Source organism: Mustela nigripes, chromosome 6 (genome assembly GCF_022355385.1).
Source record: "Mustela nigripes isolate SB6536 chromosome 6, MUSNIG.SB6536, whole genome shotgun sequence".
NCBI classification, from domain to species: Eukaryota; Metazoa; Chordata; class Mammalia; order Carnivora; family Mustelidae; genus Mustela; species Mustela nigripes.
Genome location: NC_081562.1, coordinates 59,120,022 through 59,192,110, shown reverse-complemented (window position 1 = coordinate 59,192,110; position 72,089 = coordinate 59,120,022). Strand labels below are relative to the sequence as shown.

General features: G+C 38.3%; 1 protein-coding gene and 1 long non-coding RNA gene across 3 annotated transcripts; one reads left to right on the top strand and one right to left on the bottom strand.

Moving 5' to 3' along the window:
• Positions 1-27,774: 27,774 nt before the first annotated feature.
• Positions 27,775-47,731, bottom strand: MGST1 (microsomal glutathione S-transferase 1). Of its 2 annotated transcripts, none has more exons than XM_059404769.1 (4): positions 47,565-47,731; positions 40,922-41,068; positions 38,227-38,321; positions 27,775-28,375 (listed from the first exon to the last, which is right to left on the bottom strand). In XM_059404769.1, the coding sequence occupies exons 2-4, from the start codon at positions 41,045-41,047 to the stop codon at positions 28,129-28,131; spliced, it is 468 nt and encodes a 155-aa protein (XP_059260752.1). In that variant the 5' UTR covers positions 41,048-41,068; positions 47,565-47,731; the 3' UTR covers positions 27,775-28,128. The 2 variants fall into 2 exon arrangements, with proteins under 2 accessions (XP_059260752.1, XP_059260753.1); XM_059404770.1 differs by lacking the exon at positions 47,565-47,731 and adding an exon at positions 47,405-47,528.
• LOC132019522 (uncharacterized) lies at positions 46,166-47,815 on the top strand. The gene is made up of 3 exons (XR_009404796.1): positions 46,166-46,248; positions 47,017-47,189; positions 47,725-47,815. It is a non-coding gene; the product is annotated as an uncharacterized LOC132019522 (long non-coding RNA).
• The last annotated feature ends 24,274 nt before the right edge of the window (positions 47,816-72,089 follow it).

The following is a 72,089-nucleotide window of genomic DNA, read 5'->3' as shown; positions in this document are numbered from 1 at the left end:
GAATAAAAACCATAACATTTGAATCCTAGTTAGCAATTACAGAGTTTTCACCATTTCATTTAACAAAGGTATATCCTTAAATGTTAAATTGCATACTATAGACTTCATGTGTGCAGAGGTGTGGAGAGGAAAATGTCAGTATGAGTAGTACTAGTTTAGGAAACCTTCATTCAGAGTAGGTTTTTAAGTGGGTCTTGAAAAAAGATAAGAGGATAGTGTTGATCTGGAATATTTGTAGCCCCTGAAATAGCTTGACACTGGCAGAAACATCTTGTAAAAAAAAATTATTTAGGGGGGCGCCTGGGTGGCTCAGTGAGTTAAAGCCTCTGCCTTCGGCTCAGGTCATGGTCCCAGGGTCCTGGGATGGAGCCCCATATCGGCCTCTCTGCTCAGCAGGGAGCCTGCTTTCCCCTCTCTCTGCCTGCCTCTCTGCCTACTTGTGATCTCTATCTGTCAAATAAATAAATAAAATCTTTAAAAAAAGTTATTTAGGCACCAAGTTCCAATGTCCACAGTTGGGAGAACTTTTGATTCTACGCCCAGTGGTCCATTTGATTTTACAAAACACCTATAAAATGAGACACATGATACACAAATGTTACCCTGAGTATTAAGCTTGGATCTTGATAGAATCACATCTTGATAAATATCAGAATAACTTTGGGAACTTTGAAAAAAATACAGGCAACGCTTCAGACCAACTGAAACAAATTCTACATGGGATGAAGAATTTTTGTTTTTTTTATAAACCCTAGGTAATTCTGGTGGTTGGTAAGATTTGCAAATTGTTAGACTTGAGGTTAAAGTATATTATTTCATAATTGGTCAAGAAGGTTTTCTAAGATTTGACAACACATGATGAAATAGTGGACAGCAGTTCTAATAGGATTTACTGAACATGGTAGCAACACCCTTGCATTTAAACTCATCCTGGTTCTCTCCTCTTTACAAGGCTCCATGCACTCTACAGAGGCCTTCAGGAGTGTCCAAGATGAAGGCAAATTCAAGCTTTTACTTGATAAGAAGTTGTGAATCCAAAGTGTTTGGGACCGTGTTAGGGCCACTGGGAAAGTGGTATATGATTCTAAGAAGGAGGACACAGATGTAGGACTAGCAGTGTAATGAATAAGAACTGACTTTACTTCAATATGATAATTCTATTTTTTAAAAAACAGTATTTTTTAAATAAAAGAATTACAAAATAGAATGTTTTGAAAGGAATAATACAAGCACATTTACTTCTACTCTAAACAAAATACTGTTTACAAACAACTAGGTTGAACTTATGACTCATTCAAAATTTATGTTGAAATGTGTGGTTCTCTCTCTCTACCTCTCTACCATCTTTGTTACACCAAGACTACCAATTGTAATGTTCATAGCTTTGTATATTGGCATTCAAATATTAAAATATTTGACATTTTGGAATAGTAGAGTTTCGAGTATCCTGGAAGTGAGAACGAAGAGTATTTGGTTAGTAAAAGACTTCAAAGACACACACAAAAAATTATGCCAAGTAGGAAATACTTTATATTGTTCAGATAAGACCATATGATCACCACTCTTACTATTGACACTTAGCTATTGATCCCAGACTTTCAGAAAACTTAAGTTCACTCTGATTTTTAAAGAAATGCTACACAGTATAAGCCTTAATATTATGTTTACAAGAAGGAAATAATATATACAAGAAGGAAATAATATATACATACATTCATTCATTCATTTGGCATTTGTTAAGAGTCTTCTATGTGCCAGGAATTATATGCTAGAGATGCCAAGATTAAATGACACTATTAACTGCATAGTCTAGAAGTGGAAATAAATGTAAACAAATATTGGCAACATACTATGACAGGTGCTAGAATAACAAGATATAGTGGTTTACCCAAAAATGAGGGAATAAATAACACTTCTTTGAGAATGTGTGGAAAGAATTAAAAGTACATGAGATATTTAAGATGCATCTATAAAGATAAGTAGATTCTGCTTATATTATCTGGAGAGAGGACAAAAGGAGATTCTAGCATAACGGCATTTCATCATCAGTCTTTCTCATCCATTACTAAGGCTTAGAGATTTTTCTTTCATCAGATGCTTCACAACAACTTATTTGTTGTTTTCAATGTTCATAAAATGCCCAAGCCATTAAAAATTGGATGATCTATTCATAATGGGGTTGCTTTGGATGACAGTCAGCAAAATCTTGGGCAATAAACAGATGTCTTTTCTTTTGAAGAATCCATACGCAACATGCAGGCACCTGTGAATGCAAGACTCTCCCTTAACAGCTACATGAGAAGCAGCTAGCAAGATTACTCAACACAGCCGCTGGACACGTGGCAGTCAACAAAATAGTAACAACGCATCACAGGAATCAACTTAACTCTTTCATGACAGATTGAGGTTGAAAAACCACAGTGATAGTGATTTTCTTGATGCCAATTTGTTGGCTTCATCCACTCTCTTTCTTCCTTTCTTTCTAGATGATACTCATTGAATAACCACACCATTCACCCCCAGATTAATGACTACTATCACTAGCAAGGGTAGGAAGACTGAGGAATTTGCTACTCTATTTCTAGCTTATTATGATGGCATATACTCTATGTTCTGCTTCCTTCGGAGTCCTATTCTTGAACTTTGAAATACCAGTACAAGAGAACGTTTTCTTCTCACCATAAAAAAACTGAGTCTTCTAAATATTATTTAGAAGACTGGAAGATAATGTCGGAGTTTTTCTATTTGTTTGTTTTCTCTAAATGCTTGTTGTTTACAATTCTAATTGTCTTCAAGTAGTGAATGACTCTGACCAATTCCAACCAGGAAGAGATTGGGACAAAATTAATATTTCTAAATATCTCACTATATTTGTCAGCGTACAAACTGACAAAAATGAAACCTGGGAGATCAGGGTAGAGTAGTTACTTTAGCAACTATATTTCATAAGCTTAAAACAATCCTCTAAGGTAGATGCTATCATGCATCATGTAATAGATCTAGTTGTTAAGATTTAAGTTGTGCCCTCGTTATAATTAGTGGGTTGGATTCCAATCCAAGTCTTCTGACTTCAAATCTAGTGCCCTTCAAGTTTGGTTTATAAAAAGAAATAACTAGAAATAGTCTAGCTCTAATTCTCACATTGCACATGCATGACTTCTTAATGCAAAAATTCAGACATTTCACAGGCCAAATAATATGAATAGCTAATATTTATTAATAGTTTACTATTTAGCAGGCACTGTTATGTACTTTATGTGAGTTTATAGTTATTTTTACAAAAACCTTATGAGATTGGTATTATCATTAATTCCATTTGACATATATGTCAAGCAGGGCTAATAGAACTTTCCAAAAGACCACAGAGCGAAACACAGTGGAGCCTGGGACAGCTGGGTGGCTCATTTAGTTAAGCTTCTGACTCTTGATTTCAGTTCAGGTCATGATCTCAGGGTTGTGAGACCGAGCTCCATGCTGAGCTCCATGACCAGTATGGAGTCTACCTGAGACTCTCTCTTAATTCTTCTCCCTCTGCCCCTCTTCCTACTCATGCTCTATAAATAAATGAATAAACATAAAAAATTTTTAAAAATAAATACAATAATAAAAATTTTAAAGTGAATATATGGAATTTTGAGTGTATGATTTGGATTTTAGGGTAGATTAGACTCAACTAAAAAGAGATTTGCAAACTAGAGAGAAACCAAAACTAATTATCCAGAATGAGGCACAAATTTACAAAAAACTAGAAAATATGAAAAATAGTTGAAAAGATACGGGAGAGTGAGATGATCTAACATAGTAAATCAGTTTCAAAAGTAGTGAAAAAAGATGCAAAAAATAATTGATAATATGTTAGCTAAGAACTTTCCAGAACTAATAAAATATATCAAAATACAAGTACAAGAATCCCAATAAGTTCAAAGTAGAATAAAATATTTATAGTAAAAGTGCCAAATGCCAAAATAAAAGAGAACATTGTAAAAGTAGTCAGAGGCAAAGATTAACTTTAAAGGAGGAGCATTTAGACTGATGGCTTTCATCTCAACAGCACTAAAGGAAGTGGAAAAGAAATAGAAATGATAGTTGGAATGTGCTTATAGAAAAACATTTATCACACTGTAATTCTATACTCCTCAAAATATCTCTCAAGAATAAAGGTGGAATAAAGACATTTTTCAAAAAAATAAAACTGCCACCAACATATCTACACTGAAAACAGGTCTATAAGATGTACCTCAGAGCAGAGGAAAGTAATCCTAGTTGGAAGTTGGAAGATACACAAAGAAATAAGGAGCAAATAAAGTGGCATACATAAAGTGGTCTAGATGTAAAACTAGACCAGTGACTGAATGGTAATAATATCTCTAGAGGTTAGGGGTACACAGGTGGCTCAGTTGGTTAAGCATCTGACTCTTAATTTTGGCTCAGGTTATGATTTCGGGGTTGTGAGATCTAGCTCTTCACTGGGCTGAGTTTAGCAGGGAGTCTGCTTGAGATTCTCTTTCTCCCTCTGCTGTCTGCCCTTCTCTCTCTTTCTATCTGTAAAATAAATAAATATATCTTTTAAAAAAATCCATAGGGATGCCTGGATGGTTCAGCTGGCTAAGCGTCTGCCTTTGACTCAGGTCATGATCCCAGGGTCATGATCCCTGGAATAAAGCCCTTTATCAGGCTTCCTGCTCAGGAAGGGGGAGTCTGTTTGTCTCAATTCCCTGCCCCTCCCCCTGCTCATGCTCTCTCTCTCAAATAAATAGAATCTCTTTAAAAATATATCTCGAGGGGCCCTGAGTGGCTCAGTTATTAAGTGTCTGCCTTCAGCTCAGGTCATGATCCCAGAGTCCTGGGATCAAGCTCCACATTGGGCTCCCTGCTCAGTGGAGAGCCTGCTTCTCCTTCTCCCTCTGCTGCTCCTCCTGCTTGTGCTCTTTCCCTCTCTCTCTGTCAAATAAATAAGAAAATAAATAAATAGGTAAATAAATAAATAAAATCCTTTAAAAATAGAAAAATAAAAAATATATCTCTAGAGTTAAAAAAGTTAAAATAAGCAAGGACAATGGCATGAATGTAAAGAAAGAAATAAATCAAACAAAAGTTTCTATGGTCCCTAAAATATCCCGGAGAAGGTTAAAAATATTGGCTAAATTTGGACTTTGATCAGTTAAGGATACCTGAGGTATCCTTTTTTAATTATTTAATTTAATATTATTTAATTTAATATTATTAATATTTAATAATAATATTAATAAATATTAAATAATAATAATATTTAAATAATTTAATATTATTTTTAATATTAAAAAATATAAACAGAATGCACAGCTTCTAAAGTAGTAGTGGGAAAAGAATAAATTATCAATAATACAAAAAGTAAAATAGAAGATTAGGTAAAAACACAAATGTATCAGCAGTTACATGGACTAAAAAGGAACTACATGCTACTGTAAAAAGATGAAGATTGTCCAATTGAATTTTAAAAAGGAATCTAATATATGCTGTCAATTAGAAAAAGATCTAACATAATTCAGACAAGTTGAAAGTAAAAGATGGAAAAAATGTGCTATACAAACATTAACTAAAAGGATGCTAGTTATTATTTAATTATTATGTTAATTATTATGCAAAATTGACTTTAAGGTTAGAAGAATTTCTTGGGACAAAGAGGGTCATATTAAAGACAAAAGTTACAATTCAAATATATATACATATATTTACATATATAATTTTGTGTCTGCTTAAAATATGACCTCAAGATGCATGACACAAAAACTGAATTATAAGGAGAAATGGATAGCTCTGCAATTATTGTAGATTTCAAGTTTTCTCATAATTGATATTATAAAGTCAGAAAAAATTTCACAGAATAATTAAATTTTGATACATACAGAATATCATATCCATCAAATACAAAATAATTTCTTTAAACACAAAGGGAACATTTGCAAAATTGACTATATAATGGGCCATTAAAAAGTTTAAACAAATTTAAAAGGACTGAAATCATACATGGCATATCTTATTGCCTCAGTGTACTTAAGTTAGAAACTAGAAACAACAACAAAGCATATAAGCAAAAAAGAGGGAATAAACTAACACATTTAGTATTTAATATAATCTGTGGGTAAAAGAAATTGGAAAGAAAACTTAGAACATTTTAAGTGAATGAAAAAAATCCTAAATACCAAATACATAGGGTACAGTTAAATGGTAATTTAGGAAACTTCTAGTCTTAAGTATTTATATTAAAAAGCTGACAGGATATGGGGCACCTGGGTGGTACAGTTAGTTAAGAATCTGACTCTTGGTTTTGGCTCAGGTTGTGATCTTGGGGGTTTGAGATGGAGCCCCAGGCTGGCCTCTGTGCTCAGCATGGAACCTGCTTGAGTTTCTCTCTCTCACTGTTGCTACGCTCCTTCTAAAATAAATTAATAATTTTTTTTTTAGCTTAAAGGATAAAAATTATTGAGTCAAATATCCATCTAAAAATAGAATACTTTGGGGGCACCTGGGTGGCTCAGTGGGTTAAGCCTCTGCCTTGGGCTCCGGTCATGGTCTCAGGGTCTGGGGATCGGGTCCCGCATCAGGCTCTCTGCTCAGCGAGGAGACTGCTTCCCCGCCCCCCTCTCTACCTGCCTCTCTGCCTACTTGTGATCTCTGTCTGTCAAATAAATAAATAAAAATATTTTTTAAAAAAAAATACAATACTTTTTAAATACAAAAAAGGAGAAAATTAAATTCAAAGAAAGTAGAAGAAAGGAAATACTGTAATTAACAGCAGCAATTAATAAAAGAGAAAATACATTCACAAAAAAATAAAATAAAGCAGAAAACACGCATGTAATAGAGAGGATCAACAATAGAGAAAGTTGGTTCCTTAAAAAAACAAATAAACCAACAGCAACAGCAAAAAACAGCATACAAACATCTGTATAGATTAACCAAGAAAGGCTTAGAAATTACAAGTAAACAGAGGATCCAAAAGAATCCATAATATTCAGAGACTTGAGTAAGTTTGCTGTATACAAAATGATCTATAAAACTCCGTTACCGGGGCACCCGAGTGTCTCAGTGGGTTCAAGCCTCTGCCTTCTGCTCAGGTCATAATCTCAGGGTCCTGGGATCCAGCCCCGCATTAGGCTCTCTGCTCCACGGGGAGCCTGTTTCCCCCTCTCTCTCTGCCTGCCTCTCTGCCTACTTGTGATCTCTGTCAAATAAATAAAAATCTTTAAAAAATAAAACAAAAAAACTCCATTACACTTCCATGTCCCACCAACAAACCGGGAAATAAAAAGAAAGAAAAAAAGATACTATGTAGATAGCATCAACAATATTAAGAAACTAGTTATAAATATAACCAAGGATGCCCAAAATTCTATAGAGAAATTAAAATACTTGTGAGAGATGTCATAGTACATATAAATAAATGGAGAGATATTTATGATCATGAATTAGAAGAGTTGATATGTTCTGATATCAAATCTTCCAACAGGTCTTCTATTAATTTATAGATTTAACATAATCCTATCCCAAATTTTAATGTAGAGTTGGGAGAGTACATTACCCAGCTGTTTTAGGTAAAACACTGTTCTATTGTTGCTAGAGTAGACACATAGACCAATGGAATTGAATATAGAGAGGTCAGAAAAGAACATACACATTTGTGGAAACTTCATACATATTGATATTTAAAAATCCAGAAGAATTTATATATATAAATTTTTGTATTTCTATATATTTCTATATAATATTTATATATAAATTATATATATTATTAGGCTTATGTATATATAAAAGCACCAACTACAAGAAAGAGAAAAAACAGTCTTTTTTTAAAGATAACTCTGAAGAGGGTGAGGTAGAAGAGGCTATTCAGAAAGTGGGAAGAGACGCAGGGAAAGTGATGTGGTATCCTGGTGATGAGAGGGAGATTTTTAAATGGAAAGGAGAATGAGAATTGCATTATTAATTTTTTCTAGTCAAAATATTTATTTTTTTAAGTTGGGTTAAATGATAATGCAAATATGATGAACCTGCCTTATGTTTCTAATGTATTCTACTTTATCCAAAATTTTATAAAACTATACATGACCACGTTTCTTTTTTTGATGCATACTATAAAATATCAGATCTAATTGCATACTCTTTGAAATAAATTCTCTCCTTGGCCATGACTATTAGAGACCTGAAAAGAGAACCACAGCAGTCCCATCAACCAGGCCCTCAGCTCTAAACATAAATAAACAGGAAGAAGAGAGAGGAGGGAAGAGACTAGGGAGAGAAAACAGGTTTATTTCATTTAAGAGGGAAATGATGGACTTTTCAATGACTGGTGATAAGAAAACTGTATTTCCTACCTCATACTATCTTTCCTTTTTTTCTTTTTCACAGTGTTGTACAATCACCACCTTTATTAAATTCTAAAGCATTTTCACAAGCCCCAAAGAAAACCTCATACTCAATAAGTCATTCTCCATTTCCCCCCATGTCCCCCATTACCTCCTGGAAACTACCTATCTGCTTTCTGTCTCTACGGCTTTACCGATCCTGGTTATTTCATATACATGGAGTGATGCAGTAGGTGACTTTTTGTGCCTGGCTGTTTTCACTTAGCGTGTTTTCAAGGTTCATCCATGTTGTATGCTGAATTACTTTTTATGGCTAAACAACTCTTTTGTATGTATATATCATATTTGGTTTATCTACTCCTTCGTTGGGGGACATTTAGCATGTTTCGACCAGTGACTCTCCTGAGAAAGAGAGGGGAAACCTACCAAAATTTGGAACTGGGATTTCCAAGAATTTGTAACAGAGAAATCCATGTTCTCTGCAGCTGGGCTTGACCTAACCTATGAAATCATAAAGAAAAAACCTGCCTTATTATTTTAATTCAATGACTGTTGGCTTAAGTGATTTTCTGCAAACCCACAGGAAACTTAACCACCATCCTCCACTTTGCTTTTAAGGCAAATTGTGCTTTTGCATTACAAATAACGGGCTCAATAAATGATTGTTAGGACACAATCATTGGTGCATTGAGTAAACAAACTATTTCTTTCCAGTTTGTGAAGCTACAATTCTTCCACTATTTCTGTAATTGGAGCTGGTTGCTGGGGAAGCCACCGTACTATCACCTAGGTGTCACTATGGCTAATTATTAAAATGAATCCAAGTTCATGGTATTTATCCCTATGCCACCTTTATTTCTTCTCCAAAGTGCAGAATGAACCTTTACGAGATGCACTTAATTTCTGCAAGAAGTTTCAGAAGCTGTAAGAACTCTCATTCCCTCTGCACTGCTATTGCTTCCAGGGATCCCCCACTGTGTCTGTTCAAAGCAGCCAGTCATTTGAGATTCAGTGCAGGAAGTCAGTGGAAGGTCCACATCTGACCCAGGGCAGGAGCCCAGAAAGGACAGAGCCCACAGCCCTGTGCACATTGCTTGAGACTTCCGTTCAAGTTTTCCAGAGCTGCCTCGAGCGCCCCACTTCCTCATGGCTCACTGGTTTTCATTCAAGGTTGGAGAACCAAGTCTTACAGTAATGCCTAGGCCAGTGCCACTCCACCTGGGGTCCTCAAACCAGTGCTGGTGTAGGAACGGTCGCTGGTCAATGACAACAGAAATACGAAGATTGAAGGTTGGCGTTGAAAACCTTTTATAATCCATTGACATTGCTGCCCAAGGTCGGATCCAAGCACATAATCAGTAAACTTGTTTCTTGAAGCAGGGAATATCCAGTCTGGATGTTGTCAGACGCTCCTGGTGAAGATCCACGTGATGTGAGCGGCAAGCTAGTCAGGCACTGTGAGACCATGTATTGGTCTATAAGAGATCAGAAGTACAAAAACATATCTTTAAGTGCTGGTTCTTCACCATAGTTTTAAAAGTTTTGGTTTAAGCTACTGAGAATGGGCCGGGACCTCTATGGAGACAGTCTTGATTTCTATACAACCTCAGGCTACTTTTCATGTCCTACTTGAAATCAGGTCCTAGGGTAAGATGTGTCGGGGGCCAGCCTCGAGAAGATTCCACTGCAATCTGCCTTTTCAAGGGACTGCAGAGCACTCTCCTATGCAGCCAAGCAGAAATAATTTGCGTGCTGACTGCACTGATGTCCAAAAGAAAAGCCACACAGGGACATCTAGTGGCAATGGGAAATCGCCGAAATGTTCCAGAAGAGGCCAAGAATTTCCAAACCACGAGCTGCTTGGGCGCTTTTGGTTCGTTTATTGAGCTTTACTTCCTACACTAGCAAACGAATCACTGCTTTAAAGGCAAACAGAAGTCAGAAGGATTTGCAGCCCCCCGAAATGGAGCCGCTGGAATCTTCACCACTCTAGCAAGTAAAGCCTAGCAAGTAAAGCCAAATGAAGCAAAGAGGGAAGACAAACAGATAGATTCTCCAGGCCAGTGCATGGAGCAGAGTATACGGACCGGACCGGAGACCTCCTTCTGTGGGTAGTTCCTTCCATCCTATCTTTCTAGTTGTAAAACAGACCTGACCCTCAAGAGGCAGAAAAGACACGAAGCTTCAAAATAAAATGAATACATTAAAAATAGTCCTCCGAACTTGCTGATCTCTAAATGAGCATCAGCAGAACTAATGAGAGTTACCCATGAGCTTCACAGCAAGATGACAAAGCCAAATCAAAGCCCGCCACCCAGACTGAGAAAACAAAGCCTTCGGAAGAGTCAGGCTGCTCCTGGCCTTTGACAGTAGGACGGAAGCAGAAATGGAGATGTCGCATCAGAAATTCATTGTCAAAAGCCGACCCTTTCATGGGCGGACAGATGTGCAAATAGATTAGGTCTAAATTAGCTGATAAAAATCTTAGTGGATTTTATTATGAGAAAAATACTGAAAGTCTGCAACCACTGATTTTTTGCCTCTTCTCCATGTAGCAAGATCAAATTTTCTGTACTACAATTCCCACACTTTAGTACAGCTTTTACAAAAGTAGCTAATTGCCATAATCTCAAAGGCCTCCCTTCGACCCACCTTCCCTCAACCTCTAATGAGAAGAAAACTCTTTCATTTGCCCATGCATGCTCACCAACCCTCCTCTTGAGTACATTCATCCATTGCAGGCAAACTCTTACTGCAGTTGCAGTGGTCGTTCAAGCAATTTCTCTTTCCAAGGTTCTCCTCTTCCTCCAAATGAAATTTGGGCACATGAAGAAGTTCATACTGGGGAGGTGGTCCCCAGTCCCTGTGTTGTATTTCTCTCCTAGTTTCTGCTTCTCTGAGCTATAGTAGTTCCTTCTGCTCTCCGACCTCTGACTGTCCTGTCTAAATCCACCATGATGGGTACACACTGGTGAAATTTCTGGTCTGTTCTCTCAACACGCTTAGTGTCTGGTAATATCCCTCATTCCCACCCAACTTCTGTCCCTTCCCAGTCTTTAGCTCTACTATCCACCTGCCCCTGCAATCTCCACTGTGGCCATCACCAGAGTCCAGTCTCTCTGCAGGACCTCTGTGATAGGGACCTCTGTGATAGGACCACCTGCTCTCAGATAGCCCACCCAGAACATGTTAGAACCTCAGGAAACAGTCTATGAAAGCAAACTAGGAGAGAAACTTGGGGTCTTATTTCTGGACCTCTCCCTTTTAAAGAACATGACACTGATAGTATCTACTCTCATACTGCCCCAGAGCCCCAGAGGATACACTCCTCTCAGAGTTCATGATGAGAAGCAGGGCCTGGGGCACCTGAGTGACTCGGCCATTTGAGCATCTGACTCTTGATTTCAGCTCAGGTCATGATCTCAGGGTTGTGAGATGGAACTCTGTCTCGTGCTCCGAGCTCAGCAGAGAGTCTGCTTGGAATTTCTCTCTCCCTCTGTCCTTCCCTACTCGTGTGCTTGCTCACTCTCTCTCTCTCAAATAAATGAATAATAAATAAATAAATAAAATCTTTAAAAAGAGAGAGAGAAGCGGAACATTATTAGTTTCTTAGGATTCCTGTGGCAAATTATCACAAAGTCAAACAATGGAAGTTTATTCTCTCCCAGTTCTGGAGACCAGAAGTCTGAAATCAAGTTGTGGGCAGGGTTGGTTCTCTCTGGAAGCTCTGAGGGAGAATCCGTTCTATGGCGCTCCTCACTTCTGATGGCTCTCCGCAAACCTTGACATTCCTTGGTCTAGAGCTATAGAATTCCAGTCTGCCTCCCTGTTCCCATTACCTTCTTCTCTTTGTGTGTCTGCTTCTGCTCCCCTGCTCTTCCCTTATGAGGATTTGGTGTTGGATTTAGGGCCCATCCTAATTCAGAATAATCTCAAGTCAAGATCCTTAATTTAATTACATATGCAAAGAACTTTGGTCCTTGTAAGATCTTGTTTATAGGTTCCCAGGGTGAGGACTTGTACACATCTTGTTGGGGGAACACTATTAAACCAATTACATGGGACATAGTTCTCACTGGGACCATATCTTCTCACAAAGGCCAAGGGTGTGTAGGTCCCCTCAGGGGACCCCAGTAGCATCCCATTCCTAGACCCATTCTGCATGAACCACCTTCTTTTTGTACTAGAAGCATTTCTGCTTCCCATCCCTCTTCAATGAAGAATTCTCCTGTGTTGTATCTTCTGTCTTTCCTACTTCTGGGCCTCTTAGTTCTAGAAGGTATCTACTCTCCTCTTTCCTGGGGTGATAAAGTCTCAGGGCATACAACAAGGGGAAAAAAACTGTGTGGTTTAAGAGAGATTAAATTGTTTGTAAACATATCCAAAAAATATTATCTCCATTATATGTGTATAGTTGCACAGAGTCTGTTATATTAAGATTTTGTCCCTGCAGGTAACATCTTAACAAAAACTTCGAAGGAGAAATCCAGTTGTGGAAAAGAATATAAAATTTTACTATGGACAAAAATGCTAATTATAAATACCCAGTAATACACCACAGCTTGTATATGTAATCTTCTTAGAGTACAAGTTATTTTTTTCCTTCAGCTGTTCACTTATTTTTTCAATTTTAATTCCAGTATAGCTAACATGCAATGTTATATTAGTTTCAGGTATACAATATAGTGATTCAACAACTCTCTATATTATGCAAGGCTTATCAGAATACAGAGTACTTTTAAAGTATTCATTCAACAGATTGCAACTAATTTATTTACAATCTGATAAAGCTATAGCTCTAGGTCTTGGAAGAACTTGTTCATCGCTACCCTCTATGTTTTAACGTTTTATTCTAAAACGTTTCAAACATAAATCAAAGTAGAGAGAACAATGTAGTAATTCTCCAAGAACTATCACTCAGCTTCAACAGTTCAAAACTCAAGACCAGGATACCTGGGTGGTGGCTCAGTCAGTTAAGCATCTGCCTTCAGCTCAGGTCATGATCTCAGGGTCCTGGGATAGAGCCTCATGTTGGCATCCCTGCTCAGGAGGAAACCTGTTTCTCCCTCTTTCTCTGCCCCTCCCCTTTGCTTGCTCTCTCTCTCTCTCTCTCTCAAATAAAGTCTTTTTAAAAAATATTCTTTGATATCAAATCTATAATTATGTTCACAATTCCCCAATTACTTACTAATTTTCACTTTGTTTTTACTCTGTTTTTTGAATTAGAATGCAAACACCATCCTTACATAGAAAGATGATGAATCTCTCAAATTCCTATTATCTATAGGTTCTCTCTTTGTCTCTCTTTCTCTTTCTTTTACTGTCTTTCTTCAGGTTTTTGTTGAAAAAAAATGGGTTGTTTATCCTCTAAAGTTTCCTCAGTCTGAATTTCCAATGTCATCCTCATGGTGATTTTTGTTGGCTCTCCGTGTATTTCCTATAAATTTGTATTCAAAATTAGAGAATGTAGAGACTCAACCTGGCTTTTCTGGTCCAGCTTCATAGGAGGTGTCGAAAACTACCCTCAGGGATAAGTTATCCCTTGTTGTCTTCTTTTGTGATGTTAGTAACCATTAATAATCATTATTTAGATCTATTAATTGGTAAGGTATTGGAAAGAGGGGTGCGTGGGTGGTTCAGTTGATTAAGTGGCAGCCTTCAGCTCAGGTCATGATCTCAGGATCCTGGGATTGAGCCCTGCATTGGGCTCCTTGCTAGGTGGGGAAGCCTGCCTCTCCCTTTCCATCTGCCTCTCCACCAGGTCATGTGCTTTTTCACTCTCGCTCACACAAATAAATTTAAAAAAAAAATCTTTTTAAAAAAAGAGAGAAAAGTTAAATTATTTCTTCAATTATTAGCTAGTATGCTTCTACAAAGAGACATTTCCCCCTCAACAGGTTAAGTTGAGGTACAGTTTGTCAAAGAGGCAAGATAAATGTGTTCTTGTTCTTTATTTTTTAAGCTTTCACAAAGAATAAGACCCATAACATTCTTCAAACAAGATAATATATATGCATATATGGTCTCCTATGTGTATTTTATATATAATAGGTTTATATGTACATATATTTACATGTATGTGTTTGTAAGCATTTTCTTAACTCATGGATTTAAACACCTTGGATGTCTTACAATTTACTGCAATCATCCTTCTTACTGATACTGAGGTCAGCCTTTGTCTTTGACATGGGAGTTTATTCATTTAGGCCCCTGAGTCCTTTTGAGATGACACTCGTAGTCTTGAATAGCATCCTTATTTTCTGATGTGACGAGTTATAGATACCAGGTTCATCTTACGTTTCCTGCATCTGTTAGTTCTTTTCAGTGAAGGCAGATAGAAAATAAGGTTATCTTTGTTTTGTCCTAGATGAATCACATCCTAATTCATACTAATACTTCCAACTCAAAATCAGGAGTACTAACTGATTTACTAACTGATTTCATATCTGTATCTACTTGCTTCCCTGCCCCCAAATCCTGATTTTCAGTGATGCCAACATGATTACTCATTTGCATTATTTCATACCAGGTCTCATACACAAAGGTCTCAGAATAATATTAACACTACCACCAATTTTACCACGACGGAAAAGAAGATTTTGTTTGTTTTTTACATTCTTTGGTCTCCCCAAGGATGTAAGGTCAATCTATGTTGCTTTAAAGTGACCTGGAATAGTTCCTCTGTGGCTCAACAGGATATGCCTTGAGGTTTCTTCTTCCTTTGGCTTTCAATGTTTAGGAATTGCTTTTTGTGTTTACTTTTATTTTATTATTATGTAAAATATTTACATTTCAAAAGTCACATCTACAAAACAAGGAAAAAAAGAGAATAGCTTCTATTTTTCTCCCTTCCACTCTGCTCTGTCCTTCCTCTATTTTTTGAACCTTATGTTTCATATTTTTATTAATTTTTAAAATTATGCATGTGCATGTAAGTACGTGCATGTACACACATTCTTACATCCTGGAGATTATTGCATAGTTAACACGGATATTTTCTCATTCTTTTCTATAGCTGCATAATAATCCATATGCATCATAAATTATTCAGCTATTCCCTATTGGCTAATATTTGGATTACTTGCAGTATTTTGCCATTACAAATGGTGCTTCCATGAATAGCCTTGTTCACAAGTACTTTCATGTTTACACGGCGTATCTTTGGGATGGGTTCCTAAAAATGGGTATCTATATAATGTTCTTAACCCATACTTTGAAATATATTTTAAAACTCTAACTTAGAATTCTAAATACAATGATTACTGTTGTCATTTTTGGTAAAGGGTTGGGGGCAATTTTTGAATTTGTGAATTTAAAATTCATCTGTGTGGCAGAGCAATGAGAAGTCGTGATTTTTCTAGTGAAACAATATACTATTTCTCCATAAAATAGTAATAAATTTAAAGCCATCAAAGAAACTAGGAGCAATTTTAAAAGCAATAACCATGACTATATTACATGTATGCAATATAAAATCACCAGCATGAGCATAAATGTCCCAGGAAAAAACAAAGATGTTAAATTAGATTTCATCAACTGTTTCTGTGTCTCCCATTTGCTTTCATTTAGCCACAGCTTATTCTGCTCTAGTTAGTGTAAACTACCAGGAGTGATTACACATTAATGGTTTTAACCACTGTTTCTGGCAAGTGAGTGATTTAACAGTGTTACATTGGAAGGGTCATGATTTCTGCCCATCAAATCCAAGCAAAATGAAACTCTTCTAGCCAAAAAGCATTTAAAACTTCAATATCCCTCATGGTAACATCAGGAGTACCCATCTCAGAAAGAAAATTCAACTACCAAGGAGCACACATCCAGGTGCAGAATGTGCTGGTAAGAAACCATGTTTTCACATGAGTCAATTAATAGTATCTCAATCCTTTAACAATTCAGCAAGAGTTCAAAAGATCACCAAATATCCCAGTATAATCCATACCATGTAGGATATAAGAATTTGGAACAAAAACAGATAACTTGGTTCAAGTATAAGAGGATAGATGTTGAAATAAAGTTTTCTTAGTCACTTTGATTAAATTCAGGCACCAGCCATTAGTGGAAAAGAACTAGAGAAATTTCTGTATCCATTTAAATCTTTTTGATTCAGTTATGTAGATCAGGGACTAACACACTATTTGAGTAAAAATATTTAGACTGTGTGAACTAAAAGGCAAATTCAACTATGTTATGTAGGTACTTTTTTTTATAAAAAGAGAGAAAATAAATGTCTACATTTTTTATTGATGAAATTCAAAAGATAACAATAATAATGGAGCACAATTTTGTTTTTTGTAATTCAGACCTACTAGGGAGAAGAATGGAATTTTCTTCAAAGGTTACTGTTTTGCTTAGTTGGGGTTCAAGGTTAGTGTGACCAATCATCACATTCAGTGCAAATGTTCATTAGTTTAAAAAAAATTAGATAATGGGCCAAACAATATCAAGTCGCAGGTCAGACATGGCCCACAGGCCATAGTGGACTGAACTCGGGCACGGATAATTCCCATTGTAGCATAGGTTCAGTAAGTTCGACAGATCCTTTTGCTTTCCTTTTGCTTCTGTACAAGCCCTAAATCAAAGGATCCCCACTACAATGAAAACTCTGCAAGGCAAAGATCTTCATTTGTCTATCATTGATGTATACCAAGCACCTAGAACACCACCTGGCTCACAGGAGGCCCTCAGTGAATGTTTCTTTCATAAAGCAATGAATAAAACATTTTCTGCTTTTTGACATATAGATATTTGGACTAGAGGGAAATCACTAACTCTTAGAGTCAGCATTGTGGGAGCCAAGAATTAAAAAGACCAAGGAATCCTATTTCACTTACTTCTGGGCATTCTACTTGTTTGTCCCACAAATACTCACTGCAACTAGTGATTAGTGTACTGAAATGACAGCATGTTTCATGTCTGAAGAAATTTAATAGAAGGAAATAGAAGGGAACCTTAAAAGGGCAGGTGTGTGTGTGTGTGTGTGTCATGATGCATTTTTTTTCTGAAAATTAAAAAATGATCATTTGGTTCATGAAACATCACACTGGTTATTCAAAGAAAATTAATTTAAAGATGAATGCTTCTAAGACATTGAGCCACAAATGCTGTTTAATTCACAAACTTATCTTTGACCTCATTAATAGAGGCTATAAGCTTTCTACTCTAATTATTCCCACATCTTGTTACTCATATTTTATCACTGGAAAAAAAGAGGAGTCCAACACCTGCCTCCAGAACAAAAAGAACTTCTAGAGTGAGAGAATATTTCAAATGTTTTTCTAATTCAATTTCTTTCTTTTTTCTTTTTCTTTTTTTTTTTTTTAAGATTTATTTATTTGACAGACAGAAATCACAAGTAGATGGAGAGGCAGGCAGAGAGAGAGGAGGAAGCAGGCTCCCTGCTGAGCAGAGAGCCCGATGTGGGACTCGATCCCAGGACGCTGGGATCATGACCCGAGCCGAAGGCAGAGACCCAACCCACTGTGCCACCCAGGCGCCCCTCTCTTTCTTTTAAATGTGAAAAAATGAAGAGAGCAAGAGTAGATCATGTGCAAGTGTGTTTCATGCAAGTTAGTAGCAAAACTATGGTTGGAACCAATCCTTGGTTCTCAAGTCTAATTATATGGCCATGAGATGTGAGTTATAAGGAAAAAGTAAATTACATGCCAGTAGTTATCAAGTTTACAGATATAGTAGCTCAGACAAGAATTTAGCACAGCTCTTATTTTCATGTTGAATACAATGCATAGAAAGATGATATACAATCATTCCAGCAAATATGAAAACAAAGAGTTTATATTTGGGCCAATAATATTGTCTGTACTATATTCAATGCACCAATAGTCAGAAATTGATTAATTTTGGTGAAACACTTGGTTGGGAGCAGGGTGCAGATGATAATTCAAGAGAACAGACTGGGCACAGTTTGGGAACCAACTTGATTATGGAGGCAATAAGTCTATCCAAATATTTGTTCCTTGTCCCATCTGTCTCCCTATGCAGAACATTGCAAATGAGAGGGAGAAGGCCAAGTTCACGTACCCAGTACCACATTTTTTATTTAGTTATAACTATTGCTATCATACTGAGTATGTAACAGATTACCACCAATTTGGTAAAATTACGACACAGTAGAATGAACGCTGTTTTAACGTTGTAGAGTTTATAAGATGCTTTATGTGTGTTCCAACTGAACCTCATAACAACATCACAAAGTGGGCAGATGTGGTAGATTGATTGGATAAAGAGCCTAAATTCTTTCCCTCTCCATGCATCCATGCCCTTCACCACGTGAGTCTGCAGTTCTCGCTAATGAGGTTGAGTCTGTTTCCTAGCACTTTAATTCTCTGCAATTTAATTTACATGCATTTAATTCACATGACCTCTCTTTTGGCCAATACCATGTTAGCTGATAAGATGTATGCAGAATCTTAAAAAGGTGCTTACACATTTTCATTTCTTCCGTGGCTCTTTGCGGTGGCCACGATGAACACAACAGGTTAGCCAACTGGAGAAAGAGTCAGCAAACTCTTTCTGTAAAAGGCCCAATCACAATTTTTTTTTTTTTTTTTTTTGGTTTTCTGGGTCAGGGGGTCTCTACTGCAAGTCTTCAACTACTCCACTCTGCCATGATGACACAAAAGATGCCTCAGTAATAAGTAATAAGAAAATCAATGAGCACAACTGTGTCCCAATAAAATATTCTTTATAAAACCAGGCCATGGGCTAGATTTGGCTGAAGAGCTATAGTTTGCGGACCCCTGTATTAAAGGATCAGCCACATGGAATAGAGATGAGTTGCCCTAGTAATCCTAGTTGAGATTATTTGGAATTAGCCAAGCTCCAGCTGATTCCCAGCTATATAAGACAACCAGACACACATCCAGCAGCACAGCTTGGCCAACATGTAGCTTACAGCAGACACATGAGCAAACCCCGCCAACATCAGCTCAACCCTGTGTAACCATCTGCAAAGCCACTGAGTCATGGGTGATTTGTTACATGGAATTACTGTGGCAGAAGATTATTCATACAGTAGGTAAAGTATTAATTTTGCCATTTTAGAATTAAAGATGGGGCTTAAGGAGGTTAAATACTGTGGTCATTATTTCAGGCAGCCAAAAAATGTCAGAGCCAAGCCTCAGATCTATGTGTTTTCAAATCCAGTGTTTTATTCACTATACAAAACTGTTCTGATCCTTTACTTTTCTTCTTTTGTTTGTTTACATGGAGATAAAGATAGAGATATGTGCAATTTAAGCTAAAAAAAAAAAAATAAGAACTTCAGGCGGCTTCTAACACTTCGCTGCTTCCCCTTTGAGCTTTGAGCTATTAAAAATCATGTCACTCTGGCTTAAAGTTTGGATTATTTTTCTTGGATTGCTAATGCGCATCTCCTCCTCGTGGTGTATCATAGTCTATATTGTCCTGGTTCATATTTTCCAAAACTCCAGTAAAAGGAAATAACTTAAATGGCCTACTCTTACACACAGCTCCTATTTCTCCATTTTACTGCTCCCATTTTATGCAGGGCTGTCAGGCCTTTCTGAATTAAATGTGACTTAGGGCCTGCGCGTGCTGACTGAGGGGGCTCCTAGGTTCTATAGCTCATCCGCAGTCTTGTACTTGAGCTGTCAAGTGTGAGAGATTGGTGCCAAATTCAACCCAACATAGCCCCTTCCCAGAAGTCTGCCTTTGACAACTCCTCCTTGTCAAACCCAACAGTTTACATAGGATATATAGTGAATAAAATACTCTGGAAGAAACGAATGCAGAGGGGCTGTTTCCACGGATAGCAGGAACACCTATCAGCTTCCCGCAGGGCTGACATTTCAGGCTGGCAGGGGGGAGATGATCATGGGATTTTTGTGCTGCTGTTTTGAAATGGATTGTAGCTACTCCCAAGGCAAATTGCCTCCCGTCACACCATTTGCCACCAAGAAGAGTCAGTGCAATGCAACTATGCAACTGAAAAAACCTTTTTTTTTTTTTTTTTTTTTTTGTATTTATAAAGTAGAACCTTCAGGTGAATGGCTTATGCAACCCTTGCAGGAATCCCAAAGCTTAAATCTCTCTGCCTTGAAGTTGAATGCTTTAGGCACCAGAAACTCCATGCCCTTCTCCACACTGCCTGGGAAAACATCTGGTTGTAGAATCATTGAATGTGAAAGCTGGAGGGTAGGTGTTAGCAGAGAGTGGGTATTTCTGGAGGTTCCCGTAATTATGAGTGAACCTGGTTCCTCGTAATTAGGGGTTGTACCATTCCCTTTGGAAAGTTAATCTCCTAGCTGAACCTACCACAGATACAAATCGTTAGCTTCGGGGACATCAAGACACAAGAGATGGACTCAGGGCCAGAAGAGAGATCAGATAGCTAAGGAAACAGAGGAAAAGAAGGACACAGAGATATATGTTGACTGGTTCTGTCTAAGCACCCATGCTGATGAGGGATTTGCATCAGATCAGACAGGTCTTCCTAGTTCCACCACCAAGGCTGTTGCAAGTATAGAGATGAATGTGGGATGCTGTAGCCAATGAACTATGAGTATATTTAATCCCATTTATGAGATAACCTCTATTTTGAAAAGGACATACCCGATTATTTTAGTCTTATGCCATTGAACATCTGATTCATCAAACCATCTTTGGTCTAACCCGTGCTCACCAAGTATGCTTTTTCACCTCACAAGCCTACCTGTAGTGTGGGGAGTCCAGGGCCCTGGAGTAACGTTAGAACCTCTGGCAGTGTTGCCTCAGAGAAAATCAACAGATGCTTTCTGATCATGATTTCAGCTTCCAAGTCACCTTGACCACAGAGGCAGAATGGACTTATCTGTGGGATTCAGACCACCAGACCATGGGCCTGAGTTTTGATGAGTTCCCCACCATTCTAATTCAATTGCTGTCCATTTATATTTTGGTTCTTTTTTTTTTTTTTTTATTTGACAGAGAGGGAGAGACAGCAAGAGAGGGAACACAAGCAAAGGGAGTGGGAGAGGGAGAAGCAGGCTTCTCGCCCAGCAGAGAGCCCCATGCAGGACTTGATCCCAGGACCCTGGGATCATGACCTGAGCCAAAGGCAGACGCTTAACTGACTCAGCCACACTACATTTTGGTTCTTGAAACTCTACCTCTCAGGACCTAATGGCACCCATACTCTGAAAGAGAAAATCTCCAAGCCTTCAAAATAGAGCGACTCATTCATTTGGCATTGATTAGATATCCTTAACCTTTTTTTTTTTTTTTAAAGCATCAAGGCCTTTAATATACATGAATCTCTTATGTCCCACCACCTTTCAACATGCCCAAGCCAAATAAGTACATCTTATAAATATATGTCCCCACCTGCTTAGAAGACTCTATGTAATATCATATAATAAAGCAATAGCACTTGTGTCCTAAATAATATAGATTCAATACATATACACATTTATGTGTATAGAGGTTAGTTGCAGAGATTTCCATAAAACCTGCCCCACCTCCCAGACCCATTTGAGAGTCACTGAACCCTCCCCAAAAAAACTCTAAATAATGCATCGATAAGAATTACAGCTAATTATATTCTGATTTCTGCAGAAGGATCTCAACTTAGTTATGGTAGAGTTGTTTTAGGGTAAGTGAGGAGAGAGCAAGGCATGAAGCAGTACCATGTTACTGCATCACTAAGTATCCATACTTGTTAGTACTGGTGATGGTGCTAGTACTCACATGGCTATGTGTGAGTGTGGTGTTTCTGTGTACAAGGCGCAACGGGTATGAATAAGTTCACATGCACGTCTGTGTGCGTGTATGAGAACCTACATACAAAAATAAATAAAACAAAATCCTCACTTTCGGAGTTCTAGTTAAGTGACAGAAACATGAAAATAGCCACCATACCCCTCACAGGTAACAGTGTTTATGTAAACTGTGCACTCATTTCTCTGTGTCTATCCAATCACAGGTTAAACTTGCTCACTGCACAGACTTCCTGCACAGCCCAGGCTCTCACATGGCAGGTGGGGAGTCCTGGAGGCAGGAGAGACTAGACCGGTGAATATTCTGCCCCTTCATCCACCTGCTTCCATTAAAACAATTCCACTAATAAATCCCCCAACATCTACAGCTCCTCTTCTGAGGAAAAATACAGTTAGAAACCATTTAAAATGGTCTTTACAACTATTATTCAAACTTGGGAATGGAAGTAGGTAATCTCTGGGTGTTTTTAGTTCTTCTTAAGTGTGTTCTACACATACACATGGTTCTTAGGCCTCCGAGAATATAAAATATAAATGGCCATTTTTATCCCGATAATTGTTTAGTAATGGATATCAAATATTAGCAGGTGATCTATCCTAATGATTAGGATAGTCACCGTCCCCTAGTCACCGTCCCCTATTTTCCTACCCTGAGAATTACTACCAGGGAAGTAGAAATTTTAGGAAAACAATGAGAAAAGTGATCACACTTAAATAGAGACTTCCATGAAGCTAGGAAAAACTCAACTAACTGAATATTTATGACTGGTAGAGTTCTGAAATAACTTTACACATGGAGGACAATTTTTTGTTTAGGAAGTACTTTTTTGAAATACACACATGGATCATTGGACCTTCATTGGACCTTCAAAAAATCTCACAAGAATTTTGGGGAAACTACAGCTCAGACAGGGTAAATAGGTTATCCAAATCCAAAGAACAGTGTGTGTGTGTGTGTGTGTGTGTGTGTGTGTGTGTGTGTGTGTGTTTACACAGGCAAATCCAATTCTTGAATTTTGGGCTACTCACTTCAAGTTCAGGGTCTTTTCCATTAATTACGTAAGATTTTCTGAAGCCAAGACTCATGATATGCAAAGCTGCTTTTAATGTTAGATAAATAAAATAAAATAAAGTGAGAAGGAGCAAGATAGCAGAGGAGGAGGCAGCCTAAATATCAGTGGGCCCCAGGAGTTCACTTAGATAGTTATCAAAACAGTCTGAACACCTACAATCTCAACAGCAGATTGAAGAGAAGAGTAACAGCAATTCTAGGAACAGAAAAACAACCACTTTCTAGCAGGTAGAACGTGTAGGGGAGTGACTCTAAGGCGATATATGGGAAGATAGACCACGGTGGGAGGGGCCCAGTCCCGGCAAGTGGTAGAACAGCAGAGCACAAAATCAGAACTTTCAGAAGTCTGCTCTACTGAGGGATGTCGCTCCAGAGACTAAGCAGGGTTAGAGCCCTCGCAAGGACAGTGTGGTCTCAGAACCCAAGGGGTCACAGAAATACCTGGGGTGGCTGAGTGCAGCAAAGCTCCCAGGTATCAGAGCAGGGAGGCCAGCAACAGAGACAGAGCCGAGGAGTGAGCTCTCAGCTCAGGGTTACCTTAAACCATGATCCGAGGCACAGTCAGGCACAGGTGTCTCTTTGAGCAGAGACACCACAAGTGGCAGATCACTGGAGACTCACCTTCCTCCTCCAGGAGGAGTGGCATGGAAGTGCGCTGCAGGAATTGGCTGTTTTTGGAGACTCCGAACAGGGCTGTGCACCAGAGATAGAAACGTTCAGTCACAAGCCAGGTGAGCTCGGAGCTCCTGGAGACCAGGGAGACAGGAGGGATTGACTGATTTTCTCTGAGGGTGCACTTAGGGGTTGGGCCCCAAGCTCTCAGCTCCTACAGGCTGGAGACTGGGAGGCCGCCATTTTCATTCCCATCCTCCAAACCTGTATGGAAAGTGTTCAGGGAATAAAAGCTACTGGGAGCAAAATGATGGCAGATTGCTCAGCCTGGCCCCTGGCAAGGGCGATGCAATTCTGCCTCGGGCAAAGCCATTTTAAAATCACCACAACAAACCTCTCCCACAGAGGATCAGCAAGAACATCCAGCCAAGACCATGTTTTCGGATCAATGAGAACTGTGGAACTGCAGAGCTACTGGAATACAGCACCTAGAATTCATGGCCTTTTTCCCCATGATTCTTTAGTCTTTCAAAGTTAAATTTCTTAAATTTTATTTTTCTTATTCTATTTTTTAAACTTTTTCCTCTTTCCTATTTTAATGTTTTTAACTATTTTATCTTATCAATACCTTTTTAAATATCTTTTTAAATTTTCATTGTTATAGTCATATTCTATCCCTTTATTGTAGTTAGCCTTATTTTTTATATACATATAGGTTTTTCCTTTTTTTAAATTTTGGGAGACAGTTTCTTTTAACAGATCAAAATATACCCTAAATCTAGTGCATGGCTTTGTTTTAGTCTTCAGCCTGATCACATTCTTTCCTCTTTTTTTTTTTTTAATTTTTTATTTTTTATAAACATATATTTTTATCCCCAGGGGTACAGGTCTGTGAATCACCAGGTTTACACACTTCACAGCACTCACCAAAACCTCTTTTTTTTTTTAAACCAACTTTTTATCAATTACTTTTTTAGAATCTTTTTAAGTTTTCATCTTTACAGTCATATTCAAAATACTATCAACTTTTTAAAAAATATGGAACAAATTATCCTAAAATTTATATGGAACCAGAAAAGACCCCAAATGCCAGAGGAATGTTGAAAATAAAACTGAAGTTGGCAGCATCACAATTCCAGACTTCAAGCTCTATTACAAAACTGTAATCATCAAGACAGTATGGTACTGACACAAAAACAGACACATAGATCAATGGAACAGATTAGAGAGCCCAGAAATAGACCCTCAACTCTATGGTCAATGAATCTTTGACAAAGCAGGAAAGAATGTCCAATGGAAAAAAGACAGTCTCTTCAACAAATGGTGTTGGGAAAATTGAACAGCCACATGCAGAAGAAGGAAACTGGACCATTTCCTTACACCACACACAAAAATGGACTCACAATGGATGAAAGATCTCAATGTGAGACAGGAATCCATCATAATCCTTGAGGAGAATATAGGTGGCAACCTCTTCAACCTCAGCTGCAGCAACTTCTTTCTAGAAACATTGCCAAAGGCAAGGGATGCAAGAGCAAAAATGAACTATTGGGACTTCATCAAGACAAAAAGCTTTTGCACAGCAAAGAAATAGTCAACAAAAAACAAAAGGCAACCGGCAGAATGGGAGAAGATATTTGCAAATGACATATCAGATACAGGACTAGTATCCAAAATCTATAAAGAACTTAGCAAACTCAACACCCAAAGAACAAATAATCCAATCAAGAAATGGGCAGAGGACATGAACAGACATTTCTGCAAAGAAGACATCCAGATGGCCAACAGACACATGAAAAAGTGCTCCATATCACTCGGCATCAGGGAAATACAAATCAAAACCACAATGAGTTAACACCTCACACCAGTCAGAAGGGCTAAAATTAACAAGTCAGGAAAAGACAGATGCTGGCGAGGATGCGGAGAAAGGGGAACCCTCCTCCACTGTTGGTGGGAATGCAAGCTGGTGCAACCACTCTGGAAAACAGCATGGAGGTTCCTCAAAAAAGTTGAAAATAAAGCTACCCTATGACCCAGCAATAGCACTACTGGGTATTTACCCCAAAGATACAAACGTAGTGATCCAAAGGGGCACGTGCACCCGAATGTTTATAGCAGCAATGTCCACAATAGCCAAACTATGGAAAGAATCTAGATGTCCATCAACAGATGAATGGATAAAGAAGATGTGGTATATATACACAATGGAATACTATGCAGCCTTCAAAAGAAATGAAATCTTGCCATTTGCAATGACGTGGTTGGAACTAGAGGGTATCATGCTTAGTGAAATAAGTCAATCAGAGAAAGACAACTATCATATGATCTCCCTGATATGAGGAAGTGGAGATGCAACATGTGGGATTGGGGGGTAGGAGAATAAATGAAACAAAATGGGATCGGGAGGGAGACAAACTATAAGTGACTCTTAATCTCACAGAACAAACTGAGAGTTGCTGGGGGGAAAGGGGTCAGCAGGGGGGATGGGGTTATGGACATTGGGGAGGGCATGTGCTATGGTGAGTGCTATAAAGTGTGTAAACCTGGCGATTCACAGACCTGTACCCCTGGGGATAAAAATACATATTATGTTTATTAAAAAAAAAAAAAAAAGACATCCAAATGGCCAACAGACACATGAAAAAGTGCTCCACATCACTCGGCATCAGGAAGATACAAAATGACTCAAATTAACAAGTAAAAAAACCACAGATGTTGGTGAGGATGGGAGCAAGGGGAACCCTCCTACACTGTTGGTGGGAATGCAAGCTGGCACAGCCACTCTGGAAAACAGCATGGAAGTTCCTCAAAAAGTTGAAAATATGGTGAGTGCTATGAATTATGTAAGACTTGTACTCCCGAAGCAAATAATACACTATATGTTAAAAAAATAAATAAATAAAAATTTTAAAATGAAATAATATAAAAAAGAGAAATAGGTACAGAATTCTTTGTAGTCCAATAGGTTCTGTTTGTGAACCTCAGAGTTGTTCAAATTATGAGGCCTAAAACACCACACAATGATTTTCTCTTGTGTGGTAAATCTAAATGAACAATTATGAGCAACTAAAAGCACTTTTTAAGAATATGTATTTAAAATTATAACTAATCAAAGATAGCAGAATGAATAATTAATATAAATGTAATAGCAAGTACAACAAAAATGTTGATATTTTAAAAGTTCATCCTTCATTACAAGAATTTAAAAACAGATAATTCCATTTAAGACAAAAAAAATCTCAATCTGTGTGGATTTATATGTGGTTTATAGGCTTGTATGCTTATATACTCTTAGTTTTTATATTGATAGAGTAATATTTTTATGTAGATCAAATTTAATATCACCGATAATGGGACAAACTGATATCATATGCCTATTGATATGTTGTGATGTGAAAGACACATCACCAAAAATGTTTAATCTGAATCTAAGAATAAGAAAATAATAGACAGGTTTAAGAGAGATTAAGGTTCATTCTGTAAAACAACGAGCAGTATATATCCCTCAAAAAAAGTCGATGCTACTAAAGACAGAAAAAGAAAGAAAGAAAATGAAAGAGCTCTTCTATTTTATTGAAAACTATATAGAAGTGATAACAAAATGCTTGTGTGGTTCTCCTTTGATTCCTGGATCAAAAGTTATAGGGACGCCTGGGTGGGAAAGTCAGCTGGGCGACTGACTCTTAGTTTTGGCTCAGGTCCCAATCTCGGGGTCATGGGATCAGGCCTCACATCGAGGTCCATGCTCAGGACAGAGTCTGCTGGAGATTTGCTTTCCCTCTGCCCCAACCACTCATGTTGTTCTCTCTCTCTCTCACGCTCTCTAAAATAAATAACTAAATCTTTAAAAAAAAAACCTTCAGTGATAGAGCAAAAGCAAATATGCAAAAATGTTAACAATTGGCAAATATAGGTGAAACATATATAAAAGTTCATTTTACTACTTTTCCACTTTCTTGTAGGTTTAAAACTTTTAAAAATACAAACTGGGAAAAATTAAACCAAATAAAACTATTCTTTAAATTCTTTATTTCATACATCCAATTCAGCAATATTGCAATATAGATTTATCACACATGTACTCACCCTTTTTGTAGATTTCAAATATTAAATGTTGAATGAATGTTACAAATTATAATCAGAATTTACAACAAGGCACATAAAGAAGAAGCCAAAAGACTTAAGAATTATGTGAAATTTTGAGTACAAATATAAAACAAGAATAAAGGGTATTGGTGATGTTAACATTCAGACTGATTGCCCCATCTTAATCTCTCTGCTCCCCTTCCACAGAGAATCTAAAAAAGCATTCATTATAAATTGGAGGTACAGAATTCTCGGAAAATAATAAGTTGTATGATTCTCTTTACAAGTACAATCGGCTTTTCAGCAGCCTGTAAGCCATTGAAAAAGTAACTCCATATCCAACAAAGAAAGCCAAAGCCCGATTTGGCTGGGGAAGAGGTGTCAGATACGCGATCGTGTGGTAGATCCGAGCTCCAACAAAGAGTCTGAAGTGCAGGATGGCTGTAGAAAGGTCTGGACCACTCAAGGAATACAGAAGGCCAATACCAAGAAATGGCACAATATTTTCAAGGTCATTCAGGTGAGCTCTGTGGGAAAGATGATTAGCAAAACACTAAGTTCAAAAATCCACAGAAATTGATTCATTTTCCCCTTTCTTCTAAAACTAAATATAATGTTGATGGATGTTAAAATAAGAATTTTTTTTTTCAAATTGCCTTGTTTCTTTAACCCATTTGGCTTTAATTTAAACTGCCTTATTATTTTTGTTTCTATTTTTAGTGTATCTCAACATATAACAAAGAAGACATTTTGCCCTTTCAAGAATATCAAAACTGCATCTATGTCATAAAACTCACTTCAGTTTTGTAGTTATGAAACATTTTTTCTTCTGAAGAACAATAGCAATTCACGATTCTTGCTAAAACTCTTCTTTCCAAAAGAAAGAACTTTTAGTTATGATCTTTCTCAAGATTCCTTCCTCACTTCTGCCAGTCTACAGCATGGTTACTCAGACAATCCTTGCCCATTCACCCAAACTACTAGGTTGCCAACAATTAATTTCCCAATTCAATACCAACAATCTTATGCTCTCGACTTCCAAACAGCAGAATACACAAGTAGCCTTTCAAATATGGGTAAGATTTTAGCCAATCTATCCCCAAATTACAAAAAGAATTAGCTAAGTGAGGGAGCAAAGTACAAAAAAAAAAAAAAAAAAAAAACCCACAAAAATGATAGACAATAGATACATTTCCTAAATTTAATCTTTATCCCACAGCTAGAAGAAGAGTTCCTCTATTTCATAGCACCTTGGATTTCTCTGGCTAGGACTGTGAACAGAAGGCACATTTATTATTGACTTGATTTTTTCTGAAGTGTTTCCTTTTAAAACCTAAAAAATCCCTGTTTCAGTCTCCAGAATTAAAATTGCTTTAGAACTAGACTAGAAACAGAGAATTTTGAGAGAGCTTATTAGCTATTGGGTTTAGCTATTAGGTATTTCAAAATGAAAAAAAAAAATTCTGTTTTATGTCATTACCAAAAATTATTACACATGGCATGTTCAACAATCACCATCTCCCCAGACTCCCATATTTCAGCCAAAGCTCTTCATGCTCAGCATATAGCAGTGTGCCCAAACTCCCACAAAGAATTTGTCCCAAATTGCCATGATCTCTCTTCTCGTCCTCTTCCCAAATCCTAATATGCTTCAAGCAATATTCCTAAATATTTTACGAACTTATACCTTGTCCCCCACAACTTAATATCTAATAAGCAGTTTCTTTATATCATTCTTAATTACTACATGTATGTTGGTCTTATTTTCAAGGGAAAAGTGATAAACCCCACAAGGGCAGCAATCCAGTCTTAAAGCTCTTTGATAGTACCCTAATAGAAGTGGTGACCATAATATAGACAAAACGATTTCTCAGTGAATGCTTTATTCAAGTACTGGGACCAGAAGGGAAGCCATCCACTTCAACTACTAGCCCTTGCTTTAGTTCCTTGTGAGGGTCACCGACATTCCATGAAACACCCAGTGAAAAGGTATGTTCTGCCTTTGAAGGTAGTATATTCTAAACATCTCTCCTTGCCCTACAGATTAAACCCAAACCTTCCTTCTTGTCCTTTTGAATGGTACTCTTTATTTCTCCTGCTGCCCTGATTACCTTGCAACTTTCTTTTCATCTTGTTGTACTGAATGTATATATGGTCTCATATTCTTTCCAGAACATGGCGAGAGGGGATTAAGTAAATACGTATGTAAACTGTTTTCTAATCACTACTGATTTCTGTCTGTCCAGAATGCAAGTCACTTTAAGCCACTTATCTTGATATTTCCACACATATTGCCTTATGTTTTTAATTATTTGTCCCGTATATGTACGTATGAATTTTCTCAATATTGCATACCTGAAAGTATAACTTTCACCTCATTTGTAGCCCCATTCTGTCCCTGCCATTGGGATATACTAATAGATTGCTTTATATGTAAAGCAATAAGTAATGGGGGAAAAAATCCAGGTTAAAAATGAAATGGGGATATTGTGGAAACTCTTTATTTGAAAGGTATCTCCAAAAGTGAAATGTTACTAGAAACTTTTTGATGGTGTCGATAAGGTCTCAAAAAAATACAACTGGAAACTGGACACCTTGTCTTTCTTGGAGACTCTTCTGTTGCCACACTGAAAAGGCAGTGTCAGATCACCAGGGGGCGCTGTGCACACAGTCGCTGCACCTCCTCAAGGACATGGATTTCTTTCAGAACTAAGGTCAATTGTTCACAACCTGATTAGAAGATTAGTTTCAAAAAAGGCTTTCTCCTCTAGAAGTACAGTCTTCTGGGCATGGTTGAGGAGGGGTTATGAGAGGGGAGAATGGGAAAGAATCTAAAAATATCAAAATAAAATATATATTGTTAAGCTTTCACATGTGACACTTGGATATTCCCTTCAAACTTACTAATGCTATTTAGGGTCTACTTGTTACCACTTGCAAGTCTGGGCAATGTTATGAGTGTAGGGTCATGATCAGTATCATTTGTGTGATTACCTGCTCTACGAGGGGTGTATAAAAAGGTAAAGACAAAGTTTAAAGCTGTTTAATGTCTCTTTGGTGGTTTTGGTGACTCCACAAAGCCGTACTCACCTTTTCTACTGTTTATTCTTTTTCATCATAACACTGAACAATTTTCTGAGACTCTTTGAAATTTTCACATTGATTCTTTGTCCTGAAACTATTTTAGATCTGCATTCTTGGCACAGTTCATTTTTAAGAGTGGCTGATTGACTCGGTAGGACTGCTAATTTAACAAATACATAACTAAGAGAAGCAGAAGTTAACAATTTATTCAAACTACCTAGCATAGACCTCCTCTTCGGAGAGAAAAGTTATTGTTTAATAAATAACTTAGGGTTAAATTTTTTGCATAATTTCGGTACTGGAAGAGCAGAAGAGTATTATATGGAGCCAATGAAGAGCCTGCAAAATAGTGTCATGGTGGGCATTATCTGAGGGGAAGAAGGTGCAGAGCAATTCCCCAGGGAGAGGATGCTGCAGGACACCGTCAGAGTTCTGTCAAACACACAACATGAAATGTCTGTCATAATGGAAACTCTGCACCTCAATGTAGGCAGGTCTATTTTCTTCAGTCAAGTCACATTTTTAAAGTTGGTTTGTTGGGAGTTGAGGAAAGAGCCAAGCTTACATCAGCCTAACAAAATCGAGGCTTTGGAAATATGCACATGTGTAGAAACCCAGATTGAGAGGGAATCTTGAGATTTTATACTGGAGGGAATCTGCAGAAATCTTGGGAGGGGCTTCGGACTTTTGCAGGGAATCAAAAAAAGTTATAATGCAAATATATATCCTAAAATGTTTAGAAACTCCACCTGGTTCCTGAATTACAGAAGTAAAATTATTTTATTTCAGTATCCAGTTTAGTATTCATACTCACCAAATTGAAACAGTGCATCAAATATACTCATGATGTTTCCTATCTTAACTATTCACCACAAAACTCAATATCTATAAGTTTATGTATGGCTATGAAAAAAGTTTCTTTAACTTTATATAATTTTACTTATTCCTTGAAATGTGCCTAAAACTGGACCACGTTTGGATGAGCATTAGAAAATACTAAATGAGAAGATGGTATATAACTTTGATGTTTCAGATGTGAGAAAAAGGTAACTAATAGATCGGTAAAAGAATACCATTACAAAAAATTCTGCAGGGGAAGAGGGTTATCCAAAATGGTAACATAGGAGGCTCCTGAACTCTATTCCTCCCACAGCCACACCAAATGTACAGCCACACACAAAGTAATTACCTCTGAAAGAAACCCAGAAACCAGCTAAGTGACTCCTACACACCTGGCAAATACCCACACTGAAGTGGGTAGGAAAGGCTGAGACCCAGTCTTGCCATAAATCCTACCCTCAACGGTGTCATACAGTTGAGAGGGAACTCCCAACTCCAAGCTTCTGAGGAGCAATGGGATTGGGCCCCATATTAGTGCCCAAATATCTATGACTCTCACCCAAGGGCAAAGCCCCAAAATATCTAGCTCACAAAATCAATGAGGATGGCATCCCCAAAACCCAGAAAACCTATAGCAAACAGAAGAGAAATTCTTAAGGGAGGCAGTAGACTTGTGTGTCAGCACAGAAGGAGCAGGCAAAATTGTCCATCTCCCAGTCTTTTCCTGAAAGGGATCCAATTGCATACTTTGAAATCTACTGTCTAAGTGTCAGCATGCATGCATCTCAGGTTGGGCTTTGATCCTTCCTAGAAACCAGGAAAGCCAGTAGATATCTTGCCCACCTTCTCCCTCTAACTTGAGGCCAGTCACCAAAATCTCTCTGGAAGGAGCTCATACACCTGTGTAAACTCCAGCTTTTGGCTGCAGCCCTAGGGGTGTCTCAATCACCTGACAATGAAAGCTAATGGCACTACCACTCATGAGTCCCATAAAAATACAGCAAACAAAGAATCATTCTCAGCAAACCCAAGCAGTCACTGCAGCTATCACTCCCCATGGCTATATTTAGATCCAGAACAGACAGAGCAGACAAAAATGCTCAAATCTTAGGATCTCCCTAGAAGAGGCTTAACTATATACTTTCCCAGCTACCTGATGCTACCTGAGCATCCAGCTTCCAGTCAGCCTACATCTAGATCTTGACTGTGTTCCTCTCTTTTGAACATGTGATAAGTCTTGGCACACCCAGAACTACTGGGAGCCAGTAGAAACAGAGAAGGCACTTGGACAATCACAAAGGTCTGAGAAACAACCAGAAGCTCAGGCCAGGATGACTGACAAGCTTCATCTCCTACGTGACACCACTCCATCAAAACTTGGAGAAGTGGTTGTTTTATCTAATGCACAGAAACCAATGCAGAGCCAAGGAAAACGAAAAAACAGGGGAATATATTTCAAACCAAAGAACATGATAAATTTATAGAAACAGATCTTAATGAAATAGAAATAAATTGATTTGCCTACTAGAGAGTTGAAAATAATGGTCAAAAGATGCTCACCATGGTCAGGAGAGAAATGCAAGAATAGAGTCAGAGTTTCAAAAGCAATAGAGAATATTAAAAAGTACCATAAAGAAATCACAGAACAGAAGAATAAGATAACAGAACTTAAAAATCCCCTAGAGGGTTTCAACACAGGCCAGATCAAGTAAAAGAAAGGATTAGTGAACTTAAAAACAGGGCAGTGGAATTCATCTAACTGAAGGCACAAAAAGAAAAAAAAAATCAAAAGGAGGTCAATTCATCAGTATATAACATTAGTAAATACTTATGTACCTAACATAGGAACACGTAAATATGTAAAGAAAATATTAACAGATCTGAAGGGAGAAGTAACAATGCAGTAATAATACTAAGGGATTTTAATACCCCACTTTCAATAATACATAGATCATCCAGACAAAAAATCAGTAAGAAAACATTAGAATTAAACTCTACATTAGCTCGGATGAACCCAAAAGACATTTTAAAAACACACCATCCAACAGCAACAATACACATTCTTCTCAAATACATATGGAATATTCTCTAGGACAGATCATATGTTAAGCCAAAAAACAAGCCTTAATAAATTTAAGAAGTTTGAAATTATACCAAGCATCTATTTCAACCATAACAGTATGAAACTCGAAATCAATTACAAGAAGAAAATTGGAAAATTCACAAATACGTGGAAATTAAACAACATGCTACTAGACAACAAATGGGTTGAAAATCAAGAGAGATTTTAAAAAGTCTTGAGACAAATAAAGATAGAAACAGAAAATACCAAAACTTTTGGTATACAGCAGTTCTAAGGGCAGTTCTAAGAAGGAAGGTTATAGTGATAGATACCTACACCAAGAAAAAGAAAGATATCAAATAACCTAACTTTAAACCTCAAGAAACTAGAAAAAGGAAAACAAATTAAACCCAGAATTAGAAAAAGGAAGGAAACAACAAAATAAATGAAAGATAGCCTAAAGACACAATAGAAAAGGCCAATGAAATGAGGAACTGTTTTTTAAAAAAGATGAAATAAGATATATCCTAGACTTTCCAAGAAAAAAAAATAATGAAGGATTCAAATAAATAAAATTAGAATTGAAAGTAGAGACATTCCAACTGACACCACAGAAATACGAAGGAGACTAGTACGAACAATTACCAACAAACTGGACAACCTGGAAGAACTGGACAAATTCCTAGAAACATATAACCTACCAAGACTGAATAATGAAGAAATAGAAAATCTGAGCAGACCAATTACTAGTAATGAGATTGAATCGGTAATCAAAAACCTCCCAACGAAGAAACCCAGGTCCAGATAACTTCACTGGTGAATTCTACCAATCATTTAAAGAAGAATTAATATCAATTCTTCTCAAACTCTTCCAAAAAAGTAAAAGAGAATAGAGCACTTCCAAACTCATTTTACCAGGCCAGCACTACTCTGATACTAAAACTAGATAAGGACACTACAAGAAAAGAAAATTACAGGTCAATATCACGACGAACACAGATAGGAACATCCTTAACAAAATATTAGCAAACCAAATACAACAATCTAATTAAAAGGACTTAGAGAATCATACGACATTATCAAATGAGATTTAATCCAGAGATGTAAGAATGGTTCAACATCTATATATCAATACCACATTAACAACAAGAAGGACAAAAATAGTAAAATCATCTCAATAGATACTTAAAAAGTATTTGGCAAAATTCAAAATTCCTTCATGACAAAAACTGTCAACAAATGGGATATAGAGGGAACGTACTTCAACACAGTGAAGGTCATACAGGACAATCCCCAGCTAACAACAGACATCATACATCATGAAAAGCTGAAAGATTTTCCTCTAAGATCAGGGACAAGATAAGGATGCCCACTCTCACTTCTGTTCAGCATAGTTTGGAAGTCCTAGCCAGACCAATTAATCAAGAGCAAAAAAGAAAAGCCATCCAAATTGGAAAGAAAGAAGTAAAACTGTCTCTATTTGCAGATGACATATTATACCAGAAACTCTAATTCCACTAAACAACTGTTAGAACTAATACATGAGCTCAGTGAAGTTGTAGGATATGAAACCAGTACATTTAAATCAATTGTCCTTTTTTACACTAACAATGAACTATCAGGAAGAGAAATTAAGAATTCAATTTATAATAGCATCAAAAAGAATAAAATACTTAAGAGTAAATTTAACCAAGGAGGTGGAAGATCTATAACTGATGAAAAAGTATAAGACACTGATGAAAAAAATCAAAGAAGACACAAATAAGTGGCAAGAAATTCTGTGTTCACACATTGCAAGAATTAATACCATTAAAATATCCAAAGTGAGCTACAGATCCAAAGCACTCCCTCTTAAAATCCCATATTTTTTTAGAGAAATAGATAAAACAACCTTTAAGTTTGTAGGAAGCCACAAAAGACCCTGAATAATCCAAAGCAATTCTGAGAAAGAAGAAAAAGTCTGGAGGTATCACACTTACCGATTTCTAACTATATTACAAGACTACAGCAATCGAGGAAGTATGCTACTGGCATAAAAGCAGACACACAGGATCAATGCAACAGAATAGAAAACCCAGAAATAACTATGCATTTCTAGTTAATTAATTTTTTGCAAAAAAACTAATAATTGAAAATAGGAAAGTCTCTTTAATAGTCTGTTCAATAAACTGTGTTGGGAAAATTGGATTTCTACATGTGAAAGAATAAAACCAGACCCTATTTTATACTATATACAAAAACTAACTCAAAATAGATTAAAGACTTGAATGTAAGACCTGAAACCATCAAATTCCTGGAAGAAAACAAAGATACGTGTTATCTCCGTGACATTGACTTTGGCAATGATGTTTTTGGATTTGACACCAAAAGCAAAAATAAACATATGGGTCTATATCAAACCAAAAAGCTTCTGCTCACCAAAGGAAACCATCATCAAAATGGAAAAACAATCTATGGAGGAAATACTTGCAAGCCACATATCTGATAGGTGGTTAATATTAAAAATACACAAGGAACTTGTACTGATCCATAACAATAATGACAGTAACCCAATTAATAAATAAGCAAGGACCTGAGTAGTCATTTTTGTCCAAAGAAAACATCAAAAACCATTGATTTTGATCCACAAGTCATCCAAAAATCAATGGTTGATTTTTGGATCAAATCAACCATTGATTTTTGGATGACTTGTGGATCAAAATCAATGGTTTTAATTAGCCACCCCCCTTAGGATGGCTATTGTCAAAAGACAAGAGATAATAAATGCAAAGATGGGCAAAGATATAGATAAAAGGGAACCATGTTGGTGGGAATGTAAACGTGTATAGCAACTATGGAGAACAGTTTGAACATTCTTCAAAAAATTAAAAATAGAACTATCAGAGGATCCAGCAATTGCACTTCTGGGTGTATATCCAAAAAGAAAAAAAAGAAAGAAAGAGAGGAAGAGAAAAAAAAAAAACCCATTGTTCCAAAAAGGTATCTGCATTCTCATGTTAACTGCAGCATTATTCATTAATAGCCAAGATCTAGAAACAACCTAAGTGTCCGTCAACAGATGAACGGATAAAGAAAATGTGGTGGGACACCTGGGTGGCTTGGTGGGTTGGGCCTCTGCCTTTGGCTCAGGTCATGATCCCAGGGTCCTGGGATTGAGCCCCGCATTGGGCTCTCTGCTCAGCGGGGAGCCTGCTTCCGAACTTCTCTCTCTGACTGTCTCTCTGCTTACTTGTGATCTCTCTCTCTATGTCAAATAAATAAATAAAATCTTAAAAAAAAAAAAAGAAAATGTGGTATATATGTGCAAATGGAACATTATTCACCCTTAAAAAAGTTATGGGCAATAACATGGATGAAGCTGAAGGCACTCCACTAGGTGAAATAAAGCAGACAGAGAACGACAAACATTGTACGGTATCATTTATATGTGGACTCTAAAAGGGGAAAAAAAGTTAAACTCACAGAAACAGTAGAAAGGTGGCTGCCAGGGGCTGCGGGCGAATTAAGGAGAGGTTGGTAAAAGGATACAAAATTTCAGTTACAAGGTGAGGAAGGCCTGAGGATCTAAAGTGTAACATGGTGACTACAGTTAATAACACTGTACTTTATAATTGAAATTTGCTAAGAGATTAGACTTCAATGTTCACATAAAAAAACAAAGGGACTGGTAAATATGGAGGTCATGGATGTGTTAATGGACTCCACGGGGATAAACTTTTCACAACATATACGTGTATCAAACCATGATGCTATGCACTTTAAATGACTTACAATTTTATTTGTTAATTACAGTTCAGTAAAGGTGAAAAAGAAAGTTGGCAATTTACATGACTTTATGGCAAGGATTAAGAAGTATACCTTTAGAACTAGAATTCAATTTGCTTTTTTAAAGCAGTATATTAATTATATTATTAGGAGGTTGTACGGATGGTATCTTGGCTTATTGCTTTTCATTGTTCATTGAATTCTCAGTACATTAAACATAATACCTAGAGAGGAGAGACAGAAAGGAGGGCGAGATTTCCCACATTCATATTTTGAGTCTTAATGCAAAAGTATGTTCAGCCTTTCACACACGCTGACAGTCTTATCTCTGGAGAAAACAGGACAAAACTGCAAAAATTCACCATTTTCATTTTATCTTCTCCCTGTAATTCTTTTTGAAAAATCCCTACAGAGAACAAAGTCATTAACCCCAACAAAGCAGGAAATGGGCAATGTGTGCAACTGCAGGGAGAGTTGGCTTCTAGATCCCTGGTTTTCTACAATTATTATACGGACTAGTTAAGACGGCTGACTTGTCTCCCTTTTTATGATCCCCAACAACCTCACTGAACTCCTTGACCAAAATTCTTTGATCAAGTAAATAATTTCAGGACACAGCTGGATTACCTCCGTACGCGTTCCACTCTGTCATCTGTCCGAAGATACTTCTTGGCATTTTCTCCTTTGCCAAAGCCAGCACAGTCTTCTGGGTTAGCAAAAACCTATTCCAAATTCCAATAAAAAAAAAATGTATTTCAAATGCAAAATAACATGGGAGTATGCTACCTTGTAAGTTACTTGCATTTTAACAGAAGAAATACAGGCATCCAGGTTGGCCCTTATAAAAAGAAAATTTGGAGCCCAAACATGGGGAGGGATCTATACTATAAGTTTTTCTTACCAGTACAAAGAAGTTTTAAAGAAAAGCATAAATAAGAACTTAAATAAAAACTAATGTATAAAAATAGTGAAAAGAAAGCAAAAATGAGGGGCGGGAAATGTATTTTATACTTGGTTAGGATATGTGTATCTCTTTTCTTTGGGTTGAATAATATAGTGAAATATAAGAAGCTGAATGGCATTCCTAAAAATACCAAGTACATGTTCTAGGGCATATGCTCATTTATTCCTTCCTGCAAATTATTATGCTGCCTGATATGATTTCCCCATCCCTTGAAACTTGAAAAATGTATTTAAAAAATATTTAAGTATGTTCTACTGTTCAATAATTTATAATAAGGAAAAACATGAACTACAAAATTAGCCTAATTTCAGCTTAGAAATCCATAAATATTATAGTATTTTTCTTAACATGACACAAGCATTTATTTCAGATAAAGATGTTAAGAAGAACTGAGGGGAAGGGATAAGATACTCAGCTCTTGAGGTCAGCTTTGTCTGTCTTGTTTCTAAGTAAATGCTTGGCACATGCTAGATATTCAATAAGTATGTTTCAAGTAAGTAAATAAATGTATTACAACGGGAAGTGCATGGGATTTGAGTTAAAGCAATCTGAATGAGAATCTCAGCTTCCCTCTATTTTTATTTTTTTTATAGATTTTATTTATTTATTTTAGAGAGAGAAAGAGAGAGAGAGAGAGAGCACGAGAGGTGGGAGGGTCAGAGGAAGAAGCAGACTCCCCGTCAAGCTGGGAGCCCAATGTGGGACTCCTTGATCATGACCTGAGCCAAAGGCAATCACCCAACCAACTGAGACACCCAGGTGCCCAGCTTCCCTCTTTATCGGTATATAACCTTGGGTAAGCTACTGAACCTCTGACTTTTACTTCCTCATCTATAAAATGGGGGGACCAATGCCCATTTCCCATGATAATACTAACAATTCCATGACTTCACACATACGAAGAGCACCACAAGGCTCCTGGTACGTATCACAGGCACTCCACACATTTGAGCTCTTTTCTCCTTTTCTTCTAAGCTACGCTTAGTGCAACTCTGTTTATAGAGGACACTGTGGACTCAGAGAATAGGCATCCACTCTACAGCCTGCTGCTCTGACACCTGGACCCCGCAGAGACTTAAATATGTTGGTAGGTGCCCCCATTAAAATGAAAATGCCCTTGGGAAGGAATTATACCTCAAGATAGTGACAGGGGAATAACTTAAGATGACTGTAACCTCCAGAGAAAAGCAAGTCTCTGAAGGACAAAAACTCAGGACAGGCGGAAGCACCTGGGTGGTTCAATGGATTAAGCATGGGACTCTTGATTTGGGCTCAGGGCTTGATCTCAGGGTCGTGAGACTGAGCCCCGTGTCGGGCTCTGCCCTGGGCATGGAGCCTGCTTAAGATACTCTCTCTGTCCCTCCTCCCCTGCTCACTCTCTATTTCTCTCAAATAAATACATAAAATTAAAAGAGAATGAGAAATAGGTGGTTTCCAGAAGAAGCTGCTGATTAGGGACAGGGACCGCACCAATGGAAATAGTTCAAGTTTATCAAGGTAGCTTTGCTCTACCTGCCTCTTATTGTGTTACAAACCCGGCTTGGGTAGAGGATATACTTTTCAAAATCTTTCTAACACCTTCCCCAAGTCTCCAGTTTAAGAAAACAAAAAGAAAACCAAAAACCATTCTTATGATGCTGGATATAAGTAGCATCCACTTAACAACTCAGAACTGCACAAAACTCAAATGCTTTGGCCCAGTCATAAAAGGCTATACTGATAGGGGTGCCTGGGTGGTTCAGTGCGTTAAAGCCTCTGCCTTCAGCTCAGGTCATGACCCCAGGGTCCTGGGATCGAGCCCCACATTGGGCTCTCTGCTCAGCAGGGAGCCTGCTTCTCACTCTCTCTCTGCCTGCCTCTCTGCCTACTTGTGATCTCTGTCTGTCAAGTAAATAAATAAAAAAATCTTAAAAAAAAAAAAAAGAAAGAAAAGTCTCTACTGATAAAAAGGACTTAATTCTCTGTTCCCAAAGGCATATCCTTGACCTGAAATAGAACTAAAAACACCAGCTAACTGTCTGAAAAATGAGTGTTTTCTAAACTCTATTTGGCAAAATTAACTTCAAAATCACAGAGTTTTCTTGAAAACTTTGATACTCCAAGAAGCTCACAGACAAAGCAGCCTGATGAAAGGCAAAAGCCACAATGAAAAAACCACTTACTAGCTTCCAGTAGAAAGTACCTGTTCCATAAATATATCAGATGCATCTGTACCAAATGATGACATATTGCATTTGCAACTTTAAATAATGTGCCATTGGGCTTTACCAAAAAGAAACATTTTTTAAAAGTAAATTAAGAAAATTGTTTTCCAAAATGCCAACCCTTAAAGGAAAATATTGCCTCCAAATGTCTTACCTTTCTTGTCAATCTATAGAATGCAGTTGCAGTACTCATCAACATCATTTTTGAAAGAATAATCGTTGTATAGGAAGTAAAAGCCATGAATACTTCATTCTCCATTAGCTCGGTGAGGTCCACCATTTTTCAATTTTGGTCTGGAATCTTAAAAAGATTTTAGATAAGATAGGAAAAGCAGACATAAATACCTCAAATAACCTGACAGTCACTCAGTGTGCTTGTATTGCAATATTAACCCTATTGTTCTTCAAAGTATCTTTGGTTATTGCTGGAGAAATAATCTTTTCTAAAATTTCAAAATAAATAATGTATTTTTTTCTAGTTCTGTAACATTAAGCTTGAAGATATCAAACAAGCATGAAAATGTAAGGGTATGAGAAGCAAAAATAAATGGGAAAAATGCTGTAAAGATAGACTAAAATCCTACTATAGGATCAGGATGAACCACAAGTTGGACACAAAAGACCAAAGGTCATGGATTTCTCTTTATAAACATTAAACTACATCCATAGCAGCACCATTAATGTTTGACTAGAAGTGCCTAAGTTCTGGGGCATGTGGCTCGTGCAGTTAAGCCTCTAACTTTGGTTTCAGCTCAGGTCATGATCTCAGGGTCCAGACACTGAGTCTTGACTTGGAGGTCTGCTTGATATTCTCTCTCTCCCTCTTCTTGTGCCCCTTCCCTTGGCTTACGCAAGCTCTCTCTCACTCTCACTCTCTCTCTCTCTCAAATATATAAAATCTTTAAAAAGGTAAAGAAATGTCTAAGCTCTAATATATGTCCTGCTTTAGAAATCCAGCTTACAGCTTTTTGTCATTTCAATAGTATTTCAGATCCCAGGCTACAAGACCTGTATTCCCTTCCCACTGTTTGGTTGTTACCTTTGGCTGAGAGATTTGGCCTCTCTGGAACTAAATTTCTTCATTTATAAGATGGGACTAGGAATAGTTCCTAACTTACCGGTTTGTTGTCAGGATTTAACTGTGATAACATGTGGAAATACGGAATACACTTATACTTAGCACAGCACCTGGCCCCTGAAGAACCCTCCATAAAGTTTGGTATATCCTTATGATCATCATTAGCACCATGATTTTAGTCATTGATACCAAGGCAAGAGAACAAGGAGAGGCAGGACAATGGAAACAAAATGTGGGGAAAATGCAAAGCAAGGAAGTGGTATTCAGGGTACTCTCATAGAAGGAATAACGGAAGCAAGATTAGCTTTATATAACTCTTCCTGTTGCTTTACCTTCCACTAAATGTAACTGTCTGGAGTTGGAAGCATAATTGGGAATGTACCCAGAAGGAAAGCGAAGGCATCCTGGTGATACTGAAGTCAAAGTGGGTAGGGACTTAGGGCAAAGCTTAAAATGTAAATTCCCTACTCTATCGGGTAGCCATTCTTTTTAACACCCTCTTGATCCGTTCTGTTATCAGCCCTGCTGTCTGCCACTTCTCTCTCTTGCACATAAATACACATCTTTGTTCACACCCAAAGCTTAAACAATATTTAACCTGCTTGTCATGGAGCACAGTCTCTTGGACACAATGTCCATTCCTGCCTTGGAGATTCGACCCCTGTAGGCCACCTTACCAGACTGCCACTGACCAAATTCTGATCATTCTATCCATCTACCAATAACCTGTAAATCTGCATCTTTTTTTGTACCCTGTGGCTGGTCATATAGCTACATATTGCTGTGAGTATGATATGAACAACACACACATACATATATGCTTCATTTTCTTTTAAGATTTTATTTATTTATTTGACAGACAGAGATCATAAGTAGGCAGAGGTAGGCAGAGAGAGAGAGGAGGAAGCAGGCTCCCCGCTGAGCAGAGAGCCCGATGTGGGGCTCGATCCCAGGACCCTGGGATCATGACCTGAGCCAAAGGCAGAGGCTTTAACCCACTGAGCCACCCAGGTGCCCCAATATATGCTTCACTTAACAAGAGTTCACTCTCTGTCCAGCTATGCCACATACTTTATGTGTTATGTAATCTTTGTCACTATACTAGGACAGTCCTCATAACTACATGCATTTTACAGATGAAGAAAATGTGAATCAGAGACATTAAGCAGCCAAGCTAGGACATAAACCTGGGTCCCTGACGTGGTATCTTCTACACTACACTGCACTGTCTTCTTCAAGAGACTGGAAACTGCTCAACGCAAATTCAACTAACATTGAATGAATGTCCGCTCTGCGGGCCGCACACCTCACATCTGTTACCTTGTTTCTTCTCCCAACAATGTTACAGGGTAGGTAAGATTGCTCCCATTTTTCAGATAAAGAAACCAAAGCTTCCAAAGTAACCCCTATTTTATTTTTCTGTTTGTTTTTTGTTTTGTTTTTAAAGACTTTATTTGAGAAAGAAAGAGGGCAAGTGTGCCTGCACAAGCTGGGGGGTTGGGCAGAGGGAGAAGAGACCTCCTGCTGAGCAGGGATTCCCCCCCCCCCCCCCCCAATAGGAACTTGATCTCAGACCCTGGGATCATGACCTGAGTGGAAGGCAGATGCTTAATCAACTGAGCCACCCAGGCGCCCCAGTCACCCCTATTTGAAAGGTGGCCTGAATATGTACTTTGGATTTAAGCAAACAGAAACTGTATGTTTCAGTTTAAAAAACAAAACCAGGAGGTGTCTGGTGGATCAAGTGGGTTAACCTCTGCCTTCCGCCCAGGTCATGATCTCAGGGTCTTGTAATCAAGACCGCATGGGGGGGGGGGGTCTCTGCTCAGCAGGGAGCCTGCTTCCCTCACTCTCTCTGCCTACTTGTGATCTCTCTCTCTCTGTCAAATAAATACATAAAATCTTTAAAAAACAAAACAAAACCGAAAGCATACAATACATTAATCCACCTCCATAAGTCAATAGTCTTGAAAGCACAGAATGTGATATAAGTTCTCATTGCAAAGTAATACTTTTAGTACCATTTAATGTATCTGCTCTTGTTCTGGTAGTGGGGGCAGGGGTTGGGGAGGAAGTCATGAATAAACTGTGCTATCCTTCAAAGCTCATGTAAAGTAATTAGCTTAATAAGGGATCCTTAAGTACTATGCCTCTGGACAGAGATCTGAAGAAACAGCAGAAATATTAATTTAAAAAAAAAATTAAGAAAAGTTTATCAGGTCAGAACCGTTATTATTTAGCAATAATTTTACAACTAAACAGTTTCTGTAGGTCGCTACAGATGTTTACAGAATAAAATGTACTTAGCAATGGAATGTAAGTTCAGACAATAGTTTCCTTTCAGTAAAAACTGGTTTTGAAAATGTAGAGAAAAAGTGGAAGCCTTCCAGAGCTGCTGGTAGGAAAAGAACACGGAGATGTCAGCAGTTGGAGGAAAAGGGCAATGCGAGGTTTTTTCCTTTCATTGTGAACAACACATTGAAAGCGCACCTCGCGTCAACAGTTTTTCCAACACTGAGAATGTGGCTTAACTCCTCAAGTCTGTCGTTTGGGGAGACAGGCCAATGCTGAGCCCCTGACTTTACATCCTACGGGTCCATGAACCACTTTCCAGAGACCAATGTCTTGCACTTCCAGGATACACCCAAGGGCCAGGTGAGGAAGAGTAAAGACAAGACACTGAGAAACAGAAGTGATCTGGGGAGAGAGTATGTGCTGTGGTGAGCACTGTGTGTTGTGTAAGACTGATGAATCACAGACCTGTACCCCTGAAACAAATCATACATTATATGTTAATTTAAAAAAGAAGAAGAAGGAGGAGGAGGAAAGAAAGAAACAGAAATGATTTACAGTATGGAATAAGACGGTGCTGGCCTAGACTTTTTTTCCAAAGCTGATTTGTCAGGAAGTTGTCTTGGGCCTACATCACGGCTGGGAACTGCAGTCAATACAAAATTATTGAGGCACCTGGGTGGCTCAGTTGTTACTAAGCGTCTGCCTTTGGCTCAGGTCATGATCTCGGTGTCCAGGGGCAGAGCCCTACTTCTCCCTTTCCCTCTGCCCCTTCTCCCACCCCTACCCCTACTCGTGCTCTCTCTCTCTCTCTAATAAGTAGATAAACCCTTTTAAGAAAAAAATCCCCACAAAATTTCTCAACACTTTTTACTAGAGAAGGTCGCCAGGAGGGAGAAGAGTAGTGTAGGGTGAAGTGTTAAGTGCTTTGAGTATTCTAGGAACGAGGTATGAATAATCTAAGAAAAGACAAAACATGAAACTCGGTTACGAATTAGAAAGAATGCAATGTTACAAGAATGAATTATATTTGTCCAAGGGTATCATTCCCTTCATTGTCCACCACTGGTTGGCATAGCAGAGAATACCTCCATTTTATTCACCAGAGAGCTGGGCTCAGGCCAAGATGACCGCCTTTGAAGGGACAAAGAGCAGAGTGCGGAGCACATGGAGACTCTGGAGTCGGACTAGAGTCCGGCTCTGTCACTTACTGGTTGTGGTTTAATTTCTCTGGAACCTACTTACCTTACCTGTATAAAGAGGTTAATAATATGTCCTACCTCACAGGACTCTTGTTGAGTATAAAATGAGCAAAGTCTAAAGAGCTTAGAAAAGCAAGGGGAACTGGCAAATGTTATGTAAGTATTTAGCAAAAAGCTCCTACTCTGGCTCTGTTCTAGGCACAGAGGAGATCATTTGAGGGTTTTCAAAAACCTTTCCCATTATCTCACTTGATATAGAAAATTCTAAGGTAGTGGGAGTAAGCAGTATCTGTTCCTGCCTTTAACATAGAAGGAAACTAAAGCCTGAAGAGATGTGAGTAATGTAACCCAAATTCACAGTGGAGGAACCAAGACTGGAACCAAGTTTTCTCAAGTGTTTAGCTCATGGGCTATGCACCATCCAGGCTAAGAATTCTAGGCCACTCTGGTTTTCTGGGAGCCTTTTTTCTGTCATCTCATATTCCTATTCTGCCCTTCTCACCCAAATACAGCCCCTAACCCCTACTGTTTCTCTTACAGTTGAGTCTTTATCTCTCAACCATGCAATACTCCTCTTCTCTTTACAGGCTCTGAGCCAGAAAAGGCAAAGGTCTCTTCTTATTTATGGTGGCATTGCAACATCAATATTGCGAAACACACAAAAAATCTGGTCACATACCCCTGAGCCATGACTCCGCAATTTCATATCTTCTAAAACAAACCTAACACTAACCACAAGATTTAAAAAATAAATAAATAAATAAATAAAAAAGGATAGTTCAATGGCCTTGTTGCTGTTCATCAATTCTAGATTTTTTTGAACGGGGCAAGGTGAACGCAGACTTGGCCTTCTGTGCTTCAGAGCCCAGGTGCTGGGGAGAAAATGCTGGGGCTCTGGAAGAAAGTGAGGTAAGGCTGTTCTCAGGGGCCCGTGCTGACCTCCTTTCCCAGTGATTAATAAACTCCACTCGAAAACAAATGCTAAGAAAAAAATTGTACTTGTCTACCACCAAGAGCAATATTCAAATTCAGACTGATTTGCCATTTAAAAAAAATGCCCAAAGTCCCCACATAATCCTCTTATTTGGGAAACAGCAAAGGACAGCAAACCCTATTACTATCTTAACTCCCAGTACAGTAACCTCCACCCTCCCCCACAAAAGGTATGCAAAAGGTATGTGCAGCTTTGTAGTCAACGCTCTACTTGAAGAACTCAACTCTTAAATGGTGGTAAGGCTACATAAACTGGAGGATCTGGGGAATTTTCCAAGTGACCATACAACCATGGTTGTTTGACTAATGGATGATTAATTATGACCCACTAGGCACTCTCTTGGAGAGAAAGCAGACAGAGGGCAAAGGAGAAAACAAAAGGGTGCCTCCAAGCCTAAAAGGTCTTAGGAATATTTCCAAGGAAGCAAGGAAATGGGAGATTTGCATGCACCTTCTCTCCACTCTCCCAGGCCAGCCTCAGCAGGAACATCTGAGGCCTCCCCTCCGAAATAAGTTTCCCATGACTTTCTCATTCACACTGGGGGGCTGGCTATAGTATCAGACAGTTTATCTCCGTTCTCCTGCACTTTGTTATTGTTGTTATATTATTATTATTAAACTTACTGGTGTTCCTCTTGCCTAGCAAAGTGAACCCCGAGAAGCAAATCCTTCTTGTACTTTTAGTAGGTGCAAAGGCCAATGTGTCCAGACGCGCCGCAAGATTCCACACCCTTAGGCTGAACCCAAGTTGTCTGAACAGTAACGACGTCCTACAGTACTACAACTTGCGTACAGAGCGCGGAGTACACCGAGACCCTGGAGCCAGCCGAGGGTCAGGGTGAATTCGACTCCGCCACGTAAGGCTTGTGATTTAACCTTCCTGGGACCCCCAGAGTTCCAGGGCGGGCGGCGGGCAGGCGGGCAGGCGGGCAGGCGGGCGGGGCGGGGGTGGGCGGCATTCAAACCGGAGTTCGCTTGGCTTGAGAATACAAAGTGAGTAACTCACCACGTAAACATAGAAGACTTACCGTCCTAAATTTTTTCCTGGAGTCTAAGCATGGGGAAAACTTACCTACCAGGGTACAGGAACTCAACTCCCTTGCAGAGGCGATGGACTGAAAAGCCAGCGTTTAGCAGCAAAAGGGAGCAGAGAAGTTTCACGCCTGCAAAGACCTCTCAAGCCCGCCCCCTGCACCCACTTTGCTCCTCCCCGCCCACCGCCTTCTGCTCACCCTTGCCTGGCGCGTTCCTTCCCGGGCACCTCCTGGGAGTCCGAGTAGGGCTGCAGCAGCAGCGAACCTGCCCCAGCCGGCGGCTCGCGCGGGCACCGCGGGGACTTTTACCGCGGCACCGCGCCCACTCTGGCTAATTTCCAGTTAATTCTTTCTCTAGGCTCGCTTCCAGCGGAGCCGGACTCCCAGCCTCGCCAAGCACCTCCCCTTAATGGCCTGATTTTTTCTGTGCAAGAGTAATCACCGCCCACCGGTTCCCTTCTCCGACCCCCTGCGGCGCCTTTCTTCCTGTTTCCACTACTCAGTGGGGCGGGACGTCAGCGGTTAGGATCTGACCTCTGTTTCCTCGGACTTTTCAAGCACGCGAGTGGGAAAGCAAGGAAAAGACGGTTCACTTTTACTCAGCTGGAAATCATTTTTTTTTAAAGGTTTTAATGTTGAATTTTGAAAGCTTTAGAAGCTTTATAGAATATTTAAATCTCTAGGAGGAGAAGTGATTAGAAGTCATTCATAAAATAAAAATAACTGAAAATAACTGAAAAAATAAAATTTAAATTTAAAAAGTCATTCATAAGATTACCTTCCATTGAACTGCACTCTGCCCCTGGACTAAGGCACGGACACAATGTCACGTTTAGTAAAGATCACCTATGGTCTTCCAAACCTGCAATCCCAAGCAACTTGCTTCCTCAGTCTGACCCCTCATGTTCAAAGTCCAAAATGGAATTGGAGGAGATTATACTGGATCAGTTCATTACACAATCGGCTTAATATGGTTTTTACAGGGACATTGAGGGCAATGTTTTAGGAAGGCATTGTTAGTCTAACTTCAATATCTAGATTTGGGATATTTCTAAGGTTCCTCATACTCACAAAAATATTTATGGATCTAGCATCCATGGTTTTATCTAAAACTATTTAAGGATTTATGTTTTCAATCTATGTTACTTCTCTCCTGGTAATACTTCTCACACATTTACCACCTGCTCTGTAGTACACTTCCTTCTTCTCTTTCTTTTTTTGTCCCAATTTTACCTCCTTCAGGTTTTAAGGGGCGGGACTAACTGTCTAAGATTTGATAGACAAGTCCGTGTTCTACCAAAAAAGGAAGTAGGACTTAACGGTTTGCCCTAGGAAGCAGAAATTAATCACAAACCTGAGAACAATGCTTGTATAAGCCTATCAGTAGAGTACTGAGACATCTAGCATCCAAAGATAGTAGTACTTCATTTTCAGGTCTGTATCTTCTGAAAATTGTATTAATTTACTTACTACAGTAAAGTACTCTGGAACCTGGCGGTAACACTAACTGGAATAAGACAGACTTTGAGATGAGTCTATTCTGAATTCTCACTACAGGAGTTTAGTAATTTTAATTTATTATGAGGTGATACAGCCCAAACCATAACATTACAGAAAAGGTACAGAGAGCAATTATTAAATTATTTGATCTACAGATTTCCAGTTGAGCAGTTCTAACATGTTTTTGAAAAGAATGGAACACCTGACTCATCTGATGCTCTAATTATAAGATGTATTCAAATTTAACTAATCAATGAATAAATCCTAAATTCCTGCTATCAATAAATCGTGAACAATTATTGCCTATCTGTCATATATAAGACAATGTCTGTAGTACAACATTCGCACTCGACAGTAATAAATTTAATTCAAAAGACTTTTATGAAGTAAATACAAGGCACTTGGCTTGATGCTAAAATCTGAAACTAAGATAAATAACATCAAATAATCTTGCTTGAAGAGTTTATAATCTAGTAAACAAGAAGCACCCCCACCCCCAAAATATGGAGGCCATCAAACTTGAGGAAGAAAATATTTCAACTGAGAAATGAGAATGATAGTTGGGGTAGGAACTAGGGCAGTAAAGAATTTACACTTTCTATCCATCTTTGTTATAAGCTCTTAGATGAATACAGAAGAGAAAGACTTTTTACCTAGCTTGTTTTACTTTGGGTAAAGGGAGAGGTTCAGACTTTGAACCCTTCTCCTCACCATCATTTTAAGTCTATAATAAAATCTTTCAGGAAAACTTGACTCAAGCTTTAGGCCAAGTAATTCTCTAGCAAATATTAAAACAGTTTAAAAGGTTAGGGATAGGGGGTGGGAGAGCAAGCGTCATTCAGCAGAGTGCTTGGCACAACAAAGAAAAGGGGGATCCGATCAGAAAGGTCTAGAAGAATAAAGCATTTGCAACCTAGCAGTTCTTGCCTTTTAAAAAACCCACAAAGGAGAAATATCAGAAAGGATTGCCGTTACCACAAGGCTTTCTGCAAGTGGGAGGAGATCAGGTGGCCCTCATTTCTTGTAATTATCTTAGATCTTTGTTTTTTTTCTAAATCCACGGAAAAAGTGCCCCTGTAACCTGACACTAAGGGTGCATATCCTTCTTGAAGATTTGTGTAAACAAGCATGAGAACTTTTAAGATTAAGGGAACCAAAAAGGGAAATAAAAATAAAGCAACCTTCTAAACATACAAATTTTTTTAAACGTTGTATTTATTTATTTCACAGAACAAGCAAGTACAAGCGAAAGGAGTGGGAGAAGGAGGAGATTCCCCATGGAGCAGGGAATCCGATGTGGGGCTCCATCCCAGGACCCTGGGATCATGACCTGAGCCAAAGGCAGACACTTAATTGACTGAGACACCAGGTGCCCCTAAACATACAAAATTTATTTGTAACATACAAAATTTATTACAATAAGCTTTTTAGGGCACCTGGGTGGCTCAGTTAGTTAAGCAGTTAAGCACTTGCCTTTGGCTCAGGTCATGATCCCAGGATCCTGGGATGGAGCCCCACATCCACATGGGGCTTCCTGCTCAGCAGGGAGTCTGTTTCTCCCTCTCCCTCTGCCCCTCCCTCTGCTTGTGCTCTCTTTCTCTCTCACTTTCTCAAAAAAATAAATAAAATCTTAAAAATATATATAATACGCTTTTTAAAAGGATACTAGATTGCTTATCTCTCGCAACAATCCTATAACAGAATTTTTATTTTTCCTATTTTATGTATATGCACTCTGAGATCCAAAGCAATTTGGAAGCTTTACCAACTTCTAAAATAAACTCTGAGCCTAATACCTACAAGAGGTAAAAGAAGCCACAATGAGAGTAACAGGACTAAAATATAATAAGACTCATGTAACTAGCCAGCAGAATATGACAAAGCTATAGAATGGACAAGAAGATCAAAAGAACAGAATAGAGTCCAGAAATAAAATTACACTTAATTGGTCAATTGATTCCCAACAAGGTGCCAAAGCAATTCAAAGGATAAGGGAAAGTTTTCAACAAATGGAGTTGGAACAACTGGATAGCCATATGGAAAAAAAAAAAAAATGTACTTCAACTCTAGGTCACACCATATGTAAAAATTAATCTAACATGGATCATAGACCTAAAGACTAACACTAAAACTTCTGGAAGAAAACAGGAAAATAACTTAGGGATAGGCAAAGACATTTTAGACAAGGCACAAAAAGCATTATCTATAAGAGAAAAAAATATAAAGATAGTGGACTTCAGCAAAACTGAAATTTTCTAATAAAAAGTATCATTAAGAATATGAATAGGCAAAAAAAAAAGAATATGAATAGGCAAGCACAGACTGAAAGAAAATATTCTCAATACATTTATCTGACAAAGAACTTGTATGCAAAATATATAAAGAATACCTATAACAATAATTAAGAGACAAAAATATACAATTAAAAACAGAAACATATGCAGAAGATTTGAATAGACACTTCACAAAAGAAGTTTTATGACTAAGGAGCAGATGCAAAGGGGCTCAATGTCATTAGTATTCAGAGGTATGCCAATCAAAACCATAATGAGATACTTCTTCCCAAACATTAGAGTGGCAAGAATTAAAAAGACAGACAATATCAAATATTGATGAGGGTGTGAAGCAAGTGGGACTTTTATACGTTGACTGTGAGAGTACAAAATGGAACACCCACACTAGGAAAACTGGCTTGTGGTGTCTTATAAAGATAAACCTAGATCTAGGCTATCATCCAACAATTCTACCCCGAGGTATGACTCAAGAGAAATGAGGACATAACAGACACAAAGAGAATTGTTTAAGAATTTTTTTTTTTGCAACTTCATTTGTAATTGCCAAAATCTGGGAAAACTTAAATGTCCATCAGCAGAAGAGAAAACAAACTGTGATAACATTCATACAGAAATACTAACTAGGTCTCAAAAAATAGTAAGAAAGTACTGACACATAGTAACATCGTTGAATTTTGATACTATGTCCAGTAAAAGAAACAAGGCACATTTCATTTATAGGAAGTTCAAAGACAAGTGAAACTGATCTATGATCACAGAAATGAGAAAAGTGGGTGGTTGTGGTGGGATGGCGTGTCAATGGGCTGAAAAGAAGCATAAGAAAACTTTCTGGAGTGAGAAATGTCCAGGATATCAGTTACATGAGAGTACATGTTCATCAATACTCGGTGAACTGAGCACTTAAAATCTGTGTACTCTACTACATATAAATCGTACCTCAATAACAAATGAATTTTAAAACATTTTATGAAATCTATGGAAGGTGACAATGAGCTAAGCCTAAAATAATTACATGTTCACCCCTATCAATTCCATCTTATTGGGTGGAAAGTACTGAAGGAGAATGTAAATATATTTCAGAGAAGCCTGTGAAATCCTACTTTATTTCTGTTTCTCCCTCTTCCACAGAAACAGTAGATATTACTTGCTTTTCCCAGAAGAGGGATATTCTTAAGGACAATTGTCTGCCAAGTGTTAAGAAGGACATCATCTCTTTCACTGAAGCAGTCAAAGAGCAACACCTAATCTTGCCAAGATTCTCTGGCAAATGTTTCGGGCAACATGGAGCCATAATTCTCCATTTGTAGGATTAATGTTAACCTTTCCAACAGATACCACGCTCACTCATGGACCCTGCTATAAGCCCAGGGAAGGCATCCTGACACTCCAATTTAGTTATATAACTCAGATTTATTGAATCAGTCCCTTCAGTATTGATGATGTATTGGAGGCTTTAAAACACTGAATTCACCAAAGCAAACCTGAAAATATTACTTCAAGTTCAGAAAATAAGCACTATGCACCATTTGCTAATATCCCCACAATTGCTCTTGCTCCTTTCACGTCATATAAGCTTACCGGCAACAATTACCAAAACTCACCAAGAAAAGCTGCCATCACTTCTATTATGGATCCTCTTTTAGAAATATGAGAGCCTTCCATGTGCTGAGAGAAATCAGTTGGCAAATCTTGTAGAACCTACTTTCTTTCTGCCAAACCTGTTTAAAATTCTTCTTTTTCTCAGTTTTGATTTAGTAACTTTAGATCTCTGCATTATGTGGTGTTTTGCACAGAGCTATTGACTTCAGCTAAGGAACCGTGAACAATAATTATTTTGCATGACTAAGCTCTAGTACACCATTGTCAGACAGGCACTTTCCAGTACCAGTAGTTTCAAAATTTAGAACAAAACTGTCAAACAAGTAAATGCCTCCACCAAAGACTTCTATTTTCAAGCTACAGGCATGAGTTCTATGATGTGCAATAATAGAGTGAATCTTTGTGTTCTTGTGAAAACTCTTGATTTGACAGTCCTGGAAAGAAAGCCTATTTCTTTCTAGAACAGATATATCAGTGATAGCAACAATACAACTTTTCTAAAAGGATTTTATTTATTTGTCAGAGAGAGAGAGAGAGAGTACAAGCAGGAGGAGCAGTAGGCAGAGGCAGCATCAAGCTCCCTACTGAGCAGGGAGCCCGATGTAGGACTCTATCCCAGGACCCTGGCATCATGACCTGAGCCAAAGGCTGATGCTTAGCTGACTGAGCCACCCATGCATCCCAACAATACAAATTTTTCAGCAAGGCTGAGGTATGGCATGAAGGCTGGAAATTGGAGGCTCAGACATGGAGGTTATTAAATGCTAAGAAGGACCATATATAGTCGATTAGGCAGCTTACCCCACACTGAGAACATCTGATTTGGCTCATGATAGCTGGACATCTTTCCAGACACTCCAGAAAATTTGTATGGGGTTAACCAATTTGTACCAATTAAAATTTTTATCCTAGAAATAATGTCAATCTAATACAAATGTTTCTTCACATTTTAAAAAGCTCAAGAATGGAGCATGTTAGAGCAAACATTAATAGACAGGGACATACATTTCTATAAATTACATGTATTTTACCCTTTCAGCACAACCAGGCATGGCCCATCAGGAACAAACAATTTCTGTTTAGAAGTTGACCTTTTGTCCTTTACATTTTTACAACACTTTTTTCCCAAGGGGGTTTCTTCCACTGATAGTTTAAGTCTTAAAACAACACTTTAGGATAGCAATCACCTTTTTTGCATAGATTTAAAAACTTAAGAACAGAGATTACATGACCTTGAAAAGTCCTATGGCCATGAAAAATAAAGGGAAGGAGGAGAAGCATTGCAAAGATGCCTCTTAGTCTTTTTTCTTTTTTTTAGGATTTTATTTATTTATTTGACAGACAGAAATTACAATAGGCAGAGAAGCAAGCAGAGAGAGAGGAGGAAGCATGTTGCCTGCTGAGCAGAGAGCCCGATGTGGGGCTCGATCCCAGGATACTGGGATCATGACCTGAGCTGAAGGCAGAGCTTTAACCCACTGAGCCACCCAGGTGCCCTGCCTCTTAGTCTTTAAATACTTATTTTTTTTTATTGAATCAGGCCAGTGTTCAGGCTCTCCAAAATGAAATTCATACTGACAGATTTATTATTGCTGCTTTATAAATCAGAATTCTTATTTATCAAGTAAAAAGAGAGAGTCCTGTCTTTCTATGGGTCAGCCTGCTTGGATCTACTCTACAAAGTACTCCCTTACTAGGTGGAAAACCAAATGAGAAATAGCAAATTGTCCAAAACAAAGGAACTACTTCACCCAGGCTGTAGTAGAACTAGGAAACTGATCTCCGGTTGCCTTCAGAGTGTCCCTTTCAAGTGACCACAGAGACATTACTACAATTTTTAAGGAGATTCTCCAATTTTAGCCTTTTCCCCACCAGTAGATCCTATCCAGGGCTGCATGTCTGGACATCCTGGAGCACAGTTCTGATAAGCCATTCCTCTACTAGAAATTCAAGATAGGATTAAAGATACAATGATCTCAACTGTCTACCTTTCCTATCCCACTGCAGGATGCACCAGATGACGGTAAAAGTAAAATTTTGGGAGATGGACTGAGTCTTCTTACCTCATTTGCTCAACTCCTGGGGTGAACATCTTGATGTAATACTGAGGTGAGTTGGACCCGCACCCAGCTATAATAGTACCCAACGGAGTACTTACATAGCCCTTAGTCTTCTCTCTTTGAAAAGAGTATAAAGGATTTGCTGGAAACTGTTACGCAGACCTTTTGAAAACAAACAATAAATCTAATATGCATATGTAAAATTATGAAACTTGTAGTAGGGAAAATTTTTAGTTTACAATCTCTTGACACCCTCAAAAGTAGTTGGCAACTAAAGAAAGAGAGTTTAAGTAACTCTGCGTAAGAGAGAAGAGAGAGAAAAAGCGGAGAGGGTTATTAGAGCAGAAACTTGACAAACCACAGCTAGTAGTAGGTCAGCAGGAGCCATAGGGCAAAGGATTGAGAAAGATCAGATGGCGGGTGAGGAAGAACTTCAGAGGAAGAACAGATGTGGCTCCGAAGGATTTTCATCAGGATTTCACAGTATGTAATGCAACCTTCCTCCTCTTTCGCTTCCCATATACTCTTCAGGAAAGTATCCCTTCTCTTTAAAGTCCTAAGCAGTTGATTTTGTTTCTGGAACTCCTGAGAGGTACTGAGCTGGACTCCAACAAACAGATTGAGAATGGAGAGGCCCCTTGAGCCCAGCCATGTCTTGGTTAAACCACTAACATACCAGGAACATACAGCAGGCTCTGACCATAGGTCTGGCTCCCCCCTAAGAAGAAAATGGCAATAACTAGAGTCAATAACTCAAAAACCGGCAATAAGTTGATCCAGAATAATTTTTTTCTTCTGCGCATTCTATTCTAGTTTTGTCCTGCAAAACCTATGTGGCACCTTGCTTTAGAAACTTTACCACGAAGTCTCTCTTTACCTGGGGACCTGCTCATAGTGCGGTCCGTATATATGGCAGTCTACCAATGACCTCTGTGGCAAGGTTTTTCTTCTCAATATGATCTTTAAGCAGTGATGGATGAGCTGCAGACAATGATGTTCTCCGTGCTTGCTATCTCTTTGTAAGATCAATGACCATCTCAGCTCTCACTCACAGGGGATAAGAAAGATAGGGATGGGGTATTAAATCTCCTATTATGATAAAGAGAATTGCCTCCTGCTTCCCATGAGATCTGAAAGCAGATTGCTAGACATCAACAGGGACAGGACACTCTGTCGACACTGTGAAACTTCCATCCTTCAGAATCAATGTCAGTAATGGCTTAGGAATTCCAAAATATTTTAATAGCTTATGGGGCTGGTATACAAATTATTGATATCTCAACTGTATGTGGAATTCCAGGAAAGACAGAAAAAGCAGAAGACTAGGGGCAGAATATATATATATGTATTGCTTGCTCTGGAGTTGGTTCATTGACGGATGTTACACCTGCTTCCCTTGCTGAACTTCTCCTCTGTTGTCATATCTGACAATACCATCTTTTCACCTCAGTTTATCTAAAATTTAAGCGGTGTAACCTAGCTTCTATTTTCCCATAATTCTGAGGCTTTTACCAAATTAAGTGATTTCCTTCTCTACTGAACTTTAGGAGATTATATTTACCTCCTTTATGGTATGTTTACATTATCTTATAACGTGATTACTTTCATAATATTTTAACACTCCCAATAGTCTATTTTAACTCACCTTTAAATATGTGGTTTATAAATATAGGGCCCTAAATTCACTGAGAAACAATGTGCATGTGCACACCTGTGTAAACACGCATACACACACATGCACACACACACACACACACACACAAAGACTAGAAGGAAATAAAATGGTGATTATTGTTTTTTCTGGACTAAAGGCATCTGTATGATTTTCATTTTCTTCCTTTTACTTATTCTATTTTTGAAAAATGTCGCTATAATATGTATTACTTTTTTAATGTAAAATACAACAATAAATATATTTGATCAGAAATTCAAATATTTGACTTACTTCCCTTGCCAAAGGTGCATCAAGCTTCTTCCCCCCCCCCCCACATAATACTCTCAAATGATATCAGTAAAATCCAAAACAGTTATCATCTGGAGTTATTTGCAGGAAGGAGAAATAATCTTGGTTCTTGTATTCATATAATGAAAACTAACTCTAGTAGCATCAGTTCAAGAGGTTTTCAAACTATTTTTTTAAGTATAATTCTGTTTTTAAATGAAATCTTACCCAGAACCTTATAATTTAAAATAATTTATACCAAGGTATAGGTTTCTCAGATGGTCCTAAAAGCCTAGTGATTAGTACAAATGTGCATTTCCTTGGTTAAGAAATCCCTAAGTCACTCTCATTCATGACTCCCATTCATTTCAGTCTTGGGGCTTATCTAGTCCAATCCTCTTACTGTACCAGAGAATAAACTGAGGCACAGAGAGGCTATAATATCTGTCAGGATAATTCAGTTGGTAACTAGAACCCTCATTTTCTAAATCTAAGGCTCTTGCTGTTATGTCATATTGCCCTAGATCCTGACTGCAATTATTTTAGAGCATGACATTTCTCTGACTCAATTCTGGATTGTGACATACATCTCAGTCTTCAGCCTTAGATAGTCTTCAGCGTCTAGAGTCCTGCTTTCATTCCAGACCTTAGAGGTTTCCCTGCCAAAAATACCTGTTATTCAATGGTTATTTTCTGATTTTCCAGGCTTTGTCTTTAGTGCCAGGCCTGTTATCTGACCAAATGCCCACGGTTACATTACTCCTTTTTTGACAGACACTGAAGATTTGTTTGATCCTGAAGGTACATCTTTTTGTCTATTCCACATTTGGCCTGACTTTAAAGTTGAAAGCACTCTAGCTTCCATCTGCCTACCTCTAAACTTAGACCCCCAAGCTGAGCAACACATTTAGATTTTTTTCCCTATTCTGCTTTCTCTTTCTTGCCCAACCCATTGGGAAAATCCCAGAGTACATTCTGTCTTGGTCTTCTAAAAATTATTGAAGTGATATATGTCTTTCTATTTTTCTTTCATGCACACAAGTCTACAAAGCAATAGTGTAAGACAACAAATTACTAAGCTTTTCTTTAAGATCAGGAACAATATGAAGGTGTCACACCACTCTTACTCAACATTGTACCAGAAGTCTTAAAGCAGTCAGGGAAGAAAAAGAAACAAAAGTTAACAGAATTGGAAAAGAAGTAAAGTTGTTTCTCTTTGCAGATTACATGATTTTATATAGAGAAAATCCTAAAGACTCAACCAAAAAACCATTAGATATAATTAATGAATTCAATAAAGTTTCAGTATTCAAAATTAACATCTTAACGTGTAAAAATCAGAAGTATTTCTCTACACTAATGACAAATTTTCTGAGAAATAAAAAAATCAGTACTACTTACAATAACATTAAAAAAGAATAAAATACTTAGGAATAAATTCAACTAAGGTGAAAAAAATCTGTATGCTAAAAAGTATAAGACATTGATGAAAGTAACTGAAGAAGATACAAATAAATGAAGAGGCATCCTATGTTCATGGACTGGAAAAATTAATATTGTTAAAATGTCAATACTACCAAAAGACATCTATAGATTCAATGTAAACCCTATCAAGATTCCAAAGGCATTTTTTACAGAAGTAGAGAAAAACACACCTAAAATGTATATGGAACCACAAAAGGCTCCAAGAGAAATCATGAGAAAGAACAAAGCAGACTTCATACTTTCTGATTCAAGCTATACTGTAAAGCTACAGTCATCAAAACGTGTGGTACTGGCATAAGAACAGATAAATAGACCAATGAAATAGAACCAAGAGCCTAGAAATAAACCTAAGCATATCTGGCCAGCTAATATTTGACAAGGAAACCAAGAACACTCCATAGAGAAAGGATAGTCTTTCAAATATATGATGTTGGGATATTTGAATATTCCATGTCCAAAAAAGAAACTAGACCCATATCTTACACTACTCACAAATATTAACTTAAAATGGCTTAAAGACTTAATGCAAGATCTGAAACTATGAAACTCCTAGGAGAAAACATGGTAATAAAGTCCCCACCATGGGTCCTAGGAATTATTTTTTTGGATGTGACACTGAAAGCATAAGTAACAGAATAAAAAGCAAATAAGTGGGATTACATCAAACCAGAAAGCTTTGCCCAGAAAAAGAAACCATCAACAAAGTGAAAAGACAACATATGAAATGGGGAAAAGATTGCAAAATATGTATCAAACTGTTGTATGATATATGGAAGAGTTAAGAGTATAAATCCTATGAGTTCTTGTCATGGGGAGATTAAAGAAAAAGTATATAAACAACTCATATGATCCAATAATAAAAATAATTATAGATAACCCAACCTAAAAATGGGCAAAGGAACTGAATAGGCATTTCTCCAAAGTAGATATATGAAAGGCCAGAAAGTACTTGAAAAGATACTCAATATCACTTGTCATCAGAGAAATACAAATGAGATATCATCTCATGCCTTTTAGAATGGCCATCTTCAAAAAGACAAGAAGTAACAAATGCCGGTGTAGATATGGAGCAAAGGGAACCCTTGTGTACTGTTGGTGAGAATGCAAATTAGTGCAGCCACTATAAAAAACAGGATGGAGGATCCTAAAAAAAATAAAAATAAAACTACCTATGATCTAGCAATTCCACTTCTTGGAATATATCCAAAGGAAATGCAAATACTCGCTGGAAAACAAACACTGTCTGATCTCACTTATATGTGAAATCTAAAAACAAACAAATAAATAAACAAATAGATACCAAACTGATAGAAAAATAGAACAGACTTGTGGTTACCAGAGGCAGAGGGTGGAGGGAGGGGAAATTGGAGGAAGATGGTCAAAAGATAGGAAAGTACTAGGGACGTGGTGTATAACAGGATGACTGTTTCTAACACTGTTGTATGATAAACGGAAGAGTTAAGAGTATAAATCCTATGAGTTCTTGTCATGGGGAGAAAATTTTTTCCCTTTCTCTATCTTTTTTCCTTTCTTTTTCTTTTTCTTATAGCTATAATGAGAAGATGGGTGTCTGAACCTATCATGTTAATTATTTCCCAATATATATAAATCAAACCACCATGCTGCATACTTCAGACTTAGACAGTGATGTAGGTCAGTTATTTCTCAATCAAAATAGAAAAAAAAATTTAAAGAAATACATAGAGGTTGACCTGGATTTAAGGGGAAAAAAAGTAAAATGTTTGTAGAGGGGAATAATCTTGGAAGATTATTTTCCATTAGAGTTTAAGATGAATTATTTTGTAGAGTATATTAGGATAATTTTAGTCACAAATCCTTCCAGATTTCTGCCTTTGATCCAATTCATGTGTGACCACATCTTTCTCTTTATTTATTAGTCATTAAGTGAGCCTTAGGTGAAACCTTGAAGTAGGCAAAGAGTTCATCTGGCGATAAAGGTCATCCAGGATTTTCTCTGCCCCTAGAAATATATGAAAGTAGCTGCAGGGCTATTCTGGATATAATAGTCAGATGTCCTGGTCCTTTTATGAAACAGCATGGTAGCTGCCTTTGACCTGAGGCTGATGTCAAGAAGTTTGGGGTCCTCACCTGCCTAAGTTCTCTCTATACATTTGTTAGATTTTACATTCTAAGTAGAAGAATATCCCATGCAAATTCAATTAAAAGGGATTTATTAACACATAATTTGTTAGTCCACAGGTACATCTAGTTTCCTTAAGGGCTTAGATCAAGTTCTTTTTTTTTTTTTCAAGATTTTTATTTATTTGACAGAGAGAGACTGAAAGAGAGCATAAGAGAGCACAAGCAGGGGGAACAGTAAGCAGAGGGAGAGGGGTGGGGGGTAGCAGGCTCCCTGCTGTGTAGGGTCCTGGGATCGGATCATGACCTGAGCTGGAGGCAGATGCTTAACCCAGCACCCAGGTGAGGTTTTATAAAATGAATTTGGAGTCTCTTTCCATTATTCAGCTTTTCTTGCTTGGTATTGGCTGCATTCCAGGCAACCTCTCCCCTCATGTTTGCAACGTAGTCCTGGTGTCCAGAAATGTATCAAGTCACAGAGGTGAGCTTTCCTGACCCTAACTGGTGTTAATAGGGTCACACGTCCATCTCTGAAATGAGGTAGATAAAATACACTGAATAACTCACCCTGCTGTGGTGGTTAATTTATGTGTCAACGTAGAAAGTGTTTTTGGATGAGATCAATATTTAAATTTGTGGACCTTGAATAAGCAGATTGCCTTACATAATGTGAGTGGGCCTCATCCAATCAGTTGGTAAGCTAAATAGAAAAGGCCAGTCTCTGAGAGAAAGAAGGACTCCTCCAGCAGACTGCCCGTGGTCTTCATCTCCACCACCAGATCGTCTTAGTCTCTATGCTGCCAGCCCACCTGAAGACCTTGACCTCCCAGCCTCCATCATCACACAAGCCCATTATTATTATTTTTTTAAGATTTTATTTACTTATTTGACAGATAGAGATCACAAGTAGGCAGCAAGGCAGGCAGAGACAGGAATGGAAGCAGGGTCCCTGCTGAGCAGAGAGCCCAATGCAGGGCTCGATCCCAGGGCCATGAGATCATGGCTGAAGGCAGAGGCTTTAACCCACTGAGCTACCCAGGCGCCCTAAGCCCATTCTTTATAATCTATTTATCTTTTATTCTATCTATCTATCTATCTATCTATCGATCAATCGACCCATCTATCCTACTAGTTCTGTTTCTCTGGAGAACGCTAGAGAGCTAATACAACTAGTGGGTTGTTCTACCTCCAGAGTTGGGGATGAGAGAGAACTTTATCCAAATGTTGATTGGGAAACCAGGAATGGTTTTAGGAAGGACGTTGGGAGGCATGGCTTCTACCAAGACAATGAACAAATATCCACTAGGGTTTAACACTTTTGTTTAATATTTTGTCCTCTCTGCTTCCTTGTGTAGCTCATTCTTCAGACAAAGTGACTAGGTTTGAATTTCAGTTCAGCCACTTATTAGCTATGTGAATTTTGGTAAGTTATATGACCACTCTGTTCCACATTTTCTTCTCTGTTTCTCATTGAGAGATAATAATAGTTCGTTCCTACCTCATAGGAATGTGATGAATAAATAAATAAACACATGCAAAATTATTAAGCAGGGTCTGGAACATAGAAAGTATGCTATTACTAATACTATGCTATCGCTATTAGGATTATTTTTTATTAATTATAACCTGCTTTGATCCTTACTTGTTCCCTATTTATCCTATTTATCCTTGGAGTTCCTAGTTTCTCCACATTACATCATTCATTTCTCACTACTGAACTTTCCTGACCTAGTTTTTCCAGTTCTTTCTGGCTCTTCTATTGTAATTAACCCATGGCAGTAAGAATTTTATCAATGCGTTCTTTCTGTAATTCACAAAACTGAACAAACAACCTAGAATTGCAGATTTTCAGAATTTGTGGAGATCATCTAGCCCAATAGTTTCCAAAGTAGGTGTACAGGAGTTTTGATTCATTCAGTTCAGGGAGAAATATGTTAGGATTTATATTTTATGTATTTTTACTGAAAAAATTTAAGAAATGAGCTTATTATTTAATGAATGGGTTCATAATAGCATGTATTTGTGTGTGTATATACATATATACTATATATATAAATATATATATCTTATAATGCATATATGTTAGTGGGTAAATGCTTTTTTTTTTTTTTTTACTGAAAGGATAGTATAATCAAAAAAGCTGAAAGATCAGTGATCTCATTTGTTCCTCTTCCTTCACAGAGGGGGCAAGTGACCCCAAAGAAAGAAACAACTTACCTAAGATCTCAACTATGAGTAGAAGAATCTGGTTTTCAATGGGAGACAGTGTGAGACAACCATAGCTAAGTCATTTAAACCCATGGAGTCTCAGTGTTCTCATCCTTAAAGGAGATATTATGGGCCCTACCAAATAAAATTGTTATAAGAATTGAATGAAATGAAAGTATATTAAAGAGGGTAGCACAGTGGTTGCCCAGTGTAAGGGCTCAGTTAATGTTAGTTGTCTTCCTTCCGTGTCTCAGGACAGAGGTCTTTTCATTGACCAATAATGCCTTTCACAAACTGGAATAAGTAATACTGTGTTATTTGTTGCTAATAAAGATATACATTACTATGGAAAATTTTTGCAATTCAAAATATTTTTTAAAGGATGCAAACACAGTAATAATGATAATAATAATAATAATAATATCCTTAGTACCACAAGAGACTGGTAGCTGAGGGATATAGGGGTAAGGGTTTCCTCTGCTACCTTGTCCACAGATCAAACCATATGGGTCAACACTGCTGTTGGTACCTGAATTCTCCTATTGGAGGAGTCGTGGAGCAGTGATCTGTTTGGAAGGGGAAGCCATGGACTTGTCCTAAAGATGGTTGCATAGAGAGTACACTATTTATCTAACGTATATTTATTTGCAGGGCTATTTTTAAGGGGATTGTTCCCTTGCCCATCCTCATCATCATCACCGGGACGTGTCGCATATGCCCAGGTCCTTAGCCTAGCAGTCTTTCCATGCCTTCTCAAAATCCTGTGCAAACAATAGTAAATCTCTTTCACATTCATATGTGTTCTAAATAGCCTCTATCCTATGCGAACTCTTCACTTTCAACTTAATAAGTCTTCCCATCCCTAAATCAAAACTAATTAGCTTTGTTTTTCAAATTGCTGACGCTGGGGGTCTTTGCTATAACAAACCTGTGTGTGATTAGTGATATCACGGCTGGTGCTGAGCTTGGGCAAATATTTATAGAGTAATCATATTGGATAGGGTTGAATAACCTCTTGGATTAAATGAGAGCGTCTGCTAGGCAATGCTGTAAAATTGTGCTAATTTAATGGTACAGTCCATTGTTCTGTCTGCTGATACAACCTCCACAGACCCTGAGACAAATATAATCAGGGATATTAGGGCCCAGTATGGTTCCTTTTATTGGCACCCATGGCAGTAATATGCCAGAAGAATCCAAATACCACTTTGCAAATATAGATCATGTGGTATGTAAATGGAAGCTCACTCGGGGAAAAGATTAAATACACACGCACGTAACATAGTGACGAGCCTAAGGTAAGTAGTCACCGAATAAATGATTGTTACGTTATTTGTCTCCTAGCTACCAAAGGGACAATTTTGCTTTTATTTACTCTCAGGAACAGTAAACAGATCTGAATCAGGCAAGCCAGTTTCAGTGCTAAAGGAGGATTTCTTCTCTATCAAGCTGTACGATATTAATGCCAACTTCTCACCGGGACACAGCAAGTACATCTGAAAAGATACAGTTAATTCTCAAGAGTTGTCCTCAACCTGTAGCCTGGAAGGAGATTCAGACCTTGGGAAGGACAAAATGAAGACAGTCGTTTTTAAAATCGTACAGTTAAGCCGTGGCCAAATGGAGACTAAAATTCCCATCCCCGTGTGTGAACACACTTCCCAGTGTTTTCCCAGCCAGGGCATAGAGACTCATTAAACCAAAATACTATAATCTTGACATACCAATGACTTCAGTAAACTGGGTCATTTCCTTACAAATACGCCTTACTCGTACTGTTATATAAATGTTAATTTAGTAAAGATTCTATATTTGATATATATAGGTAAAAAGAGCTTGCATTTTTTATTTCCATTAATTAATTGCGATTGCACTGATTTTTAAATACAGCTTAGCTATCTTTCCTAGACACTCCAACTGGTTAGCTATATTTAGATGTGAGGAGGAGGCAGAGTAATTCTTAAAGAGTTCTGTGTTTCTTACAACTGACTTGACTGACAGTCCTTAAGTGCTATTTCTTTCAAAGCAAATATGACTCACAGCCCTTAGGTAGAGTATGTGCACAGACTAGAAATATTGATCTGTCCACATCCTAGAAACATTAAGACACAATAAAAAGAATGTTTAACTTAATTCTGAATAATGCAATAGCAAATACATACGAACGGTACACAATCAACAATGGTAATGTATCTGTAATGTTTTACAATGTGAAGGATTTAATTTAAACTTAAGAAAACAGAAACCGTCTTTCCAGCCCAAACTCACCCCCTTCAGCTTCACTGTGACAGTTCTTAGAACAATAAGTGTCTAAGAGGAAAAAAAAAAGTTATTCAAAGATATAAATAAATATGCATTATTTAAGTCATTGGGTGCCAGGTCCCCACCTCATAGTAACTCTAGTCACCAGCTCAAAATTTAGAAATGAGAGCAACCAGGAGGCGGTCTGGGAAGACTTCCCTTTGGAGTTCACTTGATAACGGAATGAGGAAATGGACCCGGTTATTCCGCATCAACACTGGCCAGAGGTAAACGGAGGAAGGGGCAGGTTGCAATAGGCAGCCTGGGACCTGGAGGTCCCCTTCGATAGCTACTCCCCTCCCTGGTGCTTCTTGAACTACTTGGAAACCTCTTTTTCCACATGCCCCCGGCCAGCCTTCTTGCTGCAATTATTTTTGGTTCCCACAGAAGGCAGCAGAGAATAATCAATACTGCTGTGGGTTACAAAACATGAAGTTTTCTCAGTTTTGGCTCCAGTGGTTCTCCCAGCCCCGCGGAGGTGCCAGCTGCTGGATTCTTCCTTCCGACAGTAATTCAATGACAGGGTTGCAGGCTTTACTGTTATCGCTACCTTAAGAGTCATGTTTTCCATTAAAAAGGGGGGGGGGGCTTATTACATAGAGCTCTGTTTCCATGTAATGAATGTATATAAGACTTCCCCAGGGCAAGGGAGACATGCTTGCACACAAGTACATTATTTGGGGGCGCAAACAGCAATAGATGAAAGAAAAATGGGTGAGAGGCAGAGAGAACAGCTGAGGGTAGGAAGAAAAAGATGGACGTGTCACCAGAGGACAGTTTCCATGCTGCTGCCTTCTCCTGTTTCCCGAACCTGTCTTTCTGCACATCATCACCCCAGTCTCTCACCCACTTCTTCCCCGTACCTCCCTGCAGTTTGCAATGGTGTGCTTGGCTCTCACCCTGGAGACCAGAGCATCACTTGCAGAAATGGACACTCAGCCCTCACCTACAGGCCAAGACTTAGCCCATACAATACAACCGGCCCAGTCCTTAGGCAGAAAAAATTTAAGCGTTCATATTTGAGATGATTTATCCCCATGTTTAATCAGTGGGTTTGCTTTCATGACACTATGACGAGTGCAACCAAGTTTCTGCAGGGCTGGGTTCTCATCCCTGTGCCATCTTTATCACCTACCTGGGTTTGTACCTAGTTCGTGCCCCATTCTTGCATGAAGGCACTTGACATCTACTACTGAATGAATAGCTGTTTCTTTGGATCTCTGCCAGATGTCTCTGTAGAGGCAGGCCCCGTAGTAACTACGTGCTCTGTTTTAGGGAGGCACACAAGACCCAGTGTCATCCTACTTCATGTGCCAGATATTTTTTCTCCTTGGAATCATCTCCCAATTTCAAATTCTCTTTTCATATTCACATCCTTATCCTCCCAAGTCTAGAGCAATCGTCTGGTTACAATAGTGTTCTAGAAGCTTCCGTGTGTCTCTGGACTCTTGGTTCTGACCTTCTTTGGTCTGGTTCAACTCCATACACCCTGGAAATTCTGATCCAAACCAGTCTAATTCCAGGCAAATGTCTGTATTCCCAAGAATTTGACTGGTACGGTTATTCGAGCTTTGGAAACCTTGCACTAGGGCAACTTTTCCAGAACATAATTTGAGACTGACTAGAATGATTGTGGTATCTCCATGTCTTAAATGAGGGAGTAAAGACTTTAACACAGTTCCTGAACTGTAGGAAATGCTTTTGAAGAGAATAAAATGTGTGTTTCAGGCAGTTGCTGATTGTTTTAGGGGGAGGGGTGCATTTCAAAACTAGAATCATCCTTTGACATCTCTGGAAAAATCATTTAAGACAGCCAATAATTAGAATAAGGCAAGATTACAGTTTAAAAAATAGGTCAAAGGAAGAGGACATAGACTGAGAGCTAAAACAAAAAGAAGTCCATGAAACCTGGAAAGGGGGGCACCGAGTTTACTAAGAAGAATATTCTGGCTCTACAAACTATCAATTTTCCCAAAGAGCATTCCAGAATACCTTTTGCAGGACCATAACCTGTAAATTAAGAACTTAAAGGAAATTAAAGGTCCTTGTTATCTGTGGTGGCCATTGGTGCTTTTCTTCCCTGCATGTCGCTGCCATTCTGCAGCTGTGTTTTTTTCTGGTAATGTCTGACAATATGGTTTGTTACATAAAGCATTTGCAGTCGCTTCTCTTGCTTGACATTCTCCCTCCTCTCTCTGCTGTTTGCAAAAGCTAATCAGGAAACATACCAAAGTGTTCAGAAAAGGGCAAGAATCACATATTAATTCCATACCGCAGGTTTATGATGGAATTTTCTTTCTCAGGAAGGCACTGAGAAAGAAACATTAAAAAAAAAAAAAAAAAGAGCAAAAGGAATGAGCAACTGTCTCTAGCCTGGTCTTATCATGAGAATTGGTTCATTAAATATTTCTGAGGATGGCAGAGTCATCTAACTCAATAGAACCTCCTAGATGCTCCTCCTGACATGTAAATCATCGACAAGCAAGAGAAACCTACAACGGAGCTGAAATTTACTACCCCAGGACGTGGCCCGAGCTGGGTTGGTTCTCTTCCAAGTGACAAGCCCTGCCAAACGTTCAAACACCTGCTATAGTTATCAGGACACATATTCCCTTAGACAATGGAGAAACAACTCATCGAATAAGCCAATACGTAAAATAAAGTGCCCAATATGTCCTCCGCAGAGGCTGATAAAATAAAACATTTAAATAAATTCGACTGAGTACTTCCAAACGGCACACCTGACAATGAAGAGGATGCACAGTGGCAGAAGCCCCAGAGAGAAGAGCAGTACTGAGCCATCTTTCTCTGATCCTCAAAAGCTCAACCCAGATCTAACCTTCACGCTCCTCCTCCACAGAACCCGACTTCCTGCCCCCCGGGGTGGTGGTGGTGGTGAAGAAAAGTGAAGTAGAGGAAAACAATAGCAACAATAGTAAAGTTTAAAATTTACACGTTACAAGGGGCATTGAATAAAGAATGCTGTCCTCCCTTATTTATTTAGGTGAAGAATGATGCTTTTCTCCCTTTCCTTGTTATTTTTTTCTTCCTCCCGTACTTAACACCTGTACAAAAGTCCCTGACTTAAGAGGTAGGGCTTAGCTAATGAGGTGTGTCAACACAATTGGAAGCCCATTTCTAAATGAAAATTGCACTGTGCTGCGAGCGCAATCCCTTCAGATTGGAGAGAGCATTTATAAAGCAGCAGGGGGGATGGCTGGTGATTTTTCTGTAAGAAGGGGCCTGTAGGGTTACCACAGCTCAGGGAGAGAGAGCTTGACCTAGAGCTATGGGCGAACGTGATAATTCTCCCCCAAATTAGTCATATTTCTCCAGGTTACCTTCAGAGATAGTCAGGAAAGGCAGATATAATCCCTCTCCTAATTGTAAACCAGCACCAGCCTAATTATATTCCCATTTACCCCAGATACTCTAAAATCATAGGCTTTCTGTTTGCTAATTCCTCTTATTCATGGTTTTATGACTCCAGAGGAGGCTTTGGGGAGTACGAATTGAAAAACAGTGTAGTGAGTTAGTTCCACATAGACATTAACTATGAAAAAGTAATAGAACAGAGGAGAAAAGGGGTGGGAAGAGAAAAAGCCTCAGAAGTAGTTTCGATGGTCTCAGTCGAGGTTGGGGGAGGAGGAGAAGACAAGGCCTTATCATGGAAGCGTGGGGGTGAAGGTCATAGATACAAGAGAGCAAAGCCGTGTTCTAGCCATCCAGCCTGTACTTCAAATCCATTCAACGCTCATTCTGGGATACACCCCACTCCCTTTATCTTAGAATGTGTTCATATTTAAGATCTACATAATTGTGTTCAGGAGAGCACGTGATGTAATAAGCACTGGGTATTATATAAGACTGATGGGAAAAAAATTAGAACAAGGTCTTCAGTTTGGTAAAAAGCCTTGTACCAGTGTAAATTTTGTCATTTTGATCACTGTTACTGTGGTTATGTAAGCTCTTAACAGGGATGCCTGAGTGGCTCAATCGGTTAAGTGTCTGCCTTTGGCTCAGTTCATGATTCCAGGGTCCTGAGATTGAGTCCCACATCCCGTTCCTTGCTCAACAGGGAGCCTGTCTCTCCCTCTGCTTGCCACCCCCCCACCCCCCACCCCCGCTTGTGCTCTCTCTCTGATAAACAAATAATTAAACTTTAAAATGTAACATGAGAAGAGGCTGGGTAGAGGGGTGTATGGGAACTGTGTACTAATTTTGCAACCACTCTATGTTTAGAATTAGTTCAAAATAAAAAATTTATTTTAAAAAAATCTATGTAACTCAGTATTTTTATTTCTCTTTATTAACATTAGCTCTGGGAGGAACCCACAGACAAAAGCTTATGGGGTGATGCTAAAAATCATAAGATGTTAGGAGCTGAGAAGCAAGACAAAGGGTGAAGGTCACAGTGGTAAACAAGTTTATTTAAGTCTTTCAAGGTACTGTTATCTCCATGCTCCTTGCCCCAGTCCTCACCCCATGTGGTAAGTGTGGTTATGTAATGATATGTTGGGAGGAAGCATGTGTGGGGGTAATGGAAGCGAGAGAAAAAGAGAGAGATCAATCTACATAGTTCTTTATTGAAAATGAGTGCTCTTAAAACTGGTTTAAATGCTTTATTCTTCTGTGGTTTTTTGATCCAAGTGAATAATGAAAACCTTCCAAGTTATTGCCAAGATCACACAACATTTATCTCTCGAGATTTCCCAAGGCCACAACAAGAAGGCGATCAGAACACCAATATTACAGGGTGCCACTCTGATGGAAGGTCTTAGACTTCAGTTGGGGAAACGTCCATTGCTGGTTCACCAGATCAGTGCTAGCTCCAGGATAGAAAAGGAGGAAGATCAAGGGCAAACAGGGCCAAACGAGCAAACTGCCTGAAAGGAAATTTCCTTCCTTTCAGAAAAGTGGACACTTAAGGTAGAGATACATGACTACAAAACAGTGTGGATCTAGTATTTGATCCTCAACTTCTATACTCAAGGATTTTAGTGGTCACCTGCCCCAGATGACGGGGAGGCCCACATTTATACCAAAAGCAAGCACCCTCACTACCTTGTAGGTAAGCTGAGAGCAGGGAGAACGTTCCAACCATCTTCACACCACACCCATAGCCAGAAGAGTTCCTTCAAAAGAGCTCAAGCAGCATGGCTTGAATTGATAATCCAGAGTAAGTCTAATAATTTCCCAGGAAAATTTTTGCTTTAAAGCAGGCAGGTTGTCTGTGTTTTTGGTTTTTTGTTTCTTATCCATGCTAGGAGACACCGAGAAATTGAATTTAAATTCAAAGGTTGCTTGGTAAATATGGAATCAGAGAAATGGAAATCGCATGGCCTCAAAAGATGATATTTTCACCCAACTATGCAGCCTAGTGAGTCATTCCTCTCCACTGAAGGGTTATGTTTGCTGATTTAATCACATATTTGTGTTCTCTAGTGAAGTTACTCTCTTTCTTTTGAATGCCATTCTTTCCCTGGAAACACATTCATTCTCACCCCACTTTTTTTTCTGGATTTCATAAAAATTCTATTATTTGTATTTATTATCACTAAGCTTCCCATTTTTATTTCATCTTTTTTTCCCCGAGTCTTTAGAACATTTTCCCAACTAACTTGTTGATTTTTTGAAGTCTAGCTTAGGGCCTTTCCTGCCTCATCTGCCCTGCTGACATTTTCAGGGACTTCAATATCTGATTCAATTTTATATACACGACCATCGCAGGTAGGGCAATGGATTAAGTTCTGGAGTATACATAAACATTTATGAGATATGGTCCTTGTTTTCTTCGTGTCACGTCAATGTGGCATTGACGAGTCTGTTTGACGACTTCAGACAGTCAAGGAGTAGGGAGCCCTTGCCCATGGGGAACAAGGACTGCTTGGATTCATGCCCTGCCCTGTCACTTGCTTACTTGAGGGTCACTTACTCAACTCCTTTGTGACTGTTCCTTCTACTCTGTAAGGTCCTAGTGACAGCTAACTGAGTTCATAGGATTAAATTTCTTGGAATAATCCCTGGTAAACAAACAAAAACAGTGTGTTTGCGAGTTTTATGCTCTGCTTTCTCAGCTGCTAAAACCTTTACTTCTACTTCTTTTCAACTACCTATAGACACAGAGACACTTTGTATTTATTATCGTGTGGGTGGTCTTTGTCTCTTCATTTTCTGACACTGTTGTCCATAATTCTGACATTGTTGGGTAATATTTGCCTTTGTGTCCATTCACTCACTCATCCACTTATGAAACGAGTCTTTGTTGTGGAACTTTGTTGTGCAACTTCTCAATGCCAGGCTCTTTTAACATTAGAGATTCAAAGATAAACAAGATAGGAATAAAGCACCTAGCCTCATGAAGCCCTTAGAGAAGAGAGAGGTTTATACAAAGGAAACAATAAATAGGATAATTACCCAAAATATGTGATACAAGAGCTATGGAAAAAAAATGAAGAGGATGCTGTGGTAGCTATCAGAGCAGGAACACCACTTGTGAACACACGTTTGGAATGCATCGTAAGGTGGGAGGGGTGGCAGCAATCTACTAATGGAAGAGCTTGGAGGCCATGTTTAGGAATTTGGATTTTGATCTAATCAAAACCATATTCTCAGTATGGTCTCTATATTGAGAGGAGAACAGATGGTAGGGGCAAAAAATGAAAATCAGAGTCCATCAGGAGGCACTTCCATTGTCAAGGCTGTTTAGATGATGAGAGGTAAGAATTTTAAGATCTATTTTGAAGGGAAAGCAGACAGTACACCTTCCAAGTAGATGTATGAGCACCATGGCAGGACAGGCTGCTATCTTAGTGAACCAAGAAGTGAGGCAGGTGGATGAGAGATTGACTGGGGTGGAGTAAGGGGTGCTTGGAACCAATTTATTTATTGAAATTATATAATAAATTAATTAAGAGAAAAAAATTGGATCTTGAATTTAAATCCACTAACGAGTGATGATACATGATCAAAAAGGTCGTTTCCCGACAGAATTAAAAAGTAGGTAATGTTTGTCCTTGGCTTCACAATCCAGACTTCAAAAATATTATCAATAATTTTTGAGGGCTTACTATACACTAAGTGCCTTTCAACTGCCTTCTCATTTAATTCTAAATGCCTACAGGCCTTTACTATGATTATGCTGAATTTTATAGATGAAGCCAAACTGAATCTCAGTAAAAAATCTTTTTCCAATATGATGGAACCAGGGGCAACACAGCTAGAACCAAACCCA

What these genes read in the sequence shown, in the direction of transcription:
- MGST1 (XM_059404769.1), bottom strand. Translation starts at nt 41,047, where the DNA reads ATGGTGGACCTCACCGAGCTAATGGAGAATGAAGTATTCATGGCTTTT. An exon ending in TCTATAGATTGACAAGAAAG is followed by an intron (nt 38,322 to 40,921) that starts GTAAGACATTTG and finishes AATTTGGAATAG; the next exon opens with GTTTTTGCTAACCCAGAAGA. An exon ending in AGAGTGGAACGCGTACGGAG is followed by an intron (nt 28,376 to 38,226) that starts GTAATCCAGCTG and finishes TCTTTCCCACAG; the next exon opens with AGCTCACCTGAATGACCTTG.